The sequence below is a fragment of the Rattus norvegicus genome, chromosome 2, assembly GCF_036323735.1.
Source record: "Rattus norvegicus strain BN/NHsdMcwi chromosome 2, GRCr8, whole genome shotgun sequence".
In the NCBI taxonomy this organism is placed as follows: Eukaryota; Metazoa; Chordata; class Mammalia; order Rodentia; family Muridae; genus Rattus; species Rattus norvegicus.
In genome coordinates this window covers 206,780,321-206,852,409 of record NC_086020.1, presented here as the reverse complement: position 1 = coordinate 206,852,409, position 72,089 = coordinate 206,780,321, and the positions used below count along the sequence as shown (strand labels likewise).

General features: G+C 41.7%; 1 long non-coding RNA gene across 1 annotated transcript; it reads right to left on the bottom strand.

Annotated features, from left to right (window-relative positions):
* Positions 1-23,561: 23,561 nt before the first annotated feature.
* LOC120100924 (uncharacterized) lies at positions 23,562-37,976 on the bottom strand. The gene is made up of 4 exons (XR_005501224.2): positions 37,896-37,976; positions 29,912-30,148; positions 28,619-28,808; positions 23,562-24,151 (listed from the first exon to the last, which is right to left on the bottom strand). It is a non-coding gene; the product is annotated as an uncharacterized LOC120100924 (long non-coding RNA).
* Positions 37,977-72,089: the final 34,113 nt, after the last annotated feature.

Genomic DNA, 72,089 nt, shown 5'->3' with positions numbered 1-72,089 from the left:
AGGACCCAGGGCTTCCCCTTCCACTGGTGCTCTTACTAGGATATTCATTGCTACCTATGGGGTCAGAGTCCAGGGTCAGTCCATATATAGTCTTTAGGTAGTGGCTTAGTCCCTGGAAGCTCTGGTTGCTTGACATTGTTGTACTTTTGGGGTCGCGAGCCCCTTCAAGCTCTTCCAGTTCTTTCTCTGATTCCTTCAACGGGGGACCTATTCTCAGCTCAGTGGTTTGCTGCTGGCATTCGCCTCTGTATTTGCTGTATTCTGGCTGTGTCTCTCAGGAGCGATCTACATCCGGCTCCTGTCAGTCTGCACTTCTTTGCTTCATCCATCTTGTCCAATTGGGTGGCTGTATATGTATGGGCCACCTGTGGGGCAGGCTCTGAATGGGTGTTCCTTCAGTCTCTGTTTTAATCTTTGCCTCTCCCTTCCCAGCCAAGGGTATTCTTTTTCCTCATTTAAAGAAGGAGTGAAGCATTCACATTTTGATCATCCGTCTTGAGTTTCGTTTGTTCTAGGGATCTTGGGTAATTCAAGCATTTTTGTTCCCCCTTCTAAGAAGGTCTAAAGCATCCACATTTTGGTCTTCATTCTTCTTGAGCTTCTTGTGGTTTGTGAATTTTATCTTGGATATTCCGAGTTTTGGGGCTAATATCTGCTTGTCAGTGCATACCACGTGTGTTCTTTTGTTTATCCTCTGACTTATAGCTGCTTTATCAGATTATTAAAAGTTAGATTGTAACACCAGGCTATATGTATTTTTCCACCTTTATGGTGGTATTTCCCAAATGGCTTTGCATTTCTTTGGAATATTTTATTGCTGACTTTTACTGTTTTTTTTGATATATGATAAGGGCATTTCTTATTATAATAAAACAAATCCAGTTTTCTTGGATTGTTTCAGGAAACTCTGGTGGGTTATAGAAAGAGTGAGGGTACCTATCTGGCTGAACTGTTCAAAGAGTCCTGATTTTCTTTCTGCAACAGACCCATGCCTCTGTTTACTTTCTGCTTCCAACTTAGCTTCTATATCAAGCCCAAGATTTCTCAATTTTTATAGACCACGGTTGCCACAGAACAACTTGTCTACCCAGGTGTCACAGTTGGAATCCAGTATGTCCCCAAGGGCCCATGATTTGAATACTTGGTCCCCAGATGGAAACTCAAAAGTTGAGCCGGAGGATGTAGGTCATTGAGGGTGGATCCTTGGGGGGCATATTATTTCCCGCTGCAGCTTGCCTATTCCTTACTTCCTAGTCAACCATGAAGTGAACTCTCTCTCACTAAATCACTGCTGGATTGATCTCCTGCCCAGTATATGGCTCGAGTGACCATGGTAAGTTGAACCCTCACAAAGCACTGAGCAAGCCAGTTATCTCACATTGTAAATAATGCACAGCAAAGTGTGAGAAAGGGCAAAAAAATGGGTAAGGTCTTGCAGTAAAAGAGCTAAAATGTCTTCAGTAGATATGATTTATAAGTTGTTTTTCTTAGATATCTGAATCACAGCAATGTAAAAATAATTAATATATCAGGTGATGCATTCAGCCTTGTTGGGAATATTTTGTGTTGTTGTAAAAATATAAAAAATAAAAAAATAGGGTTGTCTTTTATCCCCCTAGATCCAGCACCTCAATGCCCCAAGATATTTTGCTAGATATCTTGGTGGAAGATCCTAACACCGAGGCAGCCCAGTGTCTCCTGCCGCTACACACTTTCCTACACTTAATCCATCACATAAAAGAACACACACACAATAATCTTTGACCCAATTGATAAGATATAATTGCCCACCTAATCATACAAAGTCCAGTACCATCCATCCCTTAAGAACATTCTTAACAAGGTGTAAATACACAGAGAGGAACCTTAACATCACCTCCCGTGGCTTCTCTCCCTCTCTTTCCTGTCTCTTCCTCTCTCCTTCCTGCTCCAGTCTCCTCTTCTTCCTTTAAACTTCTCTCCTGCCCATCCTTCCTTCTCCTCCAATGACAGGCCTCCTTCTATCCTGTACCTGCCCCTCACCTGTATTTTACAAATTCAATGCGGAGAAGGATCTGGTGAAGTCACCTGAGTCCTGAGTAGTGACCAGGCAGCTGTCCTGGGGGCAGTGGAATTAGCATCAAAATACAGATAACTCCAGGGCAAACCACAACAATTTTGCTCATGGTTTCATGATCTATCTTCTGTGAGTCCCAGCACTCACTTTGCAGGTCTTTTTGTCTAGTCCAATTCATATCCTAATTTGTCTCTTCCAGGTCACTGGACCGGGTATATTTCTGGCAGATGTTTAGTGAGGTTTAGAGGCCTCATATAAAACCAAATGACCAACAAATGATGTGCCTTAGTATGTGTTGATTCAAGGGCTTTGAATCCTTATGTTCACACACACAAAAGTGTGTGTAAAAACAGCCATATTCACAAGTGCCTCAAATCTCCAACAACCAAGGTACTCTTCTTTAGGTGCCTGGATAACCTGTAGTGCACCCAAATAATGGAATATTTAAGGGTAAAATAGAAACGAGCTATTAAACCTGGAAAGACATAGAAGAAGTTTTAAAGCATCTTGCTAAGAGAAAGGATGCCATCAGCAAAAATCGCACACTATAGGATTCCAAGTCTAGAACATTCTAGAAAAGGCAAAACTACAAGGACAGTCAAAAGCTCAGTGTTTGCTAGAAGCTGGGTTGAGGGAAGGATGCGCGAGTTGAGGTGGGCTTCAGAGGGCAGTGAAAGTATCTTATGCAACAGAGTAAAGTTGACAGAAGTTGTTATGTGTTCACTAACATCTGCAGAATGCACAAAAGCATGTAAGTGGACCTTTTAAGCTATAACCTTGTATATAGCAATATGCCAACATGGGCTCATCAATTAAATGCAAGCTCACCACACTAGTGGAAGGTGCTATTAGGATGCCATGGGGACTGTGTGAAATTTGGTCTACAACTGCTCACAAAATAAGTATTTACTTAAAAAAAAAACCAACGTTCTAAATTTCAGTCCTGTCTTAGATGCTTGGATGAAGAGACCCCAGTTTAGCAAGGAAAGGACTCTTTATACTAATGTCTCTTATTACAGAAAAGGTCAGGGCTGGGCAATGCAGAGAAGAAATAACATTCTCAAACCTCTGCTCGTCCTGAGACAGAAACGTTCTGTGCTTATCTGAGCACGGGAGGGGTCTCTGGAATTACACAGGAAAGCCCAGGGCCAGGAGTTGAATAGAAAGAAATCTCTGTAAGTAAGGAAGAGAGACATTTGGGAAAGGAAGTTCACAGAGAAAGAGACTCTGGTTTACAGGTCTTCCACCTAGAATCCTGGAGTGAGGTGAGAGGTAAGAAGGTAGCTGGATGCTTGATGCTGCTGTCTTTTTTTACCATAGCAACTCAGGGCCTCATAGCGCTTCCAAAAGACCCAACACAGGTAATGGAAAGAATTCCCAGCTCTGAACTGCACATGAACTTCGCATATTTTTAGCAGGCCCTTTCTATATTTGGTGAGGCCTGCTTCTGTTTTTCATTAAGACTAGAATTTCAATTACATTTTACAAAACTCAAGATGCATTATCAGTGCATGCATGTAGCAATTGCAGGGCCTCGGAGCTCGAAACGAGGACTATAAGTCCCAGTGTAGGCTGACCCTTTGTCAGAAAGCAAAACCCAAACCCAAATTAAATTGAACTTCAAAAACATCCTATTATAGTCATCCTTGCTCCCCGGTTTCTGCCTTTTGTAACAGCACCTGTCCTGGTAGACAACATGGGCTCTTTGCTCAGTGACACGTGCTGTTAGAGGTGGCAGGAGCAGCAGCACTGGTAGTGATATGCTAACTCTCAGCCTTCTCTCTAAAACCTGTCCACATCATTCACTTCAATGTGGCAGTATAAATGCAGGTTCCGGCTGGAGGAGGAGAACGCATTAAATGACATCTTGTCATTTTCTCATCTCTTTTGCTCTTCTGTGTGCAAGTAGATTATCTGAGCCATTGGAGGGACTCACCCGATCCACCCCTTTGAGGAGGAATCACAGTTTATTTCTCTTCCCCCCAATTTCAAGACTAGCTATACCTTCTTAGTGAGACATACAATGTTTTCAACTGTGCTGTTCATCAATGACTCTGTTTTGCCTGCTGCCTTGGCTGCAGAGTGTCTCTATCAGACTCCATACTTTAGGCAGAGAAAATATGTGCATTTTACTTGCATATACAAACAGACATTAGCTTGTGCTGTTGAGGGACATAGAGTTTAGTAGGATTGTTTGTGTGGAGAAAAAGAACTGTTCTGGAAGTTGTTAGATAAACACACACACACACAGGCACACACACACACACAGACACACACACACCTCTGTCTCTGTCTCTGTCTCTGTCTCTCTCTCTCTCCCTCTCTCTCTCTCTCTCACACACACACCTATACCAGATCTTGTATCATCTAACAACACTCATATCCTTGAATAGAAAAGAAAAATTTACGTTTATATTTTTAAGACTTATTTTACTTTTAATTATGTGTGTGTACATGTGTACAATTGTTGTGTGTTTGTATGTGTGTGTGTTTGTGTGTCTGTGTGTATGCATGTGTGTGTGTGTTTGTGTGTGTGCATGTGTGTATGTGTGTATGTGTTTGTGTGTGTCTTGTGTGTGTGTTTGTGTGTGTGTCTGTGTGTGTTTGTGTGTGTGCATGTGTGTATGTGTGTATGTGTTTGTGTCTTCTGTGTGTGTGTTTGTGTGTGTCTGTGTGTGTGTGTCTGTGTGTGTGTGTTTGTGTGTGTCTGTGTGTGTCTTTTATGTGTGTGTCTGTGTGTGTCTTGTGTGTGTGTGTGTGTGTGTGTGTGTGTGTGTGTGTGTGCGTGCACTCATGCATAAATGCAAGCATCCATAGGACCGGAGGTGTCAGAATCAGCTGGAGTTACAGGCTGTTGTGAGCTACCTGACTTGAATGCTGGGAATTGAACTCAGGTCCTTTGAAACAACAATCTGAGCTCTTAGCCTGTGAGCCATCTTTCCCACTCCTAGTTTTGATAAACGCCTAAGGGCATGCATTATATCATTCTTGGGGAAAAAAAAGCCCTGCGACTTCCCCCATGTAATGAAAGCTAAATTTAATAGTTTTTTTTAAAGGAAAAAACATTTGGTTTTGATATTTTTACATGACTAATCCATCGCACTGGATACTATCGTGTATTTTTGGAATAAAAAACCCAATTATTTATTTAGACAAAGCATGAAATGTTTACACAGAACTGGGTCGCTTTCACAAATATGTTTCATCAGCCACCATTAGGAATCCTATCCCACAGGAATGTTAGTATTTGTGCTGTAATTTCTGAAACACGGTTTTCTTTTAATCCCAGGAAAACTGGTTAACCATAGCAGTTATACGTGTAAAATTTGTGTATTTATATAAATACAGATAATCTAATGAGAGAAAACTGCTCACTGTAACTAAAGGTCAAAAACAGGAGCTGAAGAGATGGCTCAAAGGGTAAGAGCACTTGCTGTTCAAGAATCAGGACAAGTGTTCAAACCCCTGGTACCCACGCAAGGAGTAAAGACATGGCCATTAGAGCAAGTGTTCAGAAGGAAGCAGTCATGCTGTAAGCATGGCATACAAGACTGAGCGGATGCGGATGCTCACAGCCAACCACTGGACTGAGGTTGGCGACCCCAATGGAAGAGTTAGGGGAAGGACTGAAGGAGCTGGAGGGCATGGCAACCCCATAGGGAGACCAACAGTGTCAACTAACTGGACGCCTCAGAGCTTCCAGAGACTAAGCCACCAACCAAAGAGCATACAAGGGCTGGTCATGCACATACGTAGCAGAGGATTGCCTTGTCTAGCCTCAGTGCAAGGGGATGTGCCTAATCCTGTAGAGACTTGATGTTCCAGGGAAGGCAGAATCCAATGAGGTGAGATGAGGATGGTGGTGGTGGTGTCTGAGGTGGGTGTAGGTGTGTGTGTGAGGAGGGTGGGTGGGCCAGTGAGGGAGCACCCTCTCAGAGACAAAGGGGAGGGGGGAAGAGAGACTGGGAAGGGGGGTGACATTTGGAATGCAAATAAATAAAATAGTTTAAAAAAACAAAAAATAAAAGAAAAAAAAGCATAATGGTTAGGAAGGAAAAGGTGAAACCTGTCAGTGACATGGCAGTATATGCAGAAAATCATAAAGATTTGACAAAACAAAACCTGAAACTAATTTGTGGTTATGGTGCAGCTGCAGGATACAAGATTAATAGAACAAGGAAATTGCTTTTCTTTTATAAATTATCAAGGAATGGCATTTTAAATCAAAATACAATACAACTTACGTCAGCATCCCCAAATGAAAATACTCAGGTAATTATTTAAATACGTGGGCACAAATCTGATGCTATGTTTGAGATACATATGAGAAAAATCATAATGTTCTGATGAAAGAAGTTAGGAAAGATCTACATAAATGAAAAGATATTCCACATTCATGGAAAGAAAATGCTCTATCAAATTGTCGGGGGCTCCTTACCTCATCAGTAGTTTCAATACATTCCCAATCAGAATCCCGGCACACTGGAGGACATCGATGAACTGGTTTTACTGTTTATATGGTACAGCATGTACATGTGCATGTCTCTGTGTGTGTTTTGTGTATGTGTATGTGCATATATGTTTACGTGCATGTGCATGTATGTGTGTACATGCACACACGTGGATTGTGTGTGCATGTGTATATATGATTACATATACATATTATGTGTGTATTGTGTTTAAGTATGTATAAATGTGTATATGTATGTGAACATGTGTGTGTGCGCACACTAGTGTCGTTAAATAAGGTGAAGCTGCAGAACTTTAACACCACCCAAGACTGTAAAGGTGCAGTAATCACGAGAATGTGGAGCAAGCAAAGCACAGGAAGGAAGATTGACCGATTAGAATAAGAAGTACACAGAGTCTTCAAGTTGTTGGCAAACAGTCAAGCCCGATGAGGAAAGGATGAGTATTTTTGTAAACAAATGGACACACACACACACACACACACACACACACACACACGTTTAAAAAACCTACAGCATAATGTTTACAGAGCTATAGTCATGATTACTCAAACTCGGGAGCAAGAAGACGATAAATAAACTATATTGCTGTCATGCACTGTTATGCTACACATGGAGAAAGAACTAGCCATTAAGCCATCAAAAAATGGATATGTCTTAAATGGATATGTCTCAATAAAAAAAGTCTGAAAAATGCTACAAACTGTATGACTCTAGTTATGAAACAATGCAAACTTCAGAGACAGTAAAAAGATCAATAATTGTCAGAATTTAGGGGTTGGGGAAAAAGAGGTGACCAGGGAAGGAGAGAGCAACAGACACTTGGCCAGCTCCTACATTGAGGACATAGATCCATTCAATGTAAAGAGCTGTGCTGTTCAGCCAAAATGCCTGGCAAAACACACACAACAGGAAAGCTTTTGGCTCATGGCTTCTGATGCACTAGGCCATGGCAAGATGGTTCCAGGTAAGGAGAAAATATGGCAGCAGGAATGGATGAGGGAGGGAGCCACTTGGCTCATGTCGTTCAGTAAGTAAAAGAGGAAGGAGGAGGTCCAGGCAAGAGATAATAATCCTCAGGAGCACGTCCCCAATGGTTCCCTTCTTTACTCTACATCCTGTGTCTCAAGTTTTTATCTTCCCTTCAAAGCCTATAAATTCATGGACCCATCAGTGGACCAATCCGATGCTGAGGCTAAAGTCATCACGGTCCAATCACTCCAATTCTAGCACCGCTTCTGAACACGGCTGCATTGAGGACCTACCTTTTAAAGTATGAGCCTTTGGTGGAATGTTTCATGTCCGAACAATAACTAACTTAGACATCATCATGACACAACCCAAAAGAACCTTATCCCTAAATTTGTAAACTCTGGATTTGTACTTAAAAGTAGTCCCAGACACTCTTTGACACAGGGCCTTCCTCTGAGCACATCTTGTATCCTCACCTCAGTCCTCTCTGAGATAAGTTACCATCTTGAACCTGTGATCATCTCTGCGTATGATGAGGTGAAAAGACCATTAAAAAGTAAAAAAGATCTCTCACTAAGTAAATGGGAAATTTGAAGTGTAAAAGCCATGGGAGAAACTCTGGTGCTCTGGATTGGGAACTGCGGTTCTCTGATTCCCTCCTCTGAGGTGGGGAGGACCCTGAGCTGTTTATTTGGATAATGAAACTCCAGGGACTTTTGTCAAACAGACCATTCTCCATCCTGGACTGCTGAGAGGGCAGAATTCAGCCGCTAGAACAACATCTTCCCGGACAAATGTCTCTCTTGCATATTGGAATGGGACAAAAGGTAGCTGTAGGATTTAGAATGTTAGCAAGTAGACAGGCATTTGAGAGTTCCGGGCTGCTGCTTTTTCAACTTGCATCAATTTTTTTTCCAGGAGAATAGACAGTTTGTAGACTGGGAAAAATTGTTAACAGATTCTCAGCCATATTTTTTAAAAAAGACTTATTGTATTTTTCTTGGTGTGTGTGTGTGTGTGTGTGTGTGTGTGTGTGTGTGTGTGTGTGTGTGCATCTGCCCTGTGTATGTAGGTGTCTGGGGAGGCCAATGGAGGGCTTCAGATCCCCTGGACCTGGAATTACAAGCAGTTGTCTAACATGTGTTCTGGAAATCAAACTTGTGTCCTCTGGTAAAGAGTGGCATGCACTCTTAATCACTGAGACATTTCTTCAGCCCAGAGTCACAGTTATTACTGTCACCGCTGATGATGCCTGACAAAAATCTGTGAGCCAATCAAAACTAGTGCTGTGCATCTGACCCCTGATGCACCCCTATTTCGTCTCACACAGAAACGGTTCCGTTAAGGCCGTCAAGGTGCTCTTATAATCAGATTGAGGGGAAATTCTTTCCTTTGCCAAGTCAATTCCCATTCCACAAATTGGGACCAGAGGAAGCTTAATGTAAAAAGTAAGGTCTGAACATTAAAGCTGGTCTATTCAGATAAAAAGAGGTAGATTTTTCTCATTGAACAAACGCTTTTCATGTGTCAGTGCTTTCGGAATTAGAGAACAGTGATATCATTCTAAGATGCAAATCAAGGAGTTTCTGGTGGAGTTGAGAAGAAAACCTGTGAGACAAGGCAGGGCTGTTGCAAACGGGGTCAGTAATAAATGCTCTGGAAGTGTGAAGGGAAAGCAAGGCCATTGTGATTGGAACAATGACAGGAACAGAGACATAGTGTTTACTGAGTGCTTCTATGCTGGTGCAATAAAGACTGAATACCAGTCATACCCGACTCTTCTACCAGTCTCTGTGTGATGTCAGGGGCAAGGGAAAATTCCAGACAACAGGACCACTTTTCACAAGTGGAGATGACAGTTGGAAGAAGGTATTATCTCTTTGTCACAAGAATGTATCTTTGTCACAAGAATGTAAAATCAGTTCAAAGGCAAGACAACTTATGCTCTAGTCTGTTTATGTAATTTTATCTAGACACCATTTCCAAGAATTGGGGCCATCAAAATAAGTGGATATATAGAACCATATGGACAATGTAGGGATTATATGGAAATGCCACTAATTAACAAGATGAGAAAAAAAAAGGATTTTTGCTTGGCACACCACCCACCTGAGAACTAACTCGTGATTCTAGCTGCGGTGTTGACTAACTTGGTTCTAAGGTCTTCCGAACACGGCTGTCTTCTTGTGTCCTCTTTTATCCGCTTTAGGCACCAGCTGAAAAGTCGTCTTATTTCTTTTTAAGGACTCTTCCTTGAATTTTCTCCTTATTGTTGCTCTGTTCAAGATTCAGGGACACAGAGTTGCTGGACAGTTTGGAGCCTCTCCCAGAAAGCTAACCTTCTCTGAAGGGGGTGACTCTGAGGAAGGGAAATGCTTGCTTTTCAAAAATGCCTCCACTGGGAGGCCTTGGGCAGCCTCCGTTCTGCATAGTCAGGGAAATTTCATCCTCAGATAAGGGAATTGAGGATAGTTGGCTGTGATTGCCCAAACACTCCACAAGGACAAACGTTGAGAGCACAGTCATAGAGCCATTACCCAGGAGCCAAGGTCTTTTTGTTTACACTTGGTAGCATTTCCTGCATCCCTCTCTTAAAGGCTCCAGTATCAGAGCCTTCCGAGTCTGGTCTGCTCAGAAAAATCTATAGGGAATCAGCAAAAGTCAGAGACCTTTTTCTTCCATTCATTAATTTGTTAGCCCATTCATTCTTTCCTCTGAGAACAGTTTTCTATTGCTGAAAAACATTGGTTACATAACTGCTGTGGTTTTCTAGGGGAAAGTTGCGAAGCAGCTGGTTTCCTTTATCTTTTCCTCTGAAGACACTGGGAGGCAGAGTTTCCAGTTAGCCACACTGATGAATGGTGATTTTTTTCCCCCTCCCTTTGGACGGTTGAAGTGCATACCAAGGAAATGTCTGACAGTAAAGGCAAACTAGTTCTCTATGCTAACTCTCGCCTTTGAGTCCTGGAAAGAACAAAAATGACTTGAGGATGTAAGGAAACAAGCAGCCAGTGTTTTAGGTCTATGCAGCACGAGTCCATGTCTAGCCACGGCCCAGCTACGAACGCATCTTATTTTGGCAAATGCATCCCACTTCAGGTTTTGGCTTGGTTTGGTTTCTGTTGTGATGTCACAGTTCATCCGGTGGTCTATCTCAGCTATCATGTCCCCATCAGCTGGGCACTAACACGATCTGGTGTTTACGTATCAATATGAGTCTTATCAGTTTTGAACCTGATGCCTCTTCAGAGAGGGAGGCCAGGGGACGTGTCCAGAACGCTATGAGCAATGGAATATCATAAGGAAAGAGGACATTTGCTCACCCCCTGAAGGGGTGTTCACTTATCAAAGCAAATGTCAAGGTGCCAGTGTGAACAGGAAAGGCTCAGAGCAGTGAGCCTGCCCCAGGCAAATGTGTAATGCAGTTAAAGCTGCTGTCTGATGTGTACTGTGCTCCCTCTTCTGCCTCCCCCTTCCCCCCCTTTGATAGACCCACACACATACCTTTTCTAAGTCTCCAGAGTGGGCCTGAAGTGTATTTTACCCAGCACATAGAAAAACTCAGTTTGGTATTTCATGGGATTTTGAACATAAGTGTGTTTGAGAGGTAGGAGCCGAGTGGGGTGTGTTTGGGGGTAGGAGTGGACAGACCCTGTGAACAAGTGACAGAACAAAGCCAATTCACTCCTGTTCACTCTCCTTTTTATTTTTAAGACATGGGTTCTTGGGATCAAATTTAGGTTCTTGCAAGGCAAACACTATATCAACTGAGCCATCTTCCTGGCCCATACCCCTGTTCATTAATAAATGAATGATGTGTGGATGCCATAGTGCACCTGTGACGGTCGGGACAACTTCTTGCCGTTGACTACAATCTCCTTCTGCCATGTTCTGCCTGGGCATTAAACTCAGGTTGTCAATCCTGGCAATAAGTGCCTTTGCCTACTAAGTTGTCTCACTGGCCCGCCAAGTTCTTCTACTCCTCCCCCTCTCCCTCCTCCCCCTCTCCTTCCTCCCCCTCTTCCTCCTCCCCCTCTCCCTCTTCCTTCTCCTCATGTATTTAAATCCTGTATTGTCTTGAATGCCTATCTCTGGACTCTTCCTTCTTTCCTGTTCCTATCTGAAGCATCACATTCTGTCAATAGGTTCTCCCATTTAAAATCCTCTTTATATTGTGGCTCCTTAGTGATCAGTGCTGGACCTTTCTCTACATATTTTTGGATTTTTCTTGCTCTTCTACCAGGGTTTTTAAAGTGGCTGTCTTCTAAATCTTAATAGTCATCTTTCTGAGAGGTATACTCATAAATATGTTTATGCAACATGTTCAAAATAAGCTCTAAAAACTTGCTTTCTTTATTTTTTTAAATACAGGGTCTCTCTTTTTTGCAGTTCTGTCATGGAACTTGCTATATATGTTAACCTGACCTCAAAAATCACAGAGATTCATCTGTTGCTGCCTCTGCCTCTCAAATGTTGACATTAATATATGAGCTATTAAATCTGACAGTCTCACATTATTTTCAGTTTTAAAACCAATGACACCACACCACCACCACCACCACCACCACCACCACCACCACCACCACAACTACCATCTAACATGTCCATTCTTGTGCTAGAAACTCGAGATCATTACCCTTCTTTTTTTTTAAACCTTTCTTCACCTCCTTTCCATGGAATCAGAGTCCCATCAGTTCTATTATCACAGCATATCTGTAGTCCATTCTCATCTTCATCTGCATTGCTGTCATTGTCATGTGTTATGAAGTTGAAATGCTTCCTACTGAACTAAGGAAGCATCCACCATTGTAATTTGTAAATTATCGACTCTTCCCTGGGCCCTGTGATAATTTCTTCATTAATATCTCTGCCCCCCACCTGTTTTCTACTCTCATTGATAAATGCATTTGAAAAGCAAAAGTTCAGTGGTTCAGTGGAAATATTCTGGGAATCTGTGACTGGGGCTTGAATCCTGGCTCTCTCACCAAGCCTGTGAGTTGAGAATTGAATGGAAGCAGCTATAATGATTCTGGTAACAACACTTACCCGATGGAATCATTATAATAATTGGATGAACATTTTCCAGTTGATTAAATGAGTTTTTTTAAATGAATAGAATACTGCCTACCATACAAAACTCTTATGAAAATATAAATAAGATCATGCCACTGAAATCTGCTAATGGCTTCCTGCATGCTTGCTTGAAATTTCAAACTCCAAACCAACCCCTGCAAGTCTCACATGTCTTGGCCTTGCTTCTATTCTGACCTCATTTCAGGTCACCTCCTCCGACCCTAAGCTCTATTCAAGCAGGCCTTCTGTCTCCCTGCTATCTCAAGAGCTTTTTACCTCTCTTTTCTTGACCTAGAATCTTCCAGTGTCTAACTCCATTACCTATTTTAAACCTTGCCTCCATGATGGATCTTAGGCACGTTTTCCGGCTCCTCTGTTTGAGGAAGGCATTGTGCGTTTGATGCTACACTTTATCCTCTGCTTCATGCACATCAGTCATCACAATATTTGACAATTTTATCTGTCATTGTTTTTCGTTCTTCTCACCAAAATATAACTTCCAGGAAGCCAGAGCACGACTGTTGCAACTACTGTTGGCTTGTGGATGTGTAACACAGCACCTATGGTGTGTAGTCTTGTCAACATTTGATAAAAATGAAAGAAGTGAACAATTGTTGACCTAACCTTGAACTTCCAATAGAAAGTGATGTGTAAGCCAGGATCTAAGCTCTGTGTCCTGTGTGAGATAATATACCACAAAGTACTGGCCACCTGACCTATTTCATTGCCCAACAAAGTATGTCATACTGTGCCCAGTTGTCAGCCTGGAGGAAAGAGGGGACCGGACAAGCAGCTGGAGACCTATGTTTTTCCAGGATCTGACACTAAACCTTCTCTGTGGCCTTGATGAAGCAATATAAATCCTAGACATTCACTTTACTTCTGGAAAATGAGTGATTTGTTAAAGAAACTCACAAGTTTCCTTCATTATAACATTTGGATTCAGATATCGTGATTCTGCGGAGTAGATAAATCGTAGCATCTTCTGGTTCTTGTGCAGGAGATAAGTCACAGAGCTTCGGGAGAAAAAAGAATAATAGCAGATTAACCTCGGTTGGCCCTTAAAGGTAATAATGGGTAAATCTCTATTACTAAAAGCACCATGAACTTCAGACCCAGAGGCCTAGGAGCTGGAACTGACCTGAAAATCTCCTGCCCAAGGAACAGTTTTCATGGCATCAGAAGGTACCATTCAAGCTTACAAAAACAAAAGGCAACCAAAAACCTTCTGCAGCTATGATGCCCATGGGCCACAATGACCAGCATGGCATGTTAACCTTAAGCAAGCAACATGGGCATGCATATCTTGGTCATAACCAAGAGCTCTCTAATTGGACTTCACACCTACTCAAGAAGAGAAAAATCATGCCTAATACTAGAAACCTAGCCAAGTGCCCAGGGCTAGAAAAGTCATTGATCAAAAATCTTTACTAAACCAGTATAATTCCTAACTACAGTCTAAATATTTGCCCTTATAACCACGGATAGATGTAGGAATGTCCCTTTGCAACAGAGGAAGAGCATTGCAATAATTGCAACCAATCAAGATGCAGAGTAGTGGATCCCAGACCTAGTAGTTTATATCTACAGAATGACTCCTGCATCTAAGGCTCAGGGAACACTGTGGAAGAGAAGGGATTATGAAAACCAGAGGATCAGGAAGTTTATTTTGAGAGTTATGTCTCCTAGTAACATCAGAAGCTACATCCATAAAAATCTCACTAGCATCGCTGCTTAAACATGAGCTGAATAGGGTTAATACAATACCAACAGACATGCCAGATGGATGGAGGAAAGCCAGAGGCCTCAACCCTATGCTAAGAGCCACAGGGAATTAAGGAATGGTGAGGGTGGAAGAGATAGTCTTCCCATGGGATAAGTGCAACAGTGGTTGCCAAGTACCAAATGGTCAGTCCTGAAAATAAGACATATGAGTAACATTATACGGACTGCGGGTTATATTTAGGAATATATATGTATATATGTATACTTGTATGTAACAATAAGTAATGAAAAAGGAGGCCAAGAGTTTTAAAGAGAGCAAGGGTGTGTGTGTGTGTGTGTGTGTGTGTGTGTGTGTGTGTGTGTGTGTGTGTGTATGTGTGAGTGGGATGGTTTGGAGGAAAGAAAGGGAAGGGAGAGCTGATGTGATTATATTACAATCTCAAAAAGAAAATAAAAAACATTTGAAGAATGCTCAGCCAGTGCTGGGACAGTCCCTTTGGGGCATTTTAAATTGGTGAGGTTTCATTTTTTTCAGTGTTACTTGTTGATGGCTGTGTGTTCCCTGGAGTCTTGCCTGCTGTCACTTGGTCTAAAAGCGTCTCCTCTCACTTTTTCTGTATTCTTTGCTCACAATTTAAGAAATGTTTCAACACACACACACACGTACACACACACACACACACACACACACACACACACACACACCTACGCACATGCATAGGCACATGAATACATGTACATAATTGTTCATCTTTGTCTTTGACCTTAATTTTTTTACACTGTTTTTATTACCTAAGAAAACCTTTCTTCAATCAACACATGAAAAAAGTACCTCAGATTCGTCGGAGGATGGGTGACTTATTACCAAAAAGGAGGAATGTTTTCCAGGTTTTCAGTTCCACTCTCCCTTAGGGCCTTTGAGAATGCCCAGAGCCTTCTAAAAGCATCTTAAAGGGCCTTATTCAATTCTCCCTTTTCTATTTGCATTCAACTACTTCTCTAAGAATAAATTTTAAAATGTGATAATTTAACTATTACTGCTAATATTATTAATGTTTCTATTGAAACTATAAATGTTTGTGTTTTGGAATATCATTGTATAGTATCAGCTACATTTGGGGTAATAGTCCTTCATTGGTTTGGAAAAAACATGAGCCTCCAGGGTCCATCTTTTATTGCCTAAATTCTACCAAATTCTTCAAGGACCAACTCAGAGACTATCCTAACCACAAATCCTTCTTTATTCCTTTGTTGGGAAGTAGCCTGACCTTTCTTTCAACTGTAAAATTCATTCCTTCATTTTTCCACAAAGTCATTTATTTATTCTGTAAATATATCCTTGTGTAGATGAAAGTCTTTGCTTTCATGAAGTTTATAATCTGGTCAAGGGAGCTAACAAAGTGTCCATATATATTACCTTGGATGTGGTAATTATCATGGAGATCATAAATCGTGAAAAGATCACATACAGTATGTTTCAGTGCTGAGATGATGCCTCAAGGAGGAATGGTCTTCAACTAGAGGTCTTTTAGAAGCCATGGCATGGTTGGGGAAGGGTTCTGAGAGGGGGAAAACGGCAAGAGCAAGGCTAATGTTTTAGTCCCTTGTGGTGTTATAAGAAAACACTTTAGACAGGGGAACTTATAAGCAACAGGGATTTACTCTCCATAGTTTTAGAGATTAGGAGGAACATGCCTTGTTGCCTGCAAGGGCTGTTTTTCTGGCTTATGAGTACTGCCTTTGTGTGTGACTCTTCACATAAAAGAGTGTTCGCTTTCTAATCCCCTTTTTAGGAGTTCTAATAGCCCCACAGTTAGGGCTCTGCTTTTATGACCTAGCCATTTCCTAAAGGTCCAATGCCTCAATTTCATTCTATTGGAGATTGACACAAACCTTCAGACTATAGCAGACAGTGTATGTGGAGGACATTCATTTGCTGAGAGTCTAAACAGGAGATGAGAGTATAGAGGCAACAATACATGCAGGCAAAACACTGATGGACATAAAATAAAGTTAAATCATTTTCTGGGCAATGGTGACACATGCCTTTAATCCCAGCACTCCAGGAAGAGGAGGCAGGTGGATCTCTCTGAATTCAAGGCAGGTGGAGTGGATGAGTGAGTATATGGGTGAGACTGGAGCTCACTGAAGAAGTCCAGGCTAAATATGAACATTTGTAAGTCATTTGTACATAGGTGCTGTTTAAGGACTTGAAAGTCTAAGAGATCACCAAGGAAGGGTGTGATTATCTATTTATTTCTTAAAGCTCTATGTTTCATTATTTGGAAAATTCATTCTCACCCATTGCCAGACCAGTGTCCTCCGTGAACACTATCCACCAACTAGTGTCCTGGAGACAATTTTGCTCTTATCCATGAAACAACTTAACAACAAGCTTAGCACAGCTTGGTATAGGTACAAGTTAAAATGGTACAAACATTGGTGCTGGGAAATGCTAGCAAGTGGTCTCAGAAAGCCTTCCCAGAATCGGTACCTAGAAAGAAAGGGAGGAAGGTAAGGGTAAGAATGGGGAAGTGGAGAGAGGGCCCTAGAGTTGGGAGAACAAGCAAAGGATATCTGCTTCTAATAGTATGTTGATTGAGTAAGAGATGCCAAACCCTAGATTTGAGTTTGGGCATTAGATACACTGAAAAGAATTAGAGGTTAATTGAGGAAGGTTTAAAACAGATCCCCAAACTTAGGCCTCCTTGTAGATTAGACCAAAAGTAGTCACCCAGGAAGTCTCTTCAGGAAATCTGGAGTACTTGATGGGGGACCCATCGTTGTACCAAATCTCTGTCCCCCAAGACGCTGGGCGTTGGTGAGGGTACATCACGCCTAATTTATTTTACTTAGCTTGATGACTTCTAGGTTCATCCAGGCTTTCCAAATTAAAGAAAAATGTTGTACTCTGAAAGGTTCAGTACATGAGACAGTGTATATAATGTGTTTAACAGCATAATTAGTATGTAATGGTGCTGATGTTAGAGATGTAATGTAAATCATGACAGGGCAACATGCCAGCAAACCGTAAATCATGGGGACCAAGTCAGAATTCTAGAGTCTTGATAATTTCATGGGTAGAGTTACCCATAAAAGTGAACTCACCATTACTCATTCTTTTCTTTTTTCAATCTACAAGGAATGTACCTAGGGAGTTTGATAGAGAAAAATAAGTTACTCATAATTGTCCCATTTCAATTCAATAAAAGGAATTATTCCAGACATTTTAGATTTGTGAGAAGTGTTTTTACAAAATACCGCTGATGTTTTAGTTTGTTCTCTTTTTTCTAAGACTTTTCTAAAATATTTTTCAGAGTGATAAGTGCTTTTTTTCCTGCTATGGTTTTAAAATTTCTATATTATATATCTAATTATCTTAGATCAATGTTATCATGGATTAGTAATTGTTAAAGGAGAAGAAAAGATTTTAATTGTAAAGAGAAAACGTTTAGAAGTTGATAGTGAGGTCATGGAAACAGCTTGTTAATGAGAGGTAGAGTGATAAAGCTGGTGGAGAGGGATACAGTGTTTCAGTGAGCAACAAATCCCCCCTGGCTCTTTAATTAGAATTGTATCTTCAGAATATTTCTCACTTTCTTCCCTCTTGTACTCAACATCGATGTGAGAATTCAGTACATCCCCCGCCCCCCAGAGTTTCCTGCCACAGTAATCTCTTAGCTCTGATGGGAAGACAGTTTTATTCATCTACTTTGCCTTGTGTTTTTTAATGGCAGCCTTTAGAAAATCTAATTAGAAATTTAATTAAAATGTGATTTTTATTATCCCCTTTATTTGATGGAATTTTAAGTCCCTTAATGATATTAGAGTCTTCGGCTCCTTGAAAACAGTGTGTTCATGAGACCTTCCAGAAATCAGACATGAACAAACATTATCCAACTGCCTTTGTTTGGGTTCCCATCCTCCAATGTTCCTTGTATTTCAGCAACAGATCCCTATCTAAGTATCTTGTCTGCATTTTCTGTGTCCTGAACTTCATCCTCCACACAGCCATCAGGAAACCTTTTAAAACAATGTGCATACACTCATGTTTTTCCCGTCTCACCCTGTAGTAACCAACACGGGGTTCCATTTCACGTAGGATGAGCCTGAACATCTTAGCGTTGCAGATCGAGTCCTTCACGATCCAGTCTCCACCCATCTCTCCAGTCTTCTGCCTCCATGGTTCATAACCTGTGCCCACCCCCTTCCACAATCTCAAATCCCTGAGATGTGGTGCTGTTTCTAAATCCTTTGCATCTGCGGTGCTCTGTCCTAGTCCACCCTTCCCACTCTTTCCCAGAGTGTCTTCAGCTCCTTTACAAGTTATCATGTGTATCGCCTAATGGTTATGCTACACGACAGACTTAGTGTGTGGTTCACCAAACCCCACTTCCTTTTCCCCACGGCACCACAGGCAGATTGTGTGGCTAGGCTCGCCCTTAGTAATACAGGTTAGTGACAGGGTTATAATAAAAGGAAACAGTGTATGAAAAGGTGTATGAAAGCAGTCCGTATCGCTCCAGATGTGATTCCCCAAGCTTCCCATGTAGTACTTACTCTAAGTCTCTAGCTCCCCATCTCCGGCCAGATGGAAACACTCAGAACAGACAAGATTATGAGCAGGGAGGCAATCTCTACTGTATGTACCAGAATAGGAGGCTTCTCACAGTAGTTAGTCTACACACAAAGATAAGGGGACATGTGCACAAAGCATCACTCTTTTGAGATTCAGATCTAAGACAGCGTTTTTATGGAAATGAAAATGGAACTTTTTTTCCTTCTTAAAATTCACATTCTTGTGGGGGAAAGGCTAAAAATTTTAGTAGTATAAAATGATTTCTAGTGTTGATAAAAGCTTTGACTGCAGGATAAAGGGAAGAGAGAATGGAGTAGCCTGGGTTTATAGCCTGGGTTTGTTAGCCACGGAAGGCCATGCTGGAAGGTTCTATTACATAAGAACCAGATAAAGCAAGAGAAGGGCCTGTGGTTTGGGAAATAGAGAATAGGAAATTCAGGGACTGGGTGAAGGAAATCGCATGGCAGTTTATATCAGAAATACCCACATCTGAGGAAGAGTGAGCAGGAAGGAGTGAGATGAGTCGGGGAGGCTGGGGAGGAATCTTAGCTTGCCTCAGTTTACCCTTATTCAGTCACTAGAAGTGGTCGACAGTTGAGTGACATTTTTAAGTGGTCACTCTGTTTTAACGTGAGAGCAGTCTGGAGCTGCATTTGTACGGGCAGATTCCCGTGTCTCTGGTGCCTTTGGCTCCCTAAAGGCTGTGTCTCTGGCTCTAGGCAGCACAGCCACAGGTGCGCATGCGCTTGATCCTCACCGGGTGCTGCGGTGCGTGACTGACCTCCAGGTTTCCAGTTAACCTCAGCTGACTTTTCTAATTTTCATCTTCCTTCCATGCTGGCAGAAATCCCGATTGCTTCCCTTTATTTCCCCCAGTGGAATAAGAAGCAAGTCTTAGACCAGAGTGAAAATAGGAGACTGGTTGACTGAGGGGGAGAGCAAACTCACTGGGATTCTGTTTTCATATTTTTATGTTTTTTTTTTAAAGAAAGGTTAAGTGGGCGTTTGTCTTTGTGTTCTAGATGCATCCACTCCCAGAAATGTATACTAGTTGGGGAAACAATACCAAATAAACAGCTGTGCTCTATTCATTCAATCTTTTATTCATTCAGCAACAACGTAAATCATGAATCGGAAGACTAGAATGCGTCTTCTGCTCTGAGGCTAACGGGAACGTCTACTAGAGGTGGCGTTAAGGGAACACCGTGGAGTCTGCCGCATGTTTTATCTGATAAGAAGTGTGACAGTCTTGAAGGATGAGTAGGTGAGTCCAGGTCCATGCCTGGAACAGGATGACTCCGGCAGGGTAACTAAAGATTTAACAGGCGTGAAACTTAACACAGTGCAGACATGAGATTAGGACTAGGCTCGGTGTAGTTAGGGAAGGCTGATGAAGGAAGGGAAACCTGAATGTGTGGGAAGATTCGAGAGAGTGAAGGACAAGGAGATTTTAGGCTGGGGAAGCATACTGTATAGAAATAGAGATGTTTGTGCGTAAGGTGGGGGTGCTTAGGAGAAATGCATGATGGGAAAAGTCAAAGTCAACTGATCAGTAGAGCAGAAGGTCTCAGCCTGTGGGTCTCAACCCCTTCTGGGCCACATACCAGGTATTCTGCATATCAGATACTTATATTACAATTTGTAAGAGTAGCAAAATTATAGTTATGAAGTAACAAAGGAATAATGTTCTGGTTGGAGCTCACCACAACATGAGGATCTGTATTAAAGAGTCCTGCCACCAGGAAGGTTGAGAACCACTGCTGTAGAGGATCTTGCCTAACTCTAGGGCAAATATGTAATGCTCACTTGTCCCGGAGGGATGGACACAGAGAAGTTTTGCCCTTTGCCTGCTTGTGCTTCAGAAAGCCCTGGCATGCTGCAGAAGACGACCCAGTTTCTTCAGTGACTGAGCATGTCTGGGGATGGACTCAACACCAGGAGAGAAGCTAGGTGGCACTACATTACTGCCCAGCTATTGCCTAGGGCATCTTTGATTTGAAACCAAGTTTGGTGGCTATAAACATTCATCGAAGCTTCGAACCAGACATTCTGGAGACTTCTAGAGAAAGGAATGTGGAGTTCTTTCTGCCAAATTTATGCACTCAATTGTAATTACTTGGCTTAGCTGGTACAGCTGCCGGAGCTGTGCTATGAAGGACATAATTCTATCTGCAGGCGAAGATCGTATTGTACTTTGCTATTTGAGAAATTCTTTGTTGAGTTCTGGTAAGGAAATCATTGACGTGATTGTAGGTAGGTCACTCTTGAAGCTTCAAAAGAGAGAAACTGTCTATGGTCGTTCTTCAGTCAGAATTCAGAAGAGACACACAAAGGGGCTTGGTGGTAGCAGTAAGAATCCCACCAAGTGCTAAACGAGAGTTTTCCTGGGTAAACTGTTGCTGGCTTGATTTCCTTAAAGCATTTCTTCCAGGGAGAGTAGCATTAAGTACTAGATTAACTGTACCTGTTAGTGAGCGGCCTTCAACAACAAACAAACAAACAAACAAACAAACCAAACCCAATACAATAAATGAACCATAACAGAATCAAAGCATTTGCCTCTACAACAAACTGAGCCTGGGAAGAGGTCTAGACGTTCTCCATTAATGAAATATGTCTCTTTAGAATACAAGTTTGATCTAGATATATGATAGAATAAAATAGAATATAAATATTAGAAATATAATAGAATATAAAGTTGATCTGGTAGAAGATAAGTCCAGAGAAGAAGAAAGAGCCAAGGTATAAAATGTAGCAGAGACTATCTGTAGAGCTTTGCCCTTTGTGTTGAAACATTGTTCCTTCCTGGCAATTTTCTCCTGACTTGGAGTTATAATATGTTGTTAATGGGATTGCGATACAGTTCAGCAGCAGAGCACTTGCTTCGTAAGTTCAAGGCTCTGAGCTCAATTCCTAGCACCATCAAACAGCTAACACAAAGGTAAGATTGAACAACATAGTTAGCCATCATTCCACCATCATTTGTATCATCCCTTGTCCCCCAAATGGGGTGAGGGCTTGCTTCTTGCTACTTGTTAGGAGAATGAGATTTGGGGGAAATGGAAGAGTCATAGGAGCCAGTGGGGTGAATATAAATACCCCAAGATCATGTAATGTGGAGAGAGCTGGGGTCGGGACTCTGTGGTAAAGTTTGAAGCACAGCAGAAAACAGATGATCTTCAGATGGTCAGAGCCAACCCAAACCACAAGGTAAAATAGGGTTTTGTTAGACCCACAGAGCCCAAAGCAAGCAATGGGCAGAGGTCAAAGTTGGACGGGACCAGAGACATATACAAAGAAGAGGGAGTGCGGAGGGGGAGGGAGTAAGGGAGGAGGGGAAAAATGGGGAGGGGAGCTGGAGGAAGAGGAAGAGGAAGGTGAGATGGAGGAGGAAGAGGAAGAGGAAGGTGAGATGGAGGAGGAAGAGGAAGAGGAGGAGGAGGACAGATCAGGATATAGTCTAATCTGGTGGTACAGTTACAGGTAGTACAGTGCTTTTTATGCACTTTTCTGACTGCAGGCTGATATATTTTTGTTTGTTTGTATTGTTTTTATTTTGTTGAGACAGGATCCTGCTGTGTAGCCCAGGCTGGTGTGGAGTTTATGATTCTCCTCCCTTAGTCTTCTTTGTGCTAAGATTACAAGCCTGTGTCATCAGGATCAACCAATGCTCATATGTTTTTGTTTTTCTTTTCTTTCTTTCTTTCTTTTTTTCTCGGAGCTGGGGACCGAACCCAGGGCCTTGCGCTTGCTAGGCAAGCACTCTACCACTGAGCTAAATCCCCAACCCGCTTATATGTTTTTTAATTCAGTGAATTTGTCTCCTTATTCTCTGCCTTCTCATTTCTATGTGTTTCTGTGTGTGGTGCATGCACATATATGTGTCTGGAGGCTGGAGGAGTATGCTGAGAGTCTCTCATTCTTGGCTTCATCCTTTGACACAGGAACTTTCACTGAACTTAGAGCTAGGCTGGCGGTCTCCAAGCCCCAGTCCAGAAACCCTCCTCTCTCTCTCTCTCTCTCTCTCTCAAAGTAGGTTCTTCATAAAAAGCCTGTTTTCCATGTTTAGTGAAACTTTTATGGTCAGACTATTTCTCTTTCCCCTCAATGACAGTTCCTTTTTAAAAATCTATCTGAATGAATAATGTTTTTATTTCGTAGTCAGGAAAGTCTCAGTTTTGAATCAACCTGTGAATGCTGCCGCTTTACCATAGAACCAAGTAATCATAATGACTCTAAATAGTAACAGCAAACCCGTGCAAGGCAATTATGGCTGGCACTCTGGGCTCTTAGGCTCTGTACACACGGAGGTACAATAAGCATAGGGAATCTATGAAGCTGTCAGGTCGGTACAATTCAAGGCACATTTTGATATTATGTAAGTATTTTAGGAATCTTGTGAATGTCATCACTTTTAAACTTTTTTTTTTCAGATCTGCTTTGAATACAGTGTTCCGGGAATCTGTGTTCCTCCTGGTATTCCAGTTTCCCAAGGCACAGGCTGACTGAGGATGTGAGGAGAACATCCTTTCCCTTGAATTTCCGACGTAGAAGTTCTGCTAAAGCAGGGCAAGGTATCATTACCCTCTCAGCTGCTTTGCAGAAAAACACAAACCAAACCAAACCCCAAAACAAGAAAAAAACCTCAACATGAAAACAAAGCCTTATTGGCTCAGAAGAGGGTTTGTTTTGTTCTTTTAAAAACATGCAAAATTGTGCATTTTATTAAAGCAAAAGTTAAAGATTTTTCTCTGTCTCAGCAGCCAAATATAGGCATTATCTTGGCTGTAACTCGGCTACCCCACCCCACGTGTCCTGGTGGAAGCGTGATATTGTCATTGCACTCCCGGCCTCCATGTGCTTCTGAGAATCGAGAGGTCTCTCCGTGCACCATCATCCAGTCCTCTCATCTCCTGTGAGGATAGAGTAATGCCAGCATCCCAGTTAGGGCTCTAGCAGGCCCCTTGTTCAGTACGGCCTTGGCTTCCCATCTTGATGACCCTGGACAGTATGTTCTCTGCTTTTGGCAAAAGTGGGACACGGACTTCATCAAGATCTGTGTGCTTCTCACACTCGTTTAAAAAGATTTATTTCCTACTTGAAGGTCGTGTGTTTCAGACTGCGTGACAGTGCTCAAGGTTTGCAAGACGTTGCAGGACAGCTAGGCCTCGTGCCGAGATAGCCTGGATATGCAGAAATCAATCTCTCAGCTTCCCTGCTTCTTCCGGCAGGGATGGTCAGGCAGTTACTCAGTCTCTTGGAGCTTTGGCTTTCAATCTGGAGAGAGAGAGAGAGAGAGAGAGAGAGAGAGAGAGAGAGAGAGAGAGAGAGAGAGAGATAAAGTGTTAAAGTATTAAGCTTGCTTTCACATTTTTCTCTTGGTCACGTGGCTTCCCTCATTAACCCTGCTCCAAAGCATTCGGAAATAGGAATTCATCTCATTTCAGGGAGAAGCTGACTCAGGGACCCGTATGACTGTGGTAAGTGGGAGAGACATGCTGGAGGCCAGGCTGTCTGACTTTATCTTCAAAGTGTGATCTACACACTGGCATCATTAATTCCTGGAACTTGTTAAAAAAAAAAAAAAAAGCAAATCCTCACCACACTCTAGACTAACCAAATCGAAATGTTTGGACACGGATGTAGGGATACGGGCATCCGCCAGCTCTATAGGTGGTTCTTACAGTAGTAAGGGCCAGGGTCCTGTGCTAGAATAAATGTTCTTAACGACTTTTCACATTCAAGGAGTTTTCCAGCCTACGCAAAGTTGAGAATCAGTTCCAGTCAGCTCTGTGGCTGTTTCCTTGTGCCCTCAACTGCTCCATTCATACCCATACCTTGACCAGCTGCTCTTGACCCCAGGAATGGCCTTCAGAAGTAACTAAGTGCCTATGCCGAACTCGTTCCTCTGCTGTGACTGCTAGGATCCCTCACTGGGCCCCGTATGGTCAGACAGAATAGTGTAAAGCATCCCAGCTAGAAGGCTCTCTGAGTCTATAATCCAGACAGCGCTCAAACCACTGAACGTTCTTTTGAAAACGAGAACATTTGCCTGTCAAATGCACACATTTCCCTTCAATCCCACCAGAGGGACTTTATCTGTTCAAGGCTTTTAGTTATGTGAATTAATCAGCGAGTACTGCACACTTCTCTTTTCGCTTGGGGAAAAAAAAAAGAGTAATGTTTACGACCACCAATGATAATGGATGTTGTAAATAAAACAGTCTGGGGGCTTGCCAGGTTGTTATATAAACCTTCAGGGGCCTTTAAAAATTCTTCGAGGAAAAAAAATGGAATTTTTCTTTTCTTCCCGTGGCCTTCAATCAATCCCAGCACCTCTCAGGCACCAAATCAAGTGAGTCTTCCACTTGGCTGCAAATAGAGAATGGTGATGTTACATTTATAGAGTGGGAAGAGAAAGAAAATTTCAACAGGAGAGGGAGAAATGGGCTGTCTTACACCACTAAATAAAGATTAATTAGGAAAACTCTGAGAGTACAACTGAGTCCAAGAAAAAAAATAGAGCATTTGCAGTCCCCTCAGTCAGCACTAACTGGTGACCTATAGGGTCCCTAAGTATTTTAAATTTGTGTGTCTAACTACTTACACTCAAGATTCATGTTTTATCAAAAACTAAAACCAATTCTTCACAGCTTTCCCACGGTGCAGTCAGATGATGCAGGCTTCTTCCTGCCTGCTCTGCGTTCTCGAAGTGGCTCATGAACCTCCACTGTTTTTGGCACCTCAGGCCACATGTCCCATGTCCCTTGAGATGTCATTTGTTCTCATCTGTGCAGACATGGAAAATCATTGGTGGCCACAAAATGCCACAAAGATGGCCAATTCCGAATCAGGTGAAAAGATCGGGATGAAGCTCTGATGTCACTCATTCTGTCCGACACGCCCCGCCCCTTCTACGGACCAGACAGTTTCACTCTGCAAACAGTTTAACTACTAGGTGTACTCACCCCTTTTCCTGACCAATACAGATATTCCAAAAAACAATGTGTGGATTCATTGCTTTTCTTCCTTTTCCCTCAGGGAAATTCTGTCCCAGAGAAAACATTTTGAGGGAAATTCCAAGGATCAAATTCAGGCCATTGAGCCATGACTTAGCTGTTTAGTCGTTAAGGATAACTAAAGGCCAACAGGTTGTTATTAATTTAAAAGGCTCTTGGGTGAGGCTGTACCAACCAGGCCTGAGAAAGAAGACCCCTGAATGAAGTGAAACCATCAGGCATGAGCTTGTTATCAGCTGATGAAGGTTGGCTGCCTTCTTGCCTAGCTGATTTCAGTGGGTGGACACTTCCTTTTGTTTGTGGTAGGCTTCTCTGCTTTTTACAACCCATAGACTTTATCTAAAGACTTGCTGGATCAGTGCTAGGCAAAGCCAGACTCTGTGTTTATGTTAACTGAAGGACAGACTTTGAAGGCACCACAGAGAAAAGTCATGTTTTTAGCTTAGATTGTGACAGTCAAGTATTAATTCATGCTGGAGGGGGCCTGAGGGGGTTGAAGAACAAATCTTTGAAAGTGAATTGGCCTCAGATGATCAAATCAAGCTTCTTTTCTACCTTTCCTAGGCAGACATGTAACACACATCGTCTGGCATGACCACAACAGTGTTCACTGCTTACTAACCTTTCAAGTCTGTGTTTATCCTCAGACAGAAGCAGACACTCCTTATTTTCTGTAGATAGTAAATAAAGACCACCAACTGCATGTTTAAAATACAGCACGCAAATAATTCAGATTTCGAAAGTGAGTCCTCCCACAGAAATGTAAAAACAAAATGAAATGCTTTCTTTTTTGACACTAGTTTTATGGATTACGGAAGCAAAGAGATCTACTGTGGAGAAACCGCATGGATTACAGAAATCCGTAAGTGAAAACAGGTTTGTAAGAGGACGTAATGGAACATATGAACTATGATGCAGTCCTTCCAAAGAGCACAGCAGAGAAGACAGAGAGGCGAGATGGTGGCTTGGCAGTAGAGAAGATGCAAATGTTACTTAAGCCATATCCCTATTGATTATGGTAAAACATGCTAGTGTAATTTATCCTCAACTTTAGATGAACAGTATGACAATTCATTGAATAGTGTGGTGGTGGTGGTGGTGGTGGTGGTGGTGGTGGTGGTGGTGGTGGTGGTGATGATGATGATGATGATGATGATGATGATGATGATGATAAAAAACCACCAGACAAATTCCAATAAAGAAATATCCACAAAATACTTGGCCACTATTATGGTTATAGGAACAATGTGTGTACACCTGCACAAGGAGAAATGACACTGTGGATTTGATGAGATGGCTGTGCCCCAGAGCAGAAAAGTGGGAGTCCCAAGAGATGACACTGGGCAGGACCATCTGGGAGCTACTCACAGAGGGATTCATCCTCCATGTTAAGACGGATCCTGCTAGCTAGGAGACTGGAGGCAGATGGATTAAGAATGAAGGAAACAGAACCGAGACAATGAAATTGATGCAGTGAGAAAGGACTATAGAATCATTTACCCATTGAGTTGTTTATTAGTTCAGTGGGTTAGTCAATAAAACTGGGGGTCACAATACAACTCAGGGTGTTTGTGAGGCCCTTGGAAGTAGCCGTACACCTAACTATGAATGGCAGCTCTGCAGTTGTGCAATGGCCCACCTCACTATTGGGTGTAGACTTTGGCTGCCTGTGTGCAGGATGCTGGGTAAATGTCCTGAACAGAATAGAAGGTACATACACCTACCACCACACCTCCTTCCAGTCAGGGCCACACCAAGACTGCCAGATGCCTGTGTGGGAGTGTGATTGGGTTTTCCCTCAAGCCCAGAATGAAAGCTGAGTTCTGGTAAATAGGCATGTTTCATCTTCCTATCCAGTTCAGAGCGTTGCATCTTCTATCCAGTTCAGAGCGTTTCGCCCCCAGGCTAACGTTCTCTACCGCTTTAGAAGATTATCCTTAATGTTTCATCCTTTATTCAGAGACATCTCTTTTCCCCCTTCACACTTCACTATTTTAAAAATGAAGGCCAACATGGTACGTAGCTAGTTAGAAAAGCGATCTTTATGTCACTGTGGTTGAACCTCTCCCTCATAATCAGCTTTGGACCTCATCTCCTGTTTTCCTGGTAACACAGTCATTAGTGACGAGGGAGCTATCACGCCTGCCTCTCCTGCGGGTCCGAGATGCCATGTGAAAGAGTGGAGGCAGAGTAAGAGTTATTGCTTCTTAACACTTATAATATACAACGAGGAGGACGGCAGAGGGAGCAGGGCTCTGTTGAAGTCTATCAAGGAACAGAGGAAATAAATTTGTATAGATTTTCCCCCTTTCACATTCTTTTAAATATGGCCTGTTGTATGATTTAGGGCCAAAGAATAGGATGTGAGTTTTCTTTCTGGCTCTGGGTGGAGACAGGACGTTCTAAACTACTGAAAAGATCCTGAGATGATAATCTAGCAAGTTCCCTGGTAATGAACAAAGTCATACCACTGTTTCCTGCCTTATAGAGTTAATCTAAGGATCCTTGTTGATTATCTGGACTGTATTTCCCTAGTATAAAGTCTCCCTCAGAACATGAGTTAGCACAGTGCTCTCTCTGATCATTGTCAATTCTCACACCAGGAGAGCCTTTTCCTCCACAGTGGCCCCTTTTGAACCCACCCACTTCCATCACTTAAAGGTACCCCAATTTACTCTGTAATAAATTCTAATAAATTCTATCTTTGGTGTGCCTTGTGTCTTACCTGAATTCTTCTGACTGTGGAGATACAAGATCTCAGGAGCTGGGGGAAGCCAGAGCATGCTTCCATTAACAAATATGCATTTTTGTTCACTGTTCCACACCCTGATGGGTCCTTCAGCAGTAGGCCTATGGCTTCCCTTGTATATTGAAGTTTGGAGCAGTTCTCTGGCTGAGTTTCTTTTAATTAAGCTCTAAAGTGGAAAACAGACATCAAACGAACCTTTACAAATATTTTATTGGCATTCCCTTGATTTTTATGCTTTAAAATAAGTAAGATTACTCTTGTATTGCTAGACAAAGCTTGATACTTTTAATTTCCCTGTGAGCTTTTAAAGCCTCTCAGAGAATTAGTAGCTCCTGGCCCTGTGGGACTCCTTGGATACTGTCTGAATGGACATGGGGGACAGAGCAGCCCACATTTGGTCACAGTCTTTGTGTTCTGGGATGTGTTGTTGGACTGCTCTTTCCTTGCTGCCCAGCAGAGCGGTGCTAGCAAGCGCATCAGAGAAATGATGACTGACCTCAGCCATCATGTGAAGCATTCAGAGTGAACCTGATGTCACAGGAGGACAGGAGGCAAGGTGGGATCTAGGTTTTGGTATTCACCTTCAAATGGAGAGGATTAGGTTGGGGTCCCATGGATATGGACTAATGGGTAGTCAGAAACTTAGTAGGTTCTGATTGACTTCGAACCATATCCACATTTGTGAACATTTCCCCTGGTCCAGCCTGTTTCTATTTAGACCCAGCTGTCTTTTCTCCTTTTCTCTTAAATTTCTTTCAGCCCATCATCATACCCAGATGGTCCACAGAAGCGGCAGATAAGTTACTGTGGACTTAAGCCATTTCTTTAAAAGAGCATATTCGTATCTTGCTTCTTCTTTAAAAGTAAAACTTTACTTGGTGATGGGCATGCTTCTGCAACATAGCAGATAGGAGGCTGTGATGGTTTGTATATGCTTGGCCCAGGGAGAGGCACTATTTGGAGGTGTGGCCTTGTTGGAGTGGGTGTGGCCTTGTTGGAGTGGGTGTGGCCTTGGAGTAGGTGTGTTGCTGAAGGCATGGGTTTTAATACCCTAGTCCTAGCTGTCTGGAAGCCAGTATCCTTCTATCAGCCTTCAGATTAAGATGTAGAACTCTCAGTTCCTCCTGCACCATGCCTGCCTGGATGCTGTTCCTGCCTTGATGAGACTTGCCTTGGTCATGGTGCCTGTTCACAGCAGTAAAACCCTAAGACAGAGGCCTTGAGGCCTGAGTAGCAGCACTTGCTAAGGTTGCCTCTGGGTTCACCTACTGATCGCATTGCCCTCCGTAGCAGAGGAGAAGCCATGGGGTGGCATAGCTGTGGAAGATTCAAGGGGCTCCGTCGGTTTTCCTGATGCTCCGTGATCCCGATGGCACGGGTATTAGAGAGGCTGAGGGGCACAGTAGGTCTTTTTGTGTCCGCGGTCTGACTTCATTTTGAACTCCAGTTCTTTCTTGCGAGTTGGGCAGATGCTTTAATGTAACCTTGGAGCATCAGATACTTCACCTGTAAAATGCAGATAATAATAGCTACCACCTCCTAGGACCGTTGCTAGGAAGGTTCAATGAAGTGCTCAGAGCTCAGGCTGGCACCTCCGTCTTCGTCAAGCACCAGAGCCAGCGACCCGCTGTTTCCTTAAAAAGAAAAAGCAAAGTGAGATCATGCTCGCTACTATTTTTCATTGAGTTTGAACAAACATCGGCCTTGTTTCCACTGAGAGAAAGGGGGGCGCACAGCTGGGGGAGAGGAGGTGAGCATTTCAGGGAGCTCTGATGAGTGTATCATGCAGCTGCAGACACTGATGCAGCTCAGGCAACCGCAGAGGTGCTGGGAGTGACACCTCTCCTACTCCTTAAGGCTTAATGCGGAAATAATGACACGGATGACAGGTTTTCATTTCTCCCCCAATTTTCCTGCCTACATCGTTAATCTAGAGTGTCTCTCAGTATGCTGTGCCCGATGAAGAAACCAGGAGTCCAACCAAGGTGTTGGGAATTTGGGTTAAAATCGTGCATCTGAGAGTGTTGTGTTACAGAGGCCTCCAGGGGTCCCAACCCTTGGTTAGAAAAACATAAAACCATATCATATATTAAGACTCATCAGGAGTTAGAGTCTAGGCCTAGTTATTAGAGCACACACTATGTTTAGACAAATTCAAATAGGAAAATGAAACCAGCAAATAAAAAGAAGTCAATCATCTGCAACAGTCATTAAATATCAAATGACTTATTTTACAGGGACAGAACTCTCCCTTCTTTTTCTCTGCTTTGAGACAGGATCTCATGTAGCACAGGCTAGACTCAAACCCATTATGCAGCTGAGGATGATCCTGGATCTCTGCTCCTCCTGCCTCCTCCTCCCAATGTGTGCCACAATGCCCTTGTTTATGCTTTGTTGGAGATCAAATCCTGGGTTTATCACATGCTGATCAAACACTGTCCCAACTGAGCTACCTCTCCAGCCCCTTCCAAAAACTTTTTAAAAGGTGATTTGGAAGTGTGATTGCCAGGGGGAAGGGATGAGTTAATTTTGTTCTTTAGAATTTTTAAATGACTTATAATCTATTTATTATGTGTGTTCACGCGTGTGCACTCACAGCATGTGTATGTGACATGGCATATGTATGGTAGTCACAGGGCAATGTATGATGTCAGCTCTCTCCTTCCACCATGTGCATTCTAGAGATTGAACTCAGGACATCAAGATTAGTGCCTTTGCCCACTGAGCCATCTTGACAGCTTTAACCTTACCTCATTTCTAAGGTGGACTGCACTATTATACAGACACTGTTATAGTTATGGCTCTGCTGACCTTCCTGTAGTAGTTAAACAAATTTAAATAACACTAACCATATGTTCTTTTTTTAAAAAAATTTATTAGATATATTTCTTTACCTACATTTCAAGTGTTATTCCCCTTCCCAGTTTCCTGTCCATGAGTCCCCATCCCCTCCCCTTCCCCCCCATACAGTTATTCCTCCATACATCCCCCTTACTGCCCCCATATTCCCCTGCACTGGGGGTCCAACCTTGGCAAGACCAAGGGCTTCCCCTTCCACTGATGCCCCAACAAGGCTATTCTCTGCTACATACGCAGTTGGAGTCCAGGGACAGTCCATGTATAGTCTTTCGGTAGTGGTTTAGTCCCTGGAAGCTCTGGTTGGTTGGCATTGTTGTTTTTATGGGGTTGCAAACTCCTTCAGCTCTTTCAATCCTTCCTCTAATTCACACCAAGGGGGTCCTGTTCTCAGTTCAGTAGTTTGCTGCTAGCATTGACCTCTGTATTGGACATGCTCTGGATGTGTCTCTCAGGAGAGATCTACATCCAGTCCCTTTCAGCATACATTTTTTAGCTTCATCAATCTCATCTAGTTTTGGTGGCTGTATATATATATATATGGGCCACATGTGAGGCAGGCTCTGAATGGCCACTCCTTCAGTCGCTGCTCTAAACTTTGCTTCCATATACCCTCCTATGGATATTCCCCCCCCCTTTTAAGAAGGAGTGGGAACATCCGAATTTTGGACATCCTTCTTCTTGAGTGTCTTGTAGTTGGATTGCATCTTGGGTAATTTGAGCTTTTTGGCTAATATCCACTTATCAATGAATACATACCAAGAATGTTTTTCTGCGGTTGAGTTACCTCACTCAGGATGATATTTTCCAGTTCTATCCATTTACCCATGAATTTCATGAAGTCATTGTTTTTGATAGCTGAGTAGTACTCCATTGTGTAGATGTACCACATTTTTTGAATTCATTCCTCTGTTGAAGGGGATCTGGGTTCTTTCCAGCTTCTGGCTATTATAAATAAGGCTGCTATGAACATAGTGGAGCATTTGTCTTTGTTGTATATTGGAGCATCTTTTGGGTATATGCCCAAGAGAGGTATAGCTGGGTCCTCAGGTAGTAGAATGTCCAATTTTCTGAGGAACCTCCAGAGTGGTTGCACCAGTTTGCAACCTGGTAAACAACTTCAGCAAAGTGTCAGGGTATAAAATTAATTCAAACAAATCAGTAGCCTTCCTCTACTCAAAGGATAAAGAGACTGAGAAAAAAATTAAGGAAATGACACCCTTCACAATAGTCCCAAATAACATAAAATATCTTGGTGTGACTTTAACCAAGCAAGTGAAAGATCTGTATGACAAGAACTGCAAGTATCCGAAGAAAGAAACTGAGGAAGATCTCAGAAGATAGAAAGATCTCCCATGCTCATTGATTGACAGGATTAATATAGTAAAAATGGCCATTTTGCCAAAAGCAATCTACAGATTCAATGCAATCCTCATCAAAATTCCTACTCAATTCTTTATAGAGATAGAAAGAGCAATTTGCAAATTCATTTGGAATAACAAACCACCCAGGATAGCGAAAACAATACTCAACAATAAAAGAACTTCTGGGAGAATCACCATCCCTGACTTCAAGCAGTATTACAGAGCAGTAGTCATAAAAACTGTATGGTATTTGTACAGAGACAGGCAGATAGATCAGTGGAACAGAATTGAAGACCCAGAAATGAACCCACACACCTATGGTCACTTGATCTTTGACAAAGGAGCTAAAACCATCCAACGGAAGAAAGATAGCATTTTCAACAAATGGTGCTGGTTCAACTGGAGGTCAGCATGTGGAAGAATGCAAAACAATCCATTCTTATCGCCTGGTACAAAGCTTAAGTCCAAGTGGATCAAGGATACACTCAAACTAATAGAAGAAAGAGTGGGGAAGAGTCTTGAATACATGGGCACTGGGAAAATTTCCTGAACAAAACACCAATGGCTTATGTTCTAAGACCAAGAATCGACAAATGGGACCTCATAAAACTGCAAAGCTTCTATAAGGCAAAAGACACTGTCATTAGGACAAAATGGTAACCAATAGATCGGGAAAAGATCTTTACCAATCCTACATCTGATAGAGGGCTAATATCCAAAATATACAAAGAACTCAAGAAGTTAGACCACAGGGAGACAAATAACCCTATTAAAAATGGGGTACAGAGCTAAACAAGACATTCTCAACTGAGGATTATCAAATGGCCAAAAAGCACCTAAAGAAATGTTCAGCATCCTTAGTTATCAGGGAAATGCAAATCAAAACAACCCTGAGATTTCACCTCACACCAGTCAGAATGGCTAAGATCAAAAACTCAGGTGACAGCAGATGCTGGCGAGGATGTGGAGAAAGAGGAACACTCCTCCATTGTTGGTGGGATTGCAAACTGGTACAACCATATGTTCTTCTTATTGTGCACTAAAGCTAGTCACACATAGTTTGATGGTTTTAAGTCCACCGAGCTACAACTTTATTTTTAATGTACTGTCTATCATGTGGATATCACATAACAAACTAAAACTGATGTTTGATCCTGTAAATTTGACAATCTCCATATTGCCAAAGGATAATACCATTGGGATTATAGGCTGCAGCACCACGCTTACCTGGTCATTTTAATTATAAACTAATACAATCCACCAAAAAGCCTTGTTGTCTCTACTTCCAACATAAATGTAGAACTTGCCCATTGCTCCCTGAAGCTATTCTCACCGCCACGGTCACTGGCATTTCCCTGCGCACTGGAAACACTCTGCCTTGGCTGATGAGACAGTTTTCTCCCACTTCCTGATTTTCAGTAATCTCTGAAATCAATTACATTTGGAGAGGCCAGTCTGGCCCTTCTGCCTGCTTCAGTTTTTATTTAGTTGCTGTGACAAATACCATGACCAAAGCGACAGAGGAGAGGAGAGCACTCCTTGGTTTATTCTTCCAGATTATAGTCTGTCATTGAGAGAATTCAGGGCAGGAACTGAAGCAGGGACTCGAAGGCATGTCCGATAGCTATTGCACACAGCGTTACCTCTGACCAGAAAGCACACTCACAGCTAAGGAAGTGCAGCAGAAATCAAGAAGGAACAGAGACACGCTCAGCTAGTTTTCTTCTGGTGTTCAGGACCAAATGTCAGGTCATTAAAATGGTGCTGGCTGTGGTGGGCTGGGCCCTTCTATATCAGTTAAGAATCAGGACATACCCCCACCGATGACATTCAGTTGCAGAGCTCTCCTCAGAACCCTGGGCAACCTCAGGCTGTTAAAGCTTAGCAGGACAACCTTCGACATTTCGTGATGAAATCTTCAAGCCCAAAGTAAAGTTGAAACACTTGTATGGAGAACATTCACACGCCTCCCACGTAACGTTTTACTCTTAGTCATCCTATCATCCGTCCAGCTGTTTGTCCCCATTGAGTCATCCTTCTGCCTCAACTTGAGTATGCCTTAAAGAAATTGTAGGCACTGGTGCTCTCTCTTTTTAAGCATGACAGCATTCACTGTTATTAACTGCACCCAAATTTAGGTGGTTTTCCTTCTAATGAAAGTTTTAGCCACACATTTCTCTTTGCTATTGGATTTTTGGCTAAGAGGGGGTATAGTTTGCACTTGTTAAGTTTCAGCATCTGTGTTACCCTATCCCTTAATAAGAACATATTGCCATCACTCTAACCACTTCCCTTCTGTCTCTCCGTGGTTCTCAACCTTTCTTATGCTGTGACATTTAATACATTTCCTCATGTTGTGGCAACCTCCAACCATAAAATTAGTTAATTGCTACTTCATAGCTGTAATATTGTTACTGTTGGAAATTGTAACATAAACATTTGATATACAGGATATCCGATATTCGACCCTTTTGGAAGTTGCAACCACAGGTTGAAAAGAACTGTCCTAGGCAGGCCTCACCTTCATTCTCACCATAAAGGAAAAGTGTTCGAGTTTTTCCTAGCTTAAAGTAGTTTCTCCTGTCATAGGACATCATACATTCTACCATACAAAAATATAGTCATCCATAGCCAGTAAATTCCTTCTTTTTTATTGCTGAGTTATCTGTTTATTCATTTTTGGTGGATATGAAGACTTTTCCATTTGTGGTTATTATGATAACATTTTACATGAATATATATATATATATTATGCATGTGTGTGTGTATTCATGTGCACACACACATGTGGATGTGTATGCATGCCAGTGTGCATGCCTCTGTGTACTTGGAGGCCAGAAAATGTTTGGGGTCCTTATCTATTGTTCTCAACCTTACACTTTTATGGTAGAGACTCTCACTGAATGTGGAAGTCACCATTTTTCATTTAGTTTAGCAGTCAGGCAGCTACAATGCTCCCTCTGCATCAGCTTGCCCTGCAGTGCCTGGATTGTAAGCACATGGTGGCTATATCTGACTTTTTATGTGGTCCTGGGAGCTGAGCTCACATACTTCTGCTAGTACTACAAGCACTGTTATCCATTGAGTATCTCCCCAGCTCCCAGTAAGAATATTTTTATGAACACATACCTTCATTTGTTTGGGGTAAATGCCTAGGAGTAAAATCAATGGGTTGGTGCATGCTTATTTTTGAAAGAGAGTGAAAATCACACCATTCTCTTGCTTACAACTCTTCAGTGACTCCACTGTAAGAAATACAAACACCAGGGTTGGGGATTTAGCTCAGTGGTAGAGCGCTTGCCTAGCAAGCGCAAGGCCCTGGGTTCAGTCCCCAGCTCTGAAAAAAAGAAAAAAAAAAAGAAAAAAAAAGAAAAAAGGAAAAAAAAAGAAAAAAATAATAAAAAAAGAAAAGAAATACCAACACCATAGTACAAGCCAAGAAAGACCAAGCTTCCCCGACTCTCACAGCTCGCTCTTGTACTAAGCACCTCACTTCCCCGACCCGCCAGCTTGTTCCTATCCAGTCTTTTCCTTAATGAACCAAATGTGCTTCCCGCTTGCCCACACCCCTGCTGTCATCCCAGCCAAGATCATGATCCTTTCAACTCATTGTACATACTTACTCATTCTCATGCGCCGGCTTGCATGCTACCTCTGCAGAGAACACCAGGAGGTAGTGAGAAAGCAAATGGTATGGCCACCCTGCCCACCCACACATGCAAGCAATCTGAGGATAAAGCACCTTCCCTGGGCATCTCAGTACATAAGGCCTTCGTCAGTTCTCTGACGGTTGTTACTCTTTGTTCTTTCTTTCTTAGACACTATTCACTGCCCTATTTTTTTTTTTACTACTTTGCTTTTCTTGTTCCTTAAACCTCTCCCTACCAAGGTCACACATGACCACTTGATTGTTAAATCCAGTGGAAATACTTTTTATGCTTCACATAACTATCTGTCCAGAGCATTTGACACAGTGGACTGTTTCCTTTGCTTGAAATTTGGCTTGTCTAACTGTTCTTGTCATGGTTATTTCTGTATTTATGGCCCCACACCAATGCTCTCCAACATTCCATTGCCTTTGGACTCTGTTGTGCACAGTAATTTCTTGGTCCTATTTTTGTTGTGTCCCATACTTTGTTTCTGGCAGATTTATGTAAATAGTGCCAACCACTATTTACACTATAAACCACTATTTACATATCAATTGTTCTTCAGTTAAATTCCCAGGGTGAATGTGGATTGAGTCTCTCTAATTGTGTAACATTGGATTAGACTTCAGAAATGGGCCATGACAAGCTATCCCTCCCTGTCGTCTTGCTGTATGGGAGAACTTGTCAAATCTGTGCTGACTCTTTCATTCATGGTTAACCAGTAGAATTCTGAAGAGGTTGACATTATGCTGAGTCCCTTGCAGCTTCTGCCTGGGCCTCCTTAGTGGGCAGTATTTTTTACATCTCACATATCTTGCTATGAGAAGCTTAAGCCACAGGAGGAAATTTGTGTAAAAAAGCAAGCTCAGCCGAGCTTCTTCTCAGTGGTACCAATGGCCATCCATGTGGGTAAACCATCCTGGATGCCCAGGTCTAAGAGCCCTCAGATGACATTTGACAGAAACTATAGAAGAAACTCTAATTAAGACTCATGAAGTTGGCGGGGTCAACTCAAGAACTCTAAGAAGCAATCATAGTTTATTTTTTCAACTCATTAAAATTTTGGAGTGGTTTATTGTACAACAATGGTTAAGGGAAGCACGTGCATGTGGATATAGATTTCCCAAATAGAACAGAGTGCTTTTCTAAATGAAATAAACAGTGAAGACATCTCCAGTGTGGGAAAGTGTGCATTGTGGAGAGAGAAATGAGGAGGCCAGAGTCCCACGGAGAATACTTCTGCTAGAGATACTCAGCTGAGGGAAAGGCTAGTCATTGTTAGTTTCTTTTCTTCCCAAAGGTTTGTGAGTTGTAGAAAGAGTAAAGAAAATGAATCTTAAGCCCACAGTTATATTGAGTGTCACTATAGGACGTGACACTCACCTAGGAAACTCCAGGCTCTAAATCAACCCAAGAGAACAAAGCGAACAAGCTGCCTTCTCCATCCAGGAAATAGCTCTGGTCTGGCTGTAGTTCATGCCAAAGAAACTGGCTTAGGGAGTGTACCCTGGAATTGTCTGGCTTATGACTCAGAGAACTCAATGGCAGAAATGTTGGCTGATGTTAATGGGAGGTGGAAGAAGAAAAACTCAATTCCCTGAGAGGAGACTGTCTGAGAGGGGTGAGACCTTCTTTATAGTATGAGTGAAAGTTAACTTGTCATGAGTAAACAATGCTTTTCCAGGTTGCAGAGAAAACATGTGTTTGTCTCTTCCATTGAAAGAGTGTTGCTGGCCTCTTCCTGCCAACACTTGTATAGACTGTGTCTTCAGAGTGGCCTGGATCTGGACAAGACAGAAGTAGAACTATAATCTTGTTACTCAGAAAAGATGGCAACAGCCCACTTACTCGGGACTAGGTATCCTGTGTGACCAGTAGAGAAATGTTTGTTCCAACAGCTGTGCCCAGGCTGGGTGATGTTGGAGCTGAAGCTTATACTGCAAGCTCTGGGCCAATAGGACTGGGCCTTCGTGGGCCATGTCAGTTCTGAGTCTTCATGAGTAACAATAGGGTCTCCTTTACAACTTTACAGGAGGCATTAACTTTTTGTAAATGTTACAAATGCATCATAGGATACAAAAGTTTGCCTTGGAAGGAGTCCCATATATAAAAATCCAAACGAATATGTTTTATTATTAAATATATGGGAATGTGTTCACTTAGTTTCTCAATGAATATGAGTGACTACTGTGTATCAGGTTCATCAATGGGACAATAACTTTATATACACAGAGGCACATACACACGCAGACACACATACACACACACACACACACACACACACACACACACACACACACTTTTTTAAAACTAATGATACCTAACTTATAGAAGAGGCCGCAGGCTTATGCAATTCTGTTTCTCTTAGCTTGACCAAGTTCAAGGTGCGACTGTGTGTGGACTTGTGGTGCAGATCCTTCCTTCTCTAGTTTGTAAACATTTCCAATGTTCAAGGCTTCTGTGTTCGTCTTTAACAGACCCAATCAAATTTGTCAAGAGGTTAGTAATTATTTAAATTGTCAAAATATTACTCAATGAGGGTCTTTGTGACTAAGCTATCAAAATTGAAATTTAATAAAGACAGTGGCTAAAATTCCTTGTTGACTAAATCACTAGCATTATTTGAAAATTCCAGAGAGTTGTTGACCTTTCCTTGTAGATTGTCTTCTTGTCCAGGAAGAGTTTATTTTTTTAAGCTCCCAGTGTATACAGAGTGCTGCACTGAGTTCTGAGAAATCAAGCTCTGTTCACTGTTGCAAGTCACTTCAATTTATATTTTTATTGCACTGCTTATTTATTTGTTTTCTTGTTTATTGTAAATGTGTGTGTATGTGTGCATGCCATGGTGTATGTGTGCGTGTGTGTATGTGTGTGCAAGTCAGAGGGCAACTTTTGGGAGCTGATTTTCTCTTTCAAATATATGGATCTAGGGGAATTGAACTCAGGCCATAAGGCTTGGTTGCAACCCCCTTTATCCACTGAAACCGCTGATGAGCCCGTAATTCACATGTCAATGACGTATTTAAGTAGTTAAACAACTCTAAAGAGAGAGAGAGAGAAACAATCAACTTCTGTGTGCTACAGCTTTTAGCAGCTACAGGTATAATTTTGCCCAAGGGCTTGACTCTGACACTGCTTGCCATCATAGAGAAGGAACGTAAGAGACAGAAAGGTTGCTAAAAACACGATCTGATCGGTGTATTTTGTTTTGTTTTTACTATGTGCCATTGCACTTGTGCTCCCCTACTTCTCTCACATTTGTCTGTCCTCAATGTAAGTAGTATTCATTTTATCAATGTACACTGGAATCTTGAGAATTCAAGGTAAGCCTCAGCCTCTAAACACATGCACATGCACACGCATGCACATGCACACACAGAACCATTCACTACACTGCACAAATGGTTCAGACAGGCTTCTTAGACTGTTCATACTTCAATGTTGAGACAACACTTCTTAACCCATGGGAACTCATGGAGGATGGGTATGAAAATTTTGGCAACAGTAAAAAATTTTCTGATTGTGTAATGACTTAAAGTAATTAAAAACCTAACGTGCAAGGAACCCAGTGGGTTTCTGGTAAAGCTTGCCCATGTTGCATTGTGGGACTTTATTAAAGTCTTTATTAAACTCATAAACTTTGCCGTGAGCATGCCGTGACTCCACCAATCAGAACAAATAACGCCTGGAACACCTCAGCTACCGAATGCTCTGCACTGCAGCCTCTTTGATGGACACAGAGCTTCCTGCTCTTACAGAAACACAATGGCTTAATTATAAAAAACAGAACCTTTTCGTATTTCCTACTAGGATTCTTCAGAATGTACCAAATTGGTATATCTTTGGGTTATATTATGTTAGATACATAAACCCATCTGTGCAAATTTATTTCCATTTTAATAGTCAATAAATGCATATAAAATATTCTTTTAAGCTCAATCTGTTTATGACTTATAGTCTATAAATTGTTCGTATACCTATCTTATCTACTTATTCAGTCAAGGTCATGTGACACTTTCTTGGGTAGGAAGGGTTATGAGTTTAAGAAGTACTGGACTTAGAGATGGGATGTAAGTAACTTACAGTAAGCTGCAAATAGAATCTTTGAGACACATGATCATTGAATTCCTTCTCCACCAAAGATCTGAACAAGGTCTGAGGAAAAGTCAGGAAACGGATTGCAGAGATACAACAGTAGAAACAAGAGCCAAATAACCAGCACTATTTAATTCTCAATGAATGAGTTACATTCCGGAAGAGCCAAGTAGCTACAATTTCCAATTAAATATCTGCTTTGAAATCTCCTTCCTGAAGGTCACCAAATAGACTTCAGTTTTGCTTTCTAAATCTGGTTTTGCTCTGTTGCACACACAGAAGGCAGAGAGTTAGGTATCCAAGCAGACCTTTGAATTCTGGCTCATTGGTGTCTCTCTCATGATGTGGTCATCCGGAGAGGATCTATTCTCCAACTTGAAGGCTGCAAATTTGGAAACGTGTCAGCTTAGTCATTATTCTATTGCTGTGAAGAGACTTCGTAATCATGATAACTCTTATTTAAAAAAGCATTTAATTGGGGTTTGGTTACAGTTTCCTAATATTAGTCCACAGTCAGTGTGGCAGGGAGCATGGCAAGTTTGGTATGCTGGATACTTAGTTGAGAGCTTCATCCTGATACACACACACACACACACACACACACACACACACACACACACACAGAGAGAGAGAGAGAGAGAGAGAGAGAGAGAGAGAGAGAAGCACTCTAGTCCTGGTGTGGACTTTTGAAACCTCAAAGACCACCCTCAGTGACATACTTATTCTAACAAGTGACAATATTTATTTTAACAGGGCCAAACCTACTTCAACAGGGACATACTCCAACAAGATCATACCTTCTAATCCTTCTAATTCTTTCAAGTAGATTCACATCCTATGATCAAACATTCAAATATACCTTATGGGGGCCATTCTTTGCTTTTTCATTTGTTTTTTATTGGATACTTTTTTTATTGGATATTTTTAAATTTACATTTCAAATGTTATCCCCTTTCCAAGTTTCCCATCCATAAACCCCCTATCCTATCCTCCTCCCCTTCTTTTTTTTTTTTTTTTTTGGTCTTTTTTTCGGAGCTGGGGACCGAACCCAGGGCCTTGTGCTTCCTAGGCAAGCACTCTACCACTGAGCTAAATCCCCAGCCCCCCTCCTCCCCTTCTATGAGGGTATTCCCCCACCCAATCACCCACCCCTTCCTGCCTCCCTACCCTAACATTCCACCACACTTGGCAGAACCAAGGCCTTCTCTTCTCATTGTGCCTAACAAAGCCATCCTCTACTACATATGCAGTGGAGCCATGGGTCTGTCCATGTTTAGTCTTTGGATGATGGTTTAGTCCCTGGGAGCTCTGGTTGGTTGGTATTGTTCTTATGGGGTTGCAAACCTCTTCAGCTCCTTCTTATTCAACCTACCACACATCTAATGCCTGAAATAGCATACAGTCCCTAGAATCTTAAGGATGAGGATGAATAGTGACAGGTGAACCACCTCTAAGCAGAGAGCACAGAAGTCTAGCCCGTAGTAGATGGGACCTTTGAGAGAGCTCTTCAGCTCCTTTGTACATTCCAGGGAAGATGCCGTTCCACACTGCCCTGAGAACAGCGAGCCCCTGGATGGCCACACCTCCTCCTAACTTGTCACACAGCAGTTATTCCACGGGAGGCCCTGTGTACCTGTGTTCTTTGCAATCACAGCTCACAGCTGTTTGAATTGTTCTTCTCTCTGGAATGGTTCGTCTGGCATTGCTCGTCTATTTTTTATTTTTATTTTATTTTGCAATGACTCAGCTTTCAGTTTAACATTTAAACTAATTGTTCACTTTGATTAAAAATTGACAATTACTTAACTTTGACATTGTAAACGATGAATAGGAAATACTGAAGTTAAAACCCGTTAGGGACTGAGGTGGTCATTTAAACTCTGATCTTGGAATTAGAGCTTAAGCAAGGAAGATAGGAAGTTTGTATTTCACAGCATAGGCTCCACAGCAAGACCATTTCCAAACAAAGAAAATAAGTTTACTCAGACTAAATGGAGGCAGCATTCATTAAGAAATAAACTTCATCCTTGTTTGGGTGTAAAGTTGGGAACCAGTTAATGTAGTAGAAGGGCAAATATCATTTATTAAAATAATATGATTGATATTAAATATCATTGAGGTTCTACATTTCAATAGAAACTTCGTTTAGATATAAAGGATCATGTGAATATGACATAGCCCTGTCTTCTGAGTGTTTTTACCTGGAAAGATAGAGCATGTCCACTAAAGAAAAGTAACACTCTACATAGAAATTTAAAGACCACAGAGCCAACTAATGACTGATAGGTGAAGAAATACTAGTTCTCAGCTAGGAAGAGCAGAGCTAAGCTCTGGTTTGGGCTCCTTCTCTTGTCGGGATTGTAGCTCGAGGACTTTTTCCAGAGCTGAGGACCAAACCCAGGACCTTGCACTTGCTAGGCAAGCGCTTTACCACTGAGCTAAATCCCCAACCCCACTCAAGGACTTCAATTCTTGGAGCTTTCACCTTTTCAGACATAAAATGGAGACTGTAATCTCTGTCCACCCTTACACCAGGTTAGTGTGGGATTTGAATGGGGCAAGATAGATGGAAACGTGAGATCAATAATAATCCACATGCATTAGTCCTCCGTGTGATCATTTCCCTTCCTCTGTCTCATCATGGAGTGAGATCTCACAGTTGTCCTTTTCTTCCCTTTCTGTTTGAATATATGAAATATTTGACATTTCTAGTGTTGTGAGTCTATGGCATGTGCAGTACTTAATCTTAGGAAGCCAGAGAAAGACATCTGGGTTCCTCAGTATGAAGAATTGTGAAGATGACATTGTTAGAGGAAGGAAGACATCTCCCGAGGCTGGATCTACCTCAGGCAAGAGTTCCTGGTATCCTCCATTGGCAGTGGATCAAACTGCGTTTTCATTATTGAACATCATTTCAACGAATGTTTATATTTTGCATCCAAGGCCTTGATGTCACTGGGAACGACAAGCCGGAGAAGGGTGGGGCTCTTTGTGCTCACCTCTCACCTTTGCTGGTAATGTCTTAGCACTGAAATGTCACTTACATTTTGTCCTTTACTTTCCTCCTCCCAAACCCCAAAGCTAGTTAGCTATGCAACACACAACCAGCTTTATGCTTTTAAATATTGGCATGCAAAGTAGAAGCAAGAAGGGTATAAGAAAAGCTTTCTTTTTTAATCGTACAAGGGACAGTGGTTACCACTGCTTGGAGTTTTGAGAAGTGTGCTCATGGAGGAGGCCACACTTGGGGAATGTGAAGCTTGATGGGTTTCTGGCTTGCTTGGTTTTCTGCCTCTAACTATTGGGCAAGGAAAGGGACACTGGACAACATAAGACAGCTGGTTTCCAGTGTGGGCTCTCCTCGGGGGCAGTGATGGGAGTTAAGCCAGGAAAGAGTCAGGGCCAGTCATTAGGGAATTTCACAACTTTGTCATGGCCTTCTGGGATATTTTCAAGCTGATGGTGATCTCACACTTGGTTAACACGCCTAAACCCAGATAACAGCCATGCAGTGCTCGGTGAATTGACACTTTTTCTTCCTTCCAAATGTCCAGACGTTTTTTTTCTTGTGCACATGGCCTTTTGGATTACTGCGAGATACCGTAAACATAGAGAACACAACATTCAACAAGCAGATCAAGTAAAAGGAAATTAATAAAGACATATTCAAAGCAAGAGCCGAAATGAACTCAGTGAGACCCCTTAGGAAGAGAACGGGTACAGGTACTGGTTGCATCCTGCATCCACTAGGGTGACTTTAACATGAACACAACTTGTGACAGCCTGCAAGATGGCTCTCCTATGATTGAAAACTACAGCACACAATTTCTATGTCAGTAAGTCAGGTGATAACTGTGTTTAAAATGTGGAGGTCATGAAATTAATCTCTTCCTGGATTCTACCCAGACTCAGCAGGCTTGGCATACTCACTTTATTTTTAAAGAATCATCTTTATTTAGGGGGTGAAGGGGCACTTAGAAGCCCTGATATTGGGGTTATCATCAGAAGATGTTGCTAGAGCATGTGGCACTTAGACTGAGCTATAAGCAGACGAGGTTTCTGTTGTCACCTGCAGTCACCAATGGGACAGGTATACTACCAATTCTGCTTAAGAAGGCCCAGCAGGTGTGTGCTGGCATGAAGATCCTCGGACACACTGTCATCTTGAAAGCTGTCCAAGTGAGATCAGAGTATGGGTTTCACAGCGAACGAACTTTGGGGATCCGTATGCTTGTATTGAGTTTCTGGATTTCAGAGCTGCAGACCATGTAACCAGGTAGACATTGTTCTGTTGCTCAGTTTAGATTAGGGGAAAGGCAGGGCAAGAGTTCACCCTGGCCTTCCTAGCCTCTGGTGCTCAGACCTTTTCTGCCCGTAATATTTAGCATATGACTAAGCTACTTAAGTAAATCCCAAATTTATGATTTATGAACCCAGGAAGAGGGCGTTGGACACTTAAATCACCCTAGAGATAAGAGTTGGAGCTAAAGAGGGAAATTTTTCCTCTATAAATTCTGGCCCAGGTTATCGAAAGTGGCTATTTTGAGAAGACTTGTACACTCTCCACTGGCCTGTGGACTGAGTTCTCTTGGTCCTAGTGAACTCTAATGTACAGGTCTTGAATGCTCAGCTGGATGGCTGGTTCCCATTGAGGGTAAAACTGAAAATAGGAAGCTCTTGGCTGCTGACTGTGAAATAAACTTGCTAAAGTTGTCTGCCAAGAACAGTTGGTCATATGAAAAGCCACATGACTAACCAGAAATGATTAAGGCTTGGAGGGTGCCAGGGTCAGTGGGTAGGATTGCTTTCACCCTGGGATCAAGTTAAAGTGAATGTGCCCGCTCACAAGTTCATAACTTAGACACTAGTGTATTTCACCCTGGATCATCCCACCTACACTGATGTGGCCCATCAAATGATGTTATTAAGACAGACGTGTTGGACAATATCGACTGGCTACTCTATATTTCCCTCTTAAGCACATTGCTAAGGCCTTCTGTTTGTGAAGCATGACAAAAATATCAATAATATTGGTTCCCTTTAATGTCTGACTCCTCTAGTGTCAGGGTCTTTTCCCTGAAACTGACTAGCTCTTTGGTTATAATTCCCCACAATAACTTCATGACATGGCGCTTTGGATGATAGCAACTTGAGATCATGTTTCATGTTATCATTCAAAAGTCTAAACTACTGCTTCACAAATTTTCTTATATTCCACGGCACTTTAAAAAGAGATTTATCTTACTTTGAATGCTGTGTCGGTGTGTGGTACGTTTGTGTGAGTAAAGGTGCATACCAAGGTCAAAAGAGAGCGTCAGATCCTAAGAGCTAACGATAGTTAGCTGCGAGTCACCCAGTATAGATGCTGGAAATGAAATCTTGGTCCTCTGTGAGAGCAGTATGCCATTAAAATTGCATAGCCATATATCCAGCCCCTGTTCTACGGCATTTAAAATAGCGTTTGCCTAGCATGTGTTGTACAACTGAACATTTGTTGAGTTGGATAACAGACTATCTGTCTTATACTAAGTTAGGCTGCGGTGACAAATAAGCCCAGATTTGGAAATCTACATTATTCGGTGTATTTCTCATCCATGTTCATGTCCATGTTGGACAGCACATAGCCTTCCTCTTCCTCTTCCTCATTCTAGGATCTGGACAAGAGGAGCAGTTTCCAATTGGGGTAAATTTGTCTTTGGTAGGGGACAATATAGAGATGTCAGAAATGTATGCTGGGTAGTAAAGAACACATATCACTTCTGCTCAAATTTATTGGTCAAAGCCAGCCACATAGCCACGCCTGTTGCAAAGGGGAGATAGGTCTAATCTTCCTGTGAGGAATGCAGTAAATATTTGAAAATAAGAAAACCATTATATCTTAGAAAGCTATTTCATTTTCATCAGATTGAAATATTGTTAATACATAAGAATTTTTAGCTATGAGATTCAAGTAACATGTTACAAACATAAGAGAAATAAGGACCATCTTCATCTGGATTTTGTTATACCAGGTTTAAGAGAATACATATTCTTTAATTGGGAATTTAAGAATAAGATTTTGCAAGAAGCAACTGAGGGAACTATGAATGGAAACATTTTAAGACGAGTGAGAAGATGGTGTGAAAGTCCATTTTGGTGGAGCATAGGGCTTGACAGAAAGCGATATTATAGTCCCGTATATTCTAAACTAAGGAGTTTAGCATTTAACCAGCAGCAAACATTCGCAGGTTTTGAAAGTTCGTTGAAGAATGGATGGGAGAGATGCTGAAGACATCCATGAGGCTTCTTATAGAGTCAAAGGCTGTAGTAGAATGAGGACCCAGGAGGTGGTAAATGTGACTAAGATAGAACAAGCCATTATGCTATGAAAGGAACCAACATTGGCTGCTAACAGGTTGGTGGGGAAGGAAAGATGGAGAGAAGAAGTTACAGAGAGAGTGGAAAGTGGTGTCATCAAGTAGTGAAGAATACAATGAAAATAAAGTGGGTGAAAGCCATAAAGTATAAAGGGGCCGGGGTGGCTCCATTGTGCGGCAGGCCTCGGCAGCTCTATAATGACAAGGCACCAAATAGATCCGAGTAGTCTGGGGGAAGCCCATCCCACAGAGAATGGTGAGTGCTCAGACTGGGATAAGCTAGGTTATGTTTTAAGAGGTTCAGGAAGGTCATGGTGGTGGGAGTAAGAGACATGGAGAACAGTAGCCATCAAGTTGGAGAGACGGGCCGGATCACGTAGAATCTTAAATTATTTTGTCCTCACTGTTGGGAAATCATTTTCAAAAAATATATTTACTTTACTTCTATTGCTGTGTATGGGTATGTGTCTACCACATGTGGGAAAGTGCCTGCAGAGGCTGCCTGATGTAGGTGCTAGGAACCACACCCTGGTTCTCTGCAAAAACAGCAATTACACTTAACCACTGAGAGCAATCTCTTTTGTTGTCTGGGGTGAGTTCTGAGCAGGATTTGTGTTAGAGAATTGTGGTGGCTGCTCTGTGGCTATGGACCATGTTTCTATGATGTTTCCATGATCTAGAAAGGATCTGTGGATAACCTGAACCAGTGACCTGTTAGGGGGCTTTCACAGTAATGCAAGCAAGAGAAGACAAGTGTCTAAATGGGGTAATAGCAGCAAAGATGAAATATTCTAGATATGGTTCTAATATTTTTACTAGCAGCTACATTTCACATATATATCTTTTTTATCAGATACTTTATTTACATTTCAAATGTTATCCCCTTTCCCAGTTTCCCTTCTTCCTTTCTGGAAACCCCCATCCTCTCTGCTCTCCTCCTGCACCCAGTCACCCACTCCCTCCCACCTCCCCACCCTGGCATTCCTCTATACTAGGGCATCAAGCCTTCACAGGACCAAGGGCCCTTCCTCCCATTGATGCCCAACAAAGCCATCCTCTGCTACATATGTGGCTGGAGCCATGGGTCCCTCAACTCTTTGGATGATGGTTTAGTCCCTGGGAGCTCTGGCAGGTCTGGTTGGTTGATATTGTTGTTCTTCCTATGGGGTTGCAAATCCCTTTAGTTCCTTCAGTCTTTTCTCTAACTCCTCTTTTGGGGACCCTGTGCTCAGTCCAGTGGTTGGCTGAGAGCATCCATCTCTGTATGTGTGTGTGTGTGTGTGTGTGTGTGTGTGTGTGTGTGTGTGTGTGTGTATGTACATATATACCATTTCTATTTAATTGAACGCTTTAAACTGCACAGCTAAATGGCTTTAGAGTCATGATGGATTGCAACACGGAATAGAGAAGGGTGAGAATCGTGATGTTACTTGTATTGTGGGTTAAGGAGCTAGATAAATGCTGGGGGCATCTGCTGAGCACCAGGAAACAACATACCTATAACACTGAATCAGAAGATGATCTATGAGCACACATAAAAATGACATTATGATTCATGTTATGTTTGCCTATTCTTTTCCCAACACAAGTAGATCATAGGTCTAGTTACTCAAACCTGAATATAATCAGAAAGGTTAACCATGGAGACTCACTTGATAGTCATTAACCAAGTTGTGTGTTTAGGGAGCTTGATGTTTCTATACCTGCTGGTGGGTTGCTCTCTTAGCCATGATAGAGAGTAACATTCTCCTGGAAGCCAAGTAGCATATCACCATGCAGTAGATCTCTGAGAAGCCGAAGATCAAATTTCAGAACTGATTTTTTTTTGGTGGGCTACAGAACGTCCTCTGTTAGCATCCTCTCAAAGAACACGAACAAGCCTATATCAGTCATGAATCCCTGTTGCTTAGTAAATCACCAATATGTGAAACTGGGTGATCTCCACTGGGATTCCCCATCATTAATTCTGTAAGCCTGAAGCAATGTGCCAGTTGCACTTGTAGAGCATGTGTTTATGTAATATAAATTTACAAACAAACTCAAGGTTATGCATATATATATATATATATATATATATATATATGCATCTAGTATAGCCAAGCTTAACACCAGCAATCTACTTTCATTGCTGAACCCCAGAGAAGCTGGAAGAAAAATCAACAGGCTGAATGTAGAGAGGGAAATACTGATTGCCTGAGAGTTTGGGGGGCTGGATTTGCCTTATTTGGGGGCCCATTTGTCTCAGTTATATACTGTAATTGTAACAATGTCTTGCAGCCTTCAGCCCTCTATGATTGTCTCTTTCAGTGTTGGGAGCTGACTGAGCCCATCTGGGTGGTCTTTGCCTAGGGTCGTCGTGCATTTGTAATCACATATCTGTGTAAGGACTGTACTAAGTGTCGTCATTCTTATCTGGCACTTAGTTTCCTTGCACTTGGTGATTCTCTCTAGCAAAGTGACTCCCATTTCTGACACAGCATCAAAGGCTCCAGGAAGGAGGAAGTCCAAGTCCTCACAACAGTAAAGTCTGGGCCTGACATAGTCTCACCATTACCACTGTCTACTGGTTGAAGTAGTCAGCTAAGATTCTCCTGTACAGGGATGTGAAATCAGGCTGAAGAAAAGAAGTTGATAATTACCATTTAATAGATGAACTACACTCAATCAGCAAGTAAGCATTCTCATCCCACACAGGAATAACCAAACCTTTTTATTGACAGATTATTGTAAAAAATAATAATTCCATGGTAGCCCATTAGAATAGCTATTATAAAATAAACAAGAAATCATAACTATTGATGGGGGTAATTGGAAACTTTTATGCTACAGTTGGAAATGTGAATAAAAAATTTACTGTGGAAAACAGAATAGCAGGTTCCAGATTAAATAGAAAAATTGCCCCATTATTCGACAATTCCATTATACAGCATACATCACAACAAGTTGAAATTTGGATCTGAAAGGTATTTTGACACACAGGTGTTCACAGAAGTATTAATCATAATAACTAATTCACAGAGGCAATTTTGTGTCCATTGATGGGTGAAGGACTATGCAAAAAAATGGTATTTCTAATTAGATGTCACTCAGAAATAACAAAGAAGGACATTCTGGCGCATGGAACATGGACAAACCTTGAGGAGATTTTGATGAGTGAAATAAGACAGTGACAAAAAGACAGACATATGGTGTGATTCCCCCCGGAGGCAGCAGGGAGAACTTAGACAGAAAGTATGGCAGTGGCCCCAGGTATGAAGAAAGAGAAGTTATTTAGTTCATTCAGAGTTGCAGTCTGGGAAGGGGGAAAAAATTCTACACATGGATGATGGTGATGGCTGAACAACATTATGAATCTATTTCCGAACACTGAAATATAAAATTAAAATGGTTAAGATGATATGTTTATGTCACTTCTGTAAAGATAAGAAAATTGAAAAAAAATCATCTGACAAATTTGATCAATATGGGGGGGGCCCTGAATATCTCGTGTCATAGGTTAGTTTTAATTGTCAACTTAATACAATCTAGAATTACTTCCCAAGTGTCTCAGAGAAGGATTATTTGGGTCAAGTTGGCCTGTGGGCACATGGGACTATGTATAGGGAATGTCTTGATTGCTTTGGTTGAGTTGAGAAGACTCAGGCTCAAAGTCAGTTGTACCATTTCCTGGTTTTGGGCTCTGAACTATGTAAGAGAATAGAAAATTAGCTGAACATCAAACATGCACACGGTCATTTTTCTTGGCCCTTGGCTATGGAATTGTGAGCTAAAATAAATTCTTTCTCCCCTAAATTGCATTTTCGTCTGGGTATTCTTATCACAGCTGCAGAAACGAATCTGAAATGTCTGGTAACTTGTATGACATTCATCCTGTCGTTAGAAAATCTGATATTTGTAATTGTTTTTTTTTTTATCTTGCAAAAGCACATCCAAGATCTGAGAAGGATTTTGACAAGTTAAGGCTACTGGAAAAGACAACTTCAAGGGCCGTGTTATTCTTATGACAAGGATGTGACAGAATTTTGTAGAAAGGTTCTCATTCATTTGCTCATTTATAAGAAATCTAAAGTGGCTTCGAAAGGAAGGTGAAGTGACCTTAACAAGAATAGCCTGAAGATCCAAATGGTTGCATCCTGTCCTAACAGAAGCCCCAAGCAACACACTCTGCTATAAGGGACCAGTGACAAATACCGTAACTCACTGAAAAAATACCGAAATCACCCTGGATTTCCAGAACTGCCCAGTTAATCAAAAACCCTGGAACTATTCCCAGGATTCTTTTAAAGTCTAGACAAAGCCTCAAGATAAGCCTTGTACAACTGATCTAGTGCCAGTGCGGTGTGAGAAGACCTGTGTTATTGAAGGGATTTTATAGAGAAGTATTTTGTAAAAGAGAAGAAAACAGAAAAAGTCGTGCACAAATCACTGGTGGGTGATGATGGGGGAGGGTAGAGGAGGGGTAGGGAAGCATCAAGGAAATGAAGAAACAGTTCTGCCGTGTGGAGGAAGTTGATAGACTTCAACTTCCCTAGGGGATGAGCAACTTTTTTTAAAAAAAAAATTAACTTGTATTTGGCACCAGATTTGTTTGCTGCACACAGACCCTATGTGAGAAAAAACTCTGGGGATGGCAACAAACACTTATTTAGAGGCAATAAAAAAACAAAACAGAAAACAAAACAAAACAAAACAACAACCTTTCTTTTTTTTTTCCCTTACCAACGATGCCCAAATGGAAGTTTTACATCCCAGAGTGGCTGATGGAAAAGGCATATGAGTAGTTTGCTTCCCTGTGGAAAGATCTCCATAGTAGTCACCTGTCATCCATGGATCGCTCTGGGTTGTACCAAAGGGGTTATAACTACATCCAGCTGCAGCACTGTGATGGTTCCAAGCATTTCTAATGACCAGATTACTAGGACCTTGACATTTCCTGAGAGTCTCAAATACATTTCCTAAATGCAGCTCATCAACTCACAGACAATAGGTTAATGATATAGTTCAAGTGCCTTCTAACCTTATCCATGTACTCGTTACTTCGAAGCACAGCTGTTTGACTCTATCAATTGCATGTATGAATATTCTAAAGGAATGTCAACTGATAGCACAGACACCCATCGAAGATAATCCTCGCTAATCACATTCTTAATTAATCAAAATAAACATTCCGAGTGCAGCCTCTTCTATGGTACATGCATTCTAAGTGAAATTTCAACCTCAAACATATACAAGAATGCTCGTAGAAATCTCATTTTTTTTATTTTATGTACACTGGTGGTTTACCTGCATATATGTCTGAGTGTAGGTGTCAGCCCCCACTGGAAATAGAATTGTGGATGGTTGTGAGTTGCCATATGGGTGCTGGGAATTGAACCTATGTCCTCTGGAAGAGTAGCCAGTTCTCTTAACCTCTGATCCATCTCTCTATCCCAAGAAGCTTCATTCCTAATAAACAAAGATGAAACCAATATTAACCTTCAGCAGCAGAGACGAATACTAATAGTCCGGAGGAGCAAGTTACCACGATATACAGCAATATGGGTGGGCATCACAGACACAGGATGAAAGGTTAAGGTTGGGTAAACCCATGATAAGAGAATAATAGTTAGAGGGCGTCATCTAGCACAAACACAAGGAGGACATTTAGGAGTGTTGAAATGCTTCATCTTGTCTCTGAGTTGGTTGAATAGTTACACATGTAAAATGTGATTGAGAAGCTTGAGAGATGGCTTAGCAGTGAAAAGCATTAGCTGCTCTTTCGAAGGACCACGATTCAGTTCTCAGGACCCACATGGCAGCTCACATGTGCCTGTAACCCCAGTTCGGGCACATCCAACATAGACATATATGCAGACAAAACACCAACGCACATAAAATAAAAATAAACACTAGAAATGTAATTGAGACATACATTTAAGAGTTGAGAAAAATTACAATTCACTAAATGTTCATTATATATTAAGTTAGAGAAGAAAATCTATACTTTTCAGAGATTCATACGTGAAGATGAAAATTTTAAGTTTGTCTGCTGAGTTATCTCTTCATTGACAGTACACTGTAGATGTGAGGACGGCAGTATTTACTAATTACCTACAATCACAGGATCCAGAGTTTTACAGAAATAAGCCCAATGAGAAACTGCAATCAAAAAAGCTTTTCAATAGGTACTGGTATCAAAAATAATAATATAAACTATCCTTTACCATGTAGATGATGCATGATAAAAATGAGCTCATTTGTGTTCAATGGCATTTTTGTTCTTTTAATTGTTCTGAATTTTAAAGAATTATCTTCAAGAATGGTTAAGCACAGGGATTTGAGCTAGGCCAATAGTGCCCTTTATGAGGGCGCCTTACGAACTTTATTTCAGCCTGGTTGTCTGGCATTACTAGTGCCTTGTCATGGGAGACTGAAGACCGAGAGCAAGACTTTCTTTTACAGTGCTTTAATATTCTCTCTCTCTCTCTCTCTCTCTCTCTCTCTCTCTCTCTCTCTCTCTCTCTCTCTCCCTCTCTCTCTCTCTCTCCTCCCCCCCGCCATCCCCTCCCTCCCTCCCTTTCTCTCCTCCACTCCCCGAGTCAGAGTCTCATACACCCCAGGTTAGCTTTCAACTTGAAGGATTATAGACATGTCATCAAGTCTGGTTTATTGAGTAGAGCAAATTGAATCCAAGGTTTTGTGTGTGTTCTACTATCCGAGCTATAGCCTCAGCTCTTACTTTACTTAGAATAGCCTTTCATTGTTGCTTTTCTTCTTCTGGTAAAATAATTTTACTAGTAATTATTTTAGATTGTCTTAATTTAACTTTAATTAACCAAATTGGAGAAGAGATTCTTTACCAGAACTTTTTTTTTTTTTTTTTTTTTTTTGGCTTCTTGTTCTTGGTTGAAGTAAAGCAGTTCTAGGTTCCAGACGGCAGGCATTCCCATGCCTGTCATTCAGGACACTCAATGCCATTACAGGGAACGCAACACAGTCAACAGGAGGGGAGCACAGGGGAAGCTAAAGCTGGGCAGTATCTCGCTAGGGTGTTGTAGACGCCCTCGGGTGTGTTAGTCACTCCCGTCAGAAGGTAAGGGCAGTGAGTAGAAGTTTAATTCTGAACGAAGGTTGTCTCAACGTGGGTACAGCCTTTACAGGACAGCACTTCTTTCACTGCTCTTGCAAGTCTCACTGTAACCACGCGAGAACATCATGAGGCCCCAGGTTCATAACCTTTGTCCCAGATACAGTTTCAAAATGCTGTCTTTTGGCTGCTGCTTTGGAATCCTGAGAAAAGGTCTCAGTGGTGGCCATGGAGAAACACAACTCACAAACAAAACACTAACAAAACAGCTTGGACTTTTCCTGGAACCCCAGGAAGTCAGAGCTCTTGATGCAGGAGTCCCAGCTCCTAAGACTTGAGGGTAGGTGGAAACTGTGGAGGCTGGATATACGGTGCTTTCCTAATCTCTGTTTCCTGAAAAAAATATTCTCGTACTGGCTGTTTATGGAGATGAGTGGGTAAACTCCTCATGAGCATTATTTGTAACTCTGGAGAGTTTATGGGGATTAATATGGTGGGTGGAGCAAGTATTCTTGTTTAGAATTGGCAAACAGTTATTTTACTGGCTTAAGATGACCCAATCCCGTATCCATCTATGCTGAACACCTACCATGTGCCTGGTCGTTCGATAAGGACTAGATGTCAAAGGCAGCACTGAGTTTCATGGAACTTCTAGATCCATCATTCAGACATAGGGCACCGTGCACGCAGAGAGCAGTCTTTGATAAATGCTCTGTTAGTGACTGTATTAATGGAACCGCTCCAACATCAACTTTCTTCATCTAAGACAGTAACTCTTTCACAACCACATTGAGGACTAACTGAGGCCATGCACGTCAAATCTTTTTACATTGTTGGCAAATAGCAAGCTCTCATTTTATAATATAAATATAATATAATATAAATTGAATAATGTATTTGATTTAAGGACAGAATGTCAAATGCCTCCTCGGGAGACATTTAAATACCTAGAGGATGAATAGGAGGTCTAGTTGGAGAGGACATTACCACCATCGATGGGTGCGGAGACAGTAGGCTGAAGAGCACAATCAGATCTGGGGAGCTGAGGTTAGACCAGAAAAAACGTGCTAGTGAACAATCATAGGGGCATCTTCTGTTTTCATGGGGTGAGTGGTCTCATTATACCTAATTGTAAGCACCAACTATTTAAGACTTGGCTCACAAAATTCCTTTATCGAAACAAAACAAAACATCTCTCTGACCAGTTCACATGACATCTGTAATACCATATAGTTTCTGGATTAAGGAATTGTATTGATGGCAGGTCAAACAGACATTGATATGCTTTTAGCCACTGAGAAAATTTGATCAGACTTTTAAGATAACTCTCTCTCTCTCTCTCAATAGGAAAGAAGAGAGCCAGGTGGAGGCAGTGATCCAGACCAAAAATAAAAGTTAAGAGTAACCACCGTAGTAAGGGAGATGGGGGTGGGGTAGATTTAGATAACAGGAACACTAATCAGATGTGGCAGTTTAGGGGATGGGCACATGCAGAAGTCAGTCTGAGTGTGGGACTTGGGCAGCATGGCGGCCATTCACCAAGAGGGGAAACTCAAGATATACACACACATATAATTTTGAGGGCATGAGATTTATCTCTTTGCCTATTTGTGCTATATTCCCACAAGGCTGCTGATAGCTCTGTGTGTCTCTGGCCAGAGATTGATGAGAAGAGAGATGAAGATTTGAAAATTATCTGCACATAGATGTCATTCAAGCTTTGTTATCAGATGATCTCGGAAGTGGAACCTACAACAGAAGCCTAAGCAGGTGAGAGACTCCACTCTCTCAGGGACCTGGCAAGGAAACAGAGCAAAGAAGAGGTGCTGCGGCGCTGTTAGAAGGTTCAACAGAAGCAGGGGCCCATGTGAGCGGGAAGAGTGAGCTTCTAAAGGAGGGGACATTCGAGGGCATTAAATACTCGATAAAGGCCAACAAAGAGCAAAAAGGTAGCTAATGTATTTTCAATCTTGATCTTGGTAAAAACAGTGGCAGTGAAACACAAACTGTAGAAACAGGAGAAAAGCGAGATAGTAAGAAGAGCCTACAAAGAGCTTGACTCGGAGATAGAACTACTGTACAATCTAGCTCTCCCCACTCTGGGTATAGACCCAAGAAGTGAAATCTGTACATTAGAGAAATCCCTGCCTGCCCTGCCAGTGGTTATTGAGGCACACACAGCCTATGATTGTCATTTGCAGCATTGTGGACGGAGCTGGAGACCACTACACTAAGTGAAATAAGCCAGAGAGAGAAAGCCAAATACCGCATGTCCTGTCTTAGATATAGAAGCAGAAAGTGTCAACCTGAGTGTAGACTAATGATGACCAGAGCTTAGAAGGGTGGGGGCGGGTGATGCACGTATGATGTGGTGTGTGTTGAAATATCACACTGGACCTCACTAAGATGTCCAATTAATACATATTAATTAAAAATAAGTGCTCTAAAACAAATAGCCGGTCAGGGAAGAAAAGATAGGGCAGCAACTGTAAGGAAACTAGGAAGAGCACATTTTTCTTGTGTTTGTTTGGCTTGAGATGTGTATTAAGATTATTTAAGCAACTGTAACATGGTATGTTTTATTGGGTTTTTTAATTTACACTTCAAATGTTATCCCATTTTCTGGTTTCCCATTCATAACCCCCCCATCCCATCCCCCTCTCCCTTCTTCTTTGAGGGCGTTCCCCAACCCACCAACCCACCCCTTCCCGCCTCCCCACCCTGACATTCCCCTACATTGGGGCATCCAGCCTCCCATTGATGCCCAACAAGGCCATCCTCTGCTACATATGCAGCTGGAGCCCTGGGTCAGTCCATGTGTATTCTTTGGATGGTGGTTTAGTCCCTGGGAGCTCTGGTTGGTTGGCATTGTTGTTCTTATGGGGTGGCAAACCCCTTCAGCTCCTTCAATTCTTTCTCTAACTCCTCCATTGGGGACCCTGTTCTCAGTCCAATGGTTGGCTGCGAGCATCTGCCTCTGTATTTGTCAGGCTCTGGCAGAGCCTCTCAGGAGACAACTATGAATCTAGACTCTGTTCCAAATGCTTTAAACATAGTTATTGATTTAACTCTCACTCTGGGAGGTATTCTTTTCAAATATTTTTACATTCTGTTTTGTTTGTTTATAATATACTTACGTAGTATATTATACCTAAATGTAGGTGTTAGTCACTTTACATATCCCAGTGATGAAATTGCTGACAAGAAAGAACTTATGGGAATAGAGATTTATTTGGGCTCACTGTTTGAAAGACAGTCTATAAGGGTAGGGGAAGAATGATGGAGAGAGGCACTGATGGCTGTGGCAGTGGGACTGCGAGGCTGCTTGTTCACATCTTGTAGACTGAGAAGTGGAGACCACATGGAACAAAGACATGGGCTATAAATGCCCAGGGCTGTGTGCTAGTGACCTACTTCTGGATACACTATAACTCCTAAAGGTTCCATAACCTCTCCCTGTACCGACACCACTGGGGGAACCAAGTGTTCAAATGCATGCGTCTGTAGGGGACAATTCACATTCAAATCACAACATTGCAATCTGGGAGTATTTGTGTATCAGTAGTGACAGGTTCACACACCTGACTCTCAAAGATCATTTTTGGGCTGGAGAGATGGCTCAGCTGTTAAGAGCACTGACTGCTCTTCCAGCTACTACTCTGTGTTCCCAAATATCTATAGCTCATACATAAGAAAGGAAAGTGTCCTATTCCTGAAGACACATTGTGAACAATTTTTTTAATAGATGAAAAAAGACACTCTAAGGAAAATGAGGAAAAGGCCCAAATAGGCAATTGAAAGACAAAAGGAATGACCAAGGAACATGAGAGTAAACGCCGAGACTTACTGGTAGTATGAGAGATTCTTTTCATCTATTTCATTTGGAAACATTTGACCAAAAGTGCTAAAACAGCACTTAAACCCATTTTAATGCAATGCTAGGTAGATATGAAAAACATGAGATAGCCTTCCTCAATATATTACTAATAAGAAAAAAGTCAAGGTTCGGTGTGCTATTTCTATTGTAAATACTATAAGATGCATACATGCCTCTAAAGGTAGGAAAATGTTTAAGAGGACATGAAAGAAATGATTTTGAAATCTAACGCTGGTGAACATAGACCATGGGAGGAGTTGAGAATTATTTTTTTAAATGGGGAACTTGAGAGATGGCTCAGCACTTAAGAGTAGTAGCTGCTCTTGCATAGGACCCTGGTTCCATTCTCTGCACCCAAACTGCAGCTCATAAGCATCTGTAACTCCAGCCCTCCTAAAGGAGCCAATGTCCTCTTCTGGTTTCTGGGGCCACCAAGCATACACATAGTGCAGACATATATGGTCAGGCAAGACACTCATGCAAATAAATATGAATAAAACTTGAAAATGTTGGTGCCAGAGTGATGGCTCGGTGGTTAAGGGTGCTTGTTGCTATTGCAGAAGACCCAAGTTCAGTTCCCAGCACCCCTGTTGAGTGGCTAGTAACCATCTGTAACTCTAGCTCTAGGGGATCTGATGCCCTCTTGTGGCCTCTGAGAGCACCTGCCCCCATGGGCACATAGCCACATGAAAATACACACATACATATGAATAAAAATAAAATAAACCTTGGGGTATTTTACTGCAGAAACATTTGGATATGCAAAGTACAAAGGACAATGTCACATCTCTACTTCTGTTTACCCGCCAACTGAACTCAGCACTTGTTAGCAATATTCAATAATATTGTCCTTTCCTTTTTCTATTCAAAGAAAAATAACCACTTACATGTATTTTCATTTAATATTAAAAATCAACCCAACCCAACAAAAGTGATCTTTTGGCTGACCCACTGACCTTTGAAGCAGGAAGAGACTTTGGGAGCTAAGGTTTGAGCACAGGCCTGTCTGAACTCCTCCGCTGCATCCCTAGAAGGACAATAAGTCCTGTCCAGATACCACAGGATGATTCTTAATTAGAAAAGTGACATCAAAGGAAGGCGGCCTGCTTTGTAGGGGGCAGTGTAATGTTCTTGCCACTCCCCCACCCCCACCCTGTCTGTGCTTTGGCAGCAACAACTTGATTTACTTGAAGCTTACTTTTATCTCTTAATTTAGGCTCACCCCAGTTCTCAATAGAACCCAAAGCTGAGCAAACAGCGCCTTCCTCCTTTTCAACTGGGCATGCTTTGTGGAGCCAAACTTCTGTCACACAGTGTTAGCCTGGTCCTACATGGAGGTGTCCTGCTAGAAACTCAAGAATCCTTGGAAAAGTATGTAGACCCCCAGCCCCAACTTAGAGTGAAGTTCCAGATTCGAAGGACCGAACTGAAGATGTCCGCCCTGACACGCATCCATTCATTCATTCAGCCATCATCAACGGTAGAATTCTTGGCCGGACTCTGTGCTCGAGTTGAGTTTTAAGGTTCCATATTTGGCCTTCCAGACTTGCTGGAATCTAAAATGAACTGTCCAGAGTTTGCCCCTGCTCCAGGGCCAGGACCATTCCTTCCCATCTCGTCTATGTACTCTCCACCTCATTCTTCAGATTTGGCTCACAATTCACTATCTGTGATAAATGACCCCTGGGGTTTACTGTTTCCTCTGCCAAGAATTTCCTGATCTTGCCCATCTGTTCTCATTCTGAGAAACTCAGGTCACCAGTCAGCACTGTAGGCTAACTACCAAGACCAGAGTCGAGCCCGGTGCTAGCCACATTGCAGAGCAGACTCTTACGTGTTTGCCCACCTCAGGCATAGGCATAGCACTTAAATTTCTTTGTTATTATTACTATTTGTGTGTGTGTGTGTGTGTGTGTGTGTGTGTGTGTGTGTGTGTGTGAGAGAGAGAGAGAGAGAGAGAGAGAGAGAGAGAGGATGGATGGATGGATGGATGGATGGATGGATGGATGGATGGACGGACGGAAAGGCAGACAGGCAGAGAGAAAGGAGGAGGTGTTTGCCAGGGTGTGTATGTGGAGGTGAGAAGACGTCTTTGTACAGATGGGGCTCTCCATCCACCTTTATGTGGGTTCTGAGGATCAAACTCAGCTTCCCACAAATGCCTTTCTCTATCCATTGAACCATGTTGTCAGTCACAGATGTTAGAACTCCTGAGAGAGGGGTTGATATGTGCTTGGTAAAGAAAGTCACAGTGAATAAGAACCAAGTTTCAAAGAGCCTGCCTGTCTTTGCTTTCTTTTAGAAGCTTCACCTTTTTTGCCCTTCTGAGTGAGATTCATGCATCCTCTCTTGGGCCCTCCTTGTTATGTGGCTTCTTTGGATTTGTGGATTATACTGTGAGTGTCCTGGATTTTATAAGTGCATACATACCATGAGTGTCCTTTTGGGTCTGTGTTACCTCAGGATGATATTTTCTAGTTCCATCTATTTGTCTGAAAATTTCATGATGTCCTTGCTTTTAATAGCTGAGTAGTATTCCATTGTGTAAATGAACCACATTTTCTGTATCCAATTTTCAGTTGGGGGACATCGTGTTGTTTTCAGATTTTGGCTATTGTAAACAAAGAGGCTATGAACACAGTGGAACTGATTGGAGAGGGGATGGGAAGGGAACGTAGGGGGTCAGGTGTAGGGAAAACTGAGGAGAGAGGGAGGGGAGAATGAATGGAATTTGTTAGGGGTGGGGGCATTGGAGGTTGAGGGACATCTCTAAGATGTCCCCGAGACATGGGATAGAAGATGCTCCAAGGAGTCCATGAGGGTGACTCTAGCTGAGACTCCTAGCAAGGGGGATCTGGAGTCTGAAGTGGCCATCTCCTTTGCCAGGCTGGACTCCCAATGGAGAGGAATAAGAAAATTAATTCACCCTCAAAACCTTTTACTCAAAATTCGTCCTATTTACAACAAAGGCAGGGACAAAGGTGGAGCAGAGACTGAGAATGACCATCCAAAACCTGTCCCAGCTTGAGACTCATCCTATGGGCAAGAACCAATTCCTGATATGGTGAATGATACTCTGTTATGTTTGCAGACAGGAGCCTAGCTTAACTGTCTTCTGAGAGGCTCCATCCAGCAGCTGACTGAAATAGATGCAGAGACCCACAGCCAAACTTTAGATGGAGCTCAAGAAGTCTTGTGGAACAGTTGACAGAAGGACTGAAGAACCCAGAGGAGATAAGGACTCCACCAGAAAACCAATAGAGTCAACTTACTTGGACTCTTCGGGGCTCCCAGAGACCGAACCACCAATCAAAGAGCACACAAGGGCTAGACCTAGGCTCCCTGCACATGTACAGCAGATGTGCAGCTTGGTCTTCATGCGGGTCTTCTGACAACTGAAGCAGGGCTTACTCTGACTCTATTATCTACTTGTGGATCCTGTTCCCCTAACTGGGCTGTACTGCCTAGCCTCAGTAGGATAGGATTGCCTAGTCCTAAAGTGACTGGAGGTGCCAGGGTAGGTTGGTACCCAGGGGAGACCTCCCCCTTCTCAGAGGTGAAGAGGAGGGGAGAATAGGGGGAATGCCCATGTGAGTGGGGACTGATAGTGGGGGAAGGGCAGGGGGCTGGATCTGTATGTAAAGTGAATGAGTAAATAAATAAATAAATAAAATGGGGAAAAAAGAAATTTCATTGCTTGCTCTTCTAAAGGATGGGTTTTGGAGAAGTTTATGTCTGAGCCATGGCTACTGTCCCCTGGCCAAAGAGAATAATCCAGGATACAGATATTTTTGATAAATTAAAACAACAAGCAATATCATTTTATGCAGACTCAATTATTTTCTTCTTGCCATTCATCTACCGAAGGAGACATTTCCTCTAAATAGTCATTAGGACGTATTATTATCTTTGCTGTTAGTCCTTTCTGCGAATTGAGGTACTTACAGGTAACAAGCAAGAAAAAAAAGTCCCCCTGGGAAATTGACTTCAGAGAAAATTCCAACACCCATTGTTTTTCTTGATTTCTTTTTGGCAAGGGTTTCAAATTCTGGCTGTCGTTGCACAGTTTGAGTTTAATCCAATAGGAAAGGAGATTTCATCTTTATTTATAACTCCTGCTGACAGCCTCTAGCATGGGTGGGAGCCTAGGATTTCTGGAGCCAGCCTTGGCCCCTGAGCTTTCGGGATGTAGAAATCCCAAAGACTTCTGTAAGCCTTCCTGAGTGAGGACTGTTTGTACCGCTGCCTCCTTCAGCAACAGGACAGCCTCAGGACTTCTTCGCAGCGTAGCTTGTTTGATAATGAAGTTTAATTTTCTCCTTAGCGTTAATGAGGCGAGCCTTACTGATTAGCACACGAGCCTCCCAATTCTAACTTGACTCACACAGCAGAGAGAAGGTGAAAGGTGAAATGTGTCTCCCTTTTTAAAGAAGCTAATAGTTATCCATGTTCATGGTATGCCAAGAATTACATCACCATGCCCAACGTCGCACTGCAGGGCTGGTGTTCTTATATGCCCTACTTTATAGACGACACAATGGAGCTTTGGGGAGGTTAGCAATCAGCCAATGATAACATATTCTACTAATTCTGTAGATGTAGCTTACTGCAATGTGAACTGTCAACCAATAGTTATATATTTAAGCATATATATATATGTATACATATATATATGAATTTTGAGATACCCAAGGTTTTTAACTAATTCTAGAATGAAAAAAAAACCGAACTGTTGGCACATCTCTCAAATTATTTTTAAAACAAGAAGCTTCAGATAATAAGCAAAGACCTAACTTTTTAACAAAACCAAGTCTAATGAACTAAAGAAACATCCTCTAGGCAATAAAGCCAGGAGCCGTTAAGGAGCAATGTTAGTTACCATGAGGTAACTTGCTGTGACACACAGTCTCACACATCGGTGGCTTAGCACATTTACTTCCCAAAGCCAAAAAAGTCAGTACTCTATCCTACACATTGAATTCTATCCTAGACATTATTCATGAAAACTGAAAACTTAGGGAGTCTCAAAGAAAAATCCTCAGTATCAAGAAGAGCAATTTTTAATTAAAACTTAAAAAAAACCCTCACATGTGAGTATTGTATTCATCATTTTCACCCATCCTTCTCCCCATTGCAGTTCTGCTGTGCCGTGTTCCCCTTCCTTCCTCTCAAATTTGTTACCTTTTCTTTAATTATTGCACACACACACACACACACACACACACACACACACACGCAGCCTGCTAAATCCATTCGTGGTTTCTCTTATGTATATTTGTTTAGGACTCATTTCTTGGGATTGCATAGGGTATGAAGGGAAGCATATCCTAGAGAAACAGCATCCTCATCTCTCAGTCTCTCAATCTCTCAGCAGCTGTTAGTTGCCTCTAGTTCAATCTAGGGTGGGCCCTTGTGAAACATCCTCTAGGCAATAAACATTGGCATGTCAGCTGGTGCTGTCATTATGCTAGTCTTATTCAGGTAAGCATATTTTTTTCCGGAGCTGAGGACCGAACCCAGGGCCTTGCGCTTGCTAGGCAAGCGCTCTACCACTGAGCTAAATCCCCAACCCCTAGCATAGTTTTGAGATTTAATGTGGGCCATTTATTAGTCATATATAGAAGACATTATCTTAAAGCAGATATTCTGGTCCTCTTACAATCTTTCTGTCTCCCTTTTTCCCCCAGTGATGTTGTCTGAACCTTAGGTGTAGGGATTGAATGGTGGATGTGTTAATTGGATCGGCTAATTCAGGATCAGTTGTTTTCTGCCTTTTAACCAATTATAGATTTCTGTAATTGTCTCTGCTGAAAAAGTAGCTTCTTTGATAAGGGAGTATGAACTTTATTTATCTGTGGCTATAAGGATTAGATTTCAGAATGCAGTTAGAAATTAAACCAGTTTAGGAAATTGACAGTTTTAAGTTCTCTTCTAGGTTCCATGGCCTTTGCCAGCTATGAGTACAGGGTTAGGTTAAAGGTAGACTAATAGAAACTTAATCAGGTTGGCAAAATTTCAAAGGAGCAACTAAATCAAGGTGAATATTACTTAAAAGAATCTGTATATATACTAATCTTTTTCAGCCCCAGGGACTGGGGTACTTGCTGATTTATGGAGTGTGCCCAGGGAGCTTAAATATAAAATATATAGCATTTTTCTTCATAGTCATTGAATTAAAAGGTAGTTTTACCTTACATTTCAAAAAAATCAATAAACAAAAGCAAATCTTGTTACAAACTACAATAACCTATTTTAATATACATCAGGCTTCAATTAACTTAATCTTCATTTAATAAAGGACTCTGTTATCAAGTGGTAGATAAAGGCTAGCCTGGTATCTATGAGAGGCGAGAGGGTGGTCTTGAGCACCACCCTTGTTACATACTTTGTCAGATGGTCCTTCCACAACAGATCTAAGTAACACTACTCCCAGCTACTGTCACGTGAACATGTTTTGTTTTACTCGTGGTAACTTCTTACATTCTGATGTTTTGATTATTATTTTTTGTCTGTCTCTTCCTCCCCCTAAAACCATGTTGCAAGTACCATGAGATCAGAGATCTTGTGAGATGATTAGCTTTAATTAACAGCTTGACACAATATAGCATCACCTGGGAAGGAGTGTCTCAGTGGTGGATTGTCGTAATCAATCTGATTGATAAGGGAAGATCTAGCCCACCATGGGTGGTGGCACTCCTTAGACAGGGGATTCTGTAGTGTGTATAGGTGAAGAGATTGAGCACTCATTTGTCTCTGCTCTTGTCTCTCCATTTACTCTAACAGTGTTTTTTGGAGACTTTATTGGTTTCTATCATCTGCTACCCCTTTCTATCATTGCACCCTAATTCCTTCTAACCCCTCAACAGTAGGTAGGTGAGAGAGAATGTTAGAGAGGAAATGTGGATGGTATGGTATTACTGATTGTCTCAAGCTCCTGTCACCGTGGTTCTCCCATTTCTGCTACTTTTAATATGGTAACCTGGGACTTTGAGCTAAGTAAACTCTTAAGTTACCTTTTCTTAGGATATTTTACAACAGAAACATAAATGCTTGTCCCTGATGTTACATTCGCTGCCTTTGCTATTGCTGGATTGCTGCTTGCTGGTTGGAGGTATCCTGATGATGGAGATTGGACTTGCCCCTAGGAACTGAACACCCCTAATCAGTGGGGAGTAGTTTAAAGAGGCTTCCCCTCTAACATTCTTTCTCTCCTACCTAGTGTTGGAGTTGGAAGGGATTAGGGTGGAATATTATGGTTGCAAAATAACTCCTGCGCCTTGGGATCAGGGAACACTGCTGAAGTGGGGGGCAGAAAGATTCTAAGAGTCAGAGGACCAGGGAGTGTGTTGTGAGATTGTTTCCTGCTAACCTCAGGAGCTACATCCATGAAGTTTCACCAACATGATTGCCAAATCACTAGTTGAGCAAGGACAATGACAATAGACATTCCAAAGTGGACACGGGGGAGCCCATTAGGCCTTAACCCTCCACAGAGAACTACAGGCAACTAAGGACTGCTGAAAGTGAGAGAAATAGACTTCGCCAGAAAAGCACACCAACTGGTTTCCAACACTGAATGGTTATCCTGAAAAGATACACAAGGTAACATATAGAGAGGTCAGGAATTCAAAAGAGAACAAGGAGAAAAATGTGGGAGGATGAAGATGGAGAAAAAAGAATGGAGGAAATTATGCTATATTAATTATATAATTATATTAATCTCAATGAATAAAAGAAATAATTTAAAAGATGCCATTGATAAGTAAATAGTTAAAATCATAGTGCTGATTTTTCTAAATGACTCTTCCTTCGCAAAATTCTTCCAAAGTGACTGGCATATTAGTACCATCGGTTAATGATAGCTATTATTATTTTATTTTATTACATCATCATCGTCATTATCATTATTATTATATTACATGACGTTCCTGGATTGTGGAATAATAAGCAAAAATAATTTAAATACCACATTCATACTTTTGATGAAAGAAACATTATTTTTCTTTTTTTTTTTTTGGTTCTTTTTTTCGGAGCTGGGGACCGAACCCAGGGCCTTGCGCTTCGTAGGCAAGCGCTCTACCACTGAGCTAAATCCCAACCCCAAAACATTATTTTTCAATAAAGAAACCTGAGTTAGATTATGCCACTGCATATGTATGTGTTTGTGTTTATGTGTCTATATGTGGGAATAAGTGTCATATTTCAAAAACCACAGTATTTTATGCAAAATTTTATTCTTTTTAATATTTTTATAGGTTATTTACATTTCAAATGTTATCTCCCTTCCAGATTTCCCCTCCAAAACTCCCCTATCCTAAACCCCTGAATCCCCTGCTTCTATGATGGTGCTCCCTCACCCACCCACCCACTCCTTCCTCACAACACTAGCATTCTCCTATGCATTAAGCCATCAGGATCAAGGGCCAAACAAAGCCATCCTCTGCTACATATGCAGCTGGAGCCATGAATCCCTCCACATGTACTCTTTGGTTAGTGGTTTAGTCTCTGGGAGCTCTCAGGGGCAGGTTTGAATGGTTAATGTTGTTCTTCCTATGGGGTTGCAAACCCGTCAGCTCCTTCATTCCTTTCTCTAACTCCTCCGTTGGGGTCCCTTGCACAGTCTAATGGTTGGCTGCAAACATCCTGATCTCTATTAGTAAGGCTCTGGCAGAGCCTCTCAGGAGACATCCATATCAGGCTCCTGTCAGCAAGCACTTATTGGCATCAGCAATAATGACTGCATTTGGTGGCTGCATATGGGATGGATTCCCAGGTGGGGCAGCCTCTGGGTGGCCTTTCCTTCAGTGTCTGCCCCACTCTTTGCCCCTGTATTTCCTTTAGGCAGGAGCAATTCTGGATTAAAATTTTGAAAAGGATGGGTAGTCCCATTTCTCAATTGGGGGGCCGTGCCTAACCTCTGGATATGGTCTCTATAGGTTCTCCCTCCCCTTTGTTGGTCATTTCAGCTAATGTCATTGCTGTTGGATCCTGGGAGGCTCTTGCTTTCCTGGTGTCTGGGACTTTGGTGGTACCCCATTCCCTATTCCCCATTGCTACAGACCTCTGTTCAATTTCTTGACCCTCTGTTCATCTCCCCTGTCCCCTTCCATACCTGATCCTGCCCCCTTTTTTCTCTCCCCCTCCTTTCTTCCTCCCAAGTACCTCCCACCCTCTATCTCCCATGATCATTTTGTTACCCCTTCTAAGTAGGACTGAGGCATCCACATTTTGGTCTTCCTTCTTCTTGACCTTCTTATGGTCTGTAAATTGTATCATGGGCACTCTGAGCTTTTTATATTATCCACTTATCAGTGAGTACATACCATGTCTGTTCTTTTGTGACTGTGTTATCTCACTCAGGATGATATTTTCTAGTTCCATCCATTTGCCTGTGAATTTCATAAAGTCACTGTTTTTAATGGCTAAGTAGTACTCCACTGTGCAAATGTACCACATTTTTCTGGATCCGTTTCTCTTTTGAGGATCATCTGGGTTCTTTCAAGAACTTCAAGTCTCTGAAGAAAGAAATTAAAGGAGACATCAGAAGATGGAAAGATCTTCCATGCTCATGGATCAGCAGAATTAACATAGTAAAAATGGCCATCTTACCTACAATCTACAGATTCAATGCAATCCCCATTTCACATCAATTCTTCACAGAGATAGAAAGAGCAATTTTCAAATTCATTTGGAACAACAAAAAACACAGGATAGTAAAAACTACTCTCAACAATAAGAGAACTTCTGGGACAATCACCATCCCTGACCTCAAGCCCTACTACAGAGCAATAGTGATAAAAACCACACTGTATTGGTACAGAGACAGGCATGAAGATCAATGGAACAGAATTGAAGACCCAGAAATGAACCCACACACCTATGGTCACTTGATCTTTGACAAAGAGGCTGAAACTATCTCGTGAAAAAAAAACCCAGCATTTTCAACAAATGGTGCTTGTTCAACTGGAGGCCAGCATGTAGAAGAATGCAAATTGATCCATTCTTATCTCCTTGTACAAAGTTCAAATCCAAGTGGATCAATGACCTCCACATAAAACCACATACACTGCATGTATTAGAAGAGAAATTGGGAAACAGCCTTGAACATATTGGCATAGGGGAAAACTTCCTGAACAGAACACCAATGGTTCAGGCTCTCGGATCAACTATTGACAAATGGGATCTCATAAATTTGAAAGGCTTCTGTAAGGTGAAGGGCACTGTTAATAGGACAAAACGGCAATCTACAGAATTGGAAAAGATCTTTACAAACCCTACATCTGAGAAAATGCTAATATCCAATATATACAAAGAACTCAAGAAGTTAGACTCCAGAGAACCAAATAACCCTATTAAAACATGGGATACAGAACTAAACAAAGAATTCTCAGCTGAAGAATCTTGAACAGCCAAGAAGCACCTAAAGAAATGTTCAACATCCTTAGTCATCAGGGAGATGCAAATCAAAATGACCCTGAGATTTCACCTCACACCAGTGAGAATGGCTAAGATCAAAAACTCAGGTGACAGCAGATGCTGGAGTGGATGTGGAGAAAGAGGAACACTCCTCCATTGTTGGTGGGATTGCAAGCTGGTATTACCACTGTGGAAATCAGTCTGGAGGTTCTTCAGAAATTTGAACACAGTACTACCTGAGAATCCAGCTATACCACTCCTGGGCATATACCCAAATGATACTCCAACATGTAACAAGGGCACATGCTCCACTATGTTCATAGCAGTCTTATTTATAATAGCTAGAAAATGTTATTATTCTTGATGGATAGTGGACTCGAAAGTAGTTCTGGAAGAGACCCAAGAAGGCAATTTTTAACAAAGGTCTTATTGTGTGCATAAGTGATTTTGGTATGCATGTGCTACAGCGTGCTTACATCACAGTGCACTATGGAGGTGAGAGGACAACCACGGGCGACAGTCCTAACCTTCTGCTTTGTGTTGAAACAGGGTCTCTTGTCATTTACCCACTGTGTATCCATATTAACTGGCCAATGAGCATCTAAGGGTTCTCCATCCCTCATCCTTCCATCAGCTGTAAGTGGGGTGAGTTTATAAACATGATCTATTATACTGTTTTAAAATGTGGATGTTGGGGATTTGAACTCAAGCCCTTTGGTTTGAGCAGCAAACACTTTACTTACTGAACCATCTTACTAGATTTATGAGGACAGCTTTTTATAGATCTTAAGGACTCAGAAGTACACACACGTGTACACACACACACAGAGAGAGAGGGGGGGGAGAGAGAGAAAGAGAGAGAGAGAGAGAGAGAGAGAGAGAGAGAGAGAGAGAGACTGTAGAATAGATAGCCAAATTAGAAAAATACACCATACATATAGATACGTTAGTGTGGACATAGGTAGATGGACATGCATAAAGTTTCTGATGGTACAAGAAAAATTATATAGTTTCTCAATTAATGGCATTATCAATTAACGGAGTTACTACTCACTGCAAAGTTCTTGATCATCTTTCTACATCACAAGACACTTTTGAAAAACTGATGTGGAGTAACTCATGATCCAAATTCAGGCAATGGCCCCCAATTTCAATAAGCTTTCTTAAAAATCCATTGTTTTTACCAAGTTGGGTTTATTTTCACACGCAGGTCATATTTCTCTGGAAGCCATGCTCATCGCATGATATGAGCATCATGAAAATCTGGAAGAGAGTCACCCCGCACTTCCAGCCAGCTCTTCATCCTGACATTCTCTACACTTCAATGTTTCCTCACTCATCTGCAGTTTAACACCTCCGAAGTCAAGATGTCTTCTAATCAATATTTTGTGAAAAGAGTACTTCCTTTTATTTTCATAAAAGATGTTATTAAAGTAATGGTATCTTTCTATCCGTGGCAACCAGAGATCAAGAAAGAATAGGATTTGTAAGAAACGTGATAGACAGGTTTATAATCTGAGCATGTTAAAACTTACAAAAACAGTAAGAAAACAGTTAAGTTTTGAAATAGGAAGGCAAAGATCATGAAACTTCAGTTCACAAAGAAAATAAAACTATTCAGCAAAATAAGTAATCTTCCTAGGTCTCAAATAAAAGCATTTGAAAGCAAAAAGGGAAACCCTTTTTGTCTTCCAGATCTGAAAATGGTAATTTCTTTAAAGTCCTTGGCTAATTCGTGTGAAATGCGAACAGTGTCCTTGTCAGGAGTTGACGTGCAAATTAATACGAAATTTCTGGATAGCAATTCGGCAGCATACGTTCAGATCTTGTGAATGTTCCCATCTTATCAATCACTTTAGGAATGTATCATGAGAGGGCAGTCAGAGAGTGGTCCAAATAAATTCCCAAAATAAGAACTGTAATGGTAAAGGCACAGATTTAAGTATTTTATTTCAGTCATACAGTGAATCAAGAAAAATTATAATAAATATGCCAAGATATTAATGAGAACTTTATCGGTGCTCCTGTCTACTTCTGATTATTAGGTAAACCAATGTACATTATTTTAATAATCAGATTAAAAATTTAAACTCTGAAAGAAGGTGATCATCCAACATTCTGTCAGAGTTTCCATTCCTTTCCAATGGAAGAGAAAGGAAGTTATTCACTACAAAGCCTGCTTATAAATGATATTTACACACCAGGAATCATGCATGTAGATCTTCTGCGTATTCGTGGAGCATACCCAAGATAAAATATTTCAATATTATAAATTTTAATACTTAACATTACTGGTCTTTGCAGTTAAATTTTGGGTGTAAACTGTTTGAAGCTAGTTTTATGATGATTTGCCTCATTTTGGCAAACTGGCCATTCACTGGTTAAATTCACCCGGCGAAGCCTTGCCTTCCTGGCTGAGGAAGTGTTCCGTGTCCTCACTAAATATGAGATTAGTCAGCTCTTTATTATCTCCTGCAAATAATAGTCGGATACTGTTCTTATCATATAAACATTTACTCAAAAAGCTAACCAAAGCTCTAAGCTGCTAATGAGCGGTTATGTAACAAGAATATTGAAAAATTAAGTTTTTTAATAGGATGTCAGTAATTAATTCAATACTGCACCTCATAGAGCAGCCTCCTGGGGGGCTTGGCTGAGTTTTTAAAATTTAACTTTGATTTTTTGGGACTGTCAGACGTATGTAAAGTATTTTTATGTTTACCCCACCCTACTCAGCTTTTCCCAGAACCCACCTTGTCCCCTGTCAATGTCATGGTCTCCTCTTTTTTTTCTTTCTCCTTTATGACTCTCTCAGCACAGTGAGAGCTGTGGGTGTGGGGCATCCACTGAGCAAAGGCAACCCTAACGGGCCATATCCCTGAAGAACACCAACTCTTCCTCCTCCAGGAGCTGTCAGTTGCTTGGCTGATTTTTATCATCCCTACCTCTCTGCCTTACCTTGCAATCTTATTTTTGCCTATATTTTCAAATATAAACCAAAGTACAACATTACTTTGCTCATGCCTTTGATATCAGGAAAAGGAAAACCAAACCAGTCAACCCTACATTTATTTATGTGTCGTATTTCCCCTATATTTCAATAACTTCCTTTCTGTTCTATTTATTGCTTGACTTATTTGCCTTTGATATTTTTCTTAGGTATGCTAACAAAAGGAAATCATTTAGGAACCTTGCATGTCTCATACACTACTGAGGTGGTAGAATGTGTGGGCAGGTAGCCTGCATGTGCAGATTTACATAAAAGGAAAGATTTAAGTTCCCTTTTAGTTAAAACAAGTACCAAGTGTGCATCGTTAGCCAGAGAGAGTTCTAGAAGCCAGATGATGATAGACAGGCATTAATGTCAGCCATGCTTTGGGAGAGCGTGGGAAGGGATGGGCCTCCATTCTCTGGTAATCTCACAGCCTTGGATGCTCCTCACAGTCCCCCCACATTCCTACTCTCAAGTCAGCCAAGGAAACGTCTCCTTTGGTAGGCATGGGGTTCTCCTTGGCAAGTGTGATATTACCTCACGATGCTGCAGCCACATGGTCTCATACGGAAAGCGCGGGAAGGCATCAGGTGAATCTTTCTGAGTCGCTTTTCTTCTTCACAGCACCTTTCTGCTACTGCTACACGAGTATCACTGATGTCATCGTCTCTAACCCATCATTGATGTCATTGAAAGACGGCACAGGGAATGCCCTTCTAAGTTGCCTCACAACTTTTATAAATTGCTGGGTTAATGCTCCCTCAAGTGACTCCTT